Source organism: Brienomyrus brachyistius, chromosome 10, assembly GCF_023856365.1.
Source record: "Brienomyrus brachyistius isolate T26 chromosome 10, BBRACH_0.4, whole genome shotgun sequence".
Classification (NCBI taxonomy): Eukaryota; Metazoa; Chordata; class Actinopteri; order Osteoglossiformes; family Mormyridae; genus Brienomyrus; species Brienomyrus brachyistius.
Window position 1 is genome coordinate 1,669,693 of NC_064542.1, and position 60,948 is coordinate 1,730,640.

Here is a 60,948-nt window from a genome sequence, read left to right on the forward strand (position 1 = left end):
CAGGTTTGAAGGGTATGAAGGGCCGAAATGATTTTCTCATGCAGCTCCTTTATGTTTCTGCTTCGTGTTTATCATTCTATGAGATGAGAACAGTTACAGTTACTGTCCTCTCTGTGTGCGACCAAACAGAACCGTTCAGAAGCAGCTCTGTGCTTATCGGTGTGACCTTCCTCCTGGTCGGCTGCTAAGCCACCTTCGCCTTTCACACAGACGGACAGTACTTATGTCATATCATAGCAAAAATTCTCTAATAAACATAAAATCTTCCAATACAATACTTTTTTTAAAATAAAATTGTGCTCAGGATTCTGGAATGACAAGTTTATTTAAGGAGGCACTGAACCTCAGAATAAAGTTTGAGTCATCTTCCTGTCCTCAAGTTAATTTGCTTAATATCAAATTTGAAAAGTCCTTTAGATTACAGTTTGTCAAGTGTGCATTACATCCTGGCAGTTACTTCCCCTCTAATCAAACTGAAAATCACCAAGGCAGAATAATTTGCAAGTACAACATATTAACATATTAACTACCAACAATGGTGGTGCAGTGGTTAGCACTGTTGCCTCAAACCTCTGGGACCCGGGTTCGAGTCTCCGCTTGGGTCACATTTGTGTGGAGTTTGCATGTTCTCCCCATGTCGTCGTGGGGTTTCCTCCGGGTACTCCGGTTTCCCCCCACAGTCCAAAACATGCTGAGGCTAATTGGACTTGCTAAATTGCCCGTAGGTGTGCATGTGAGAGTGAATGGTGTGTGAGTGTGCCCTGCGATGGGCTGGCCCCCCATCCTGGGTTGTTCCCTGCCTCGTGCCCATTGCTACCCAGTAGGATAAGCGGTTTGGAAAAGGGATGGATGGATGTGGAGTTTGCATGGTCTCCCTGTGTCACCGTGGGGTTTCCTGGGGGTACACAGGTGTCCCTCCAACAAGCCAAAAACATGCTGAGCTTAACTGGAGTTGCCAAATTGCGTGTAGGTGTGAATGTAGTGTGAGTGACTGGTGTGCGAGTGACTGGTGTGTGACTGACTGGTGTGCGAGTGACTGGTGTGCGAGTGAATGGTGTGTGAGTGACTGGTGTGCGAGTGACTGGTGTGTGAGTGTGCCCTGCGGTGGGTTGGTTCCCCATCCTGAGTTATACCCTGCCTTGCACTCGTAGTCTCCAAGGCTCTGGAGTCCTGTGACCCTGCATGGGACAAGCAGGTACAGAAAATGGATGGATTATATATATTTGGTACTAAATACTTTATATGTGATTGACCCTGTGCCGCTAACCAGCATAAGCAGTTAGAAAATGTATATCTGAAATGGATCTATAAATGAAAAAAAAGAAAATTATTTATGGGGTATTTCCTGTAATATATACAGTATTAGCTAATTGTATAGTATACTGTTTTAGCATTTTTACACCTGACTGTATGCCATTTTATTTTGCAAATTTATCACTATTCAATTTATGTTACTTATTTTAATTGTGTAAAGTTGGATATGACTTTCTGATTGTTTTCATTATTTATGATCTTTACTGCACAGGATCTAAAGTCATTTAAATTATATAGCTGTGCCAAACATAATTATTGCCATTTCATCTACCGTAACTTAGGCATAGATGTGGAAAGATTTTGAGCCAGTTGTGTCCAAGAAACAATGTAGTTCAAACCCATCCCCTCCTTTTCTAGCGGCAGTTACTACTCAACATCACCCAACATTCCTGTGGTCACATGACATCCACCTTTCAGTATCTCCATTGTCCAGTTTCGAAGGCTTTTGTATGAAATAACGTGGCAACTATTTCCACAATCTTCTACCTACTACTGTGTTATCAACTACCAAGACAAGTCAACAACCCCTCAGTAGCTGGGAAAGGGGCGGGGACAAAATTTTGGTTAGATATATTCTGCTCCTGCTAATAATGAGGTGATCAGTTTACACTGAAAATAATGTCATTTTAAATAATTCAGATCCATGACACTGGATCTCATTGCACATTTCAGCTTGAGAGTTTTAAGTATTTTGCATGTTATTAAAAGTTCGGAACCAAGTGTAATTCCGAAGTTGCCTCAGGTTTTATTTCTAAATAATAACCTGTATAAGGCATTTTCAAAATCACATATATAGCAATTGTCTGCAGGGGCTGTACATATCATTTAATTGATTCTAACATTTTCACTTTGCATGAAAAATTTTATATATATATATTAGTATATATATTTTTAGAAAAATCATAGATTGTCTTAAAACAATATTGTGTAAGTAACAGCAATCCTATAAAAAAAAAATTAATTCTACTGGCCATGAAAAATGTATATGCTTCTTGAGAGTAAATAAATTCTTTGTTTGAATCAGGGTGACGAGAGATGAATTGGCAGGGAAAAAAATTCATGGACTTACTTCTATTGTATAATTATTTTCTCGGAGCAAGAATTTATGTTTTTTTTTATCTCCACCTCATCATTCAATGTTTTATTTAAACTGAACAGATTTGCTAACATGTCAGTAACCAGTAGTGTCTGAGTCAGTACCTTATAACACTTGTACATTATATCTGACTACAGTGATTCACTGATTACCTGGATGGATAAGCTCATGTAAAACCGAGTTCTTTAAAACCTACATGTTCAACCTTGTCTAGGCAAAACAATCCTGTGGTCCAAACAATACTATATACCCAGTCTAGCTTGGTTGCATAAGTATTTGTAAGCAAAATATTTTTTAGTATTTCTGAGGATCTTTAAATTAATAAAAATCACCAATATTAAATTTGCTGTTCACAGTTAGGGTACTAACTGAGGATTAACTCAGTCCCTGTCCTGCCCTGGTTTTTTGTCCGTCATTGATGTTAGGTATTGAGTTGATGTTTCCTGGTCTCTGTTTCCTTATTAAATCCCCGTTTACCCCGACTTTCGTCTCCTTGCCTGCATCCTTGCCCGCTTGCCTGCATCCTTGCCCGCTTGCCTACATCCTTGCCCGCTTGCCTGCATCCTTGCCCACTTCCCTGCATCCTTGCCCGCTTGCCTGCATCCTTGCTCGCTTACCTGCATCCTTGCCCGCTTGCCTGCCCGTGTGCTCACCCACTTCACCAGCGATCCTGACAGCGAGAATCCAAAACTAAAAGGGCGATGTAAAAAAAGCTAAGCACCTTAACTGAACATGACTTAACCTGCTAAGTAATACTTTGCAGACCCTGTGCAAACTGTTTTATGTTGAGTATAGAAAGTTACTACCCAGAGAGAAGATGTTGTTTTGGTAACACCTATGACCATGAAGATAGGTCTCATCATCAGCCTATAATTCGCATAATTATTCATGCGAATTATTTCTGAGATAGATGCCTGGAAATTAAAGCGCCATAATGGTGCACAATTAGCTTGACTATACTAAGTGCCAAAAACAGCCAATGATAAAATGAATTTATAAACAAAACGAGCAGAAAATCATATGAAATGAATCTCACTATCATGACCTTATGTTTACAATGAGTCAGACTAGCTGAATGTGGCTATATATGTGCTACATTTTTTGGGGAGGGGTTTGTTTTCATTCATAACCCGAATTCGGTGAATTCGTGGCTGGATTAAATTACTTGAATTGACTGACTCATGGATATATCATCCTATACATGACCTGTATATTCAGGCACATTGTGTGTGGTTGTATGTAAGTCTGGGTTTCCACCATTTCTGAGTTCTGCCAGTAGCCTCCTTCCGTTGCCTGTGTTTCTATGCCTTCACCACCCTACATTCTCCTGTTCCATGAGGCCCCGAGCTGCCCTCCAGTCAACCGTGATTTCTTTTGCTAACTGGTCCATAGATTGCCTCTGGGAGGCCACTGCCTGCTGTCGGTTCTCTTCGCTTCGTCGATTGCCTCTGTTCCCGTTTGTTGTCCCTGACATCCTACTTTCCGTGCCTTTGGGCCCACCCACTTTACTCTTCATCATTCCATTGCACATCTCAGGCTGTCCTTGCAGTCCGCAGGCTGCTCATTGGCCAGCTTTTAGTCTTTATTTTACATTTCCTCTGCACTCCTCTTTTTCTCCAAGACATCCTTTTTCATCATATTTTTTCCCACAATAAAACAAATAATTCCTAGTGCCCTAAAATGCTTCAGATTACAAACTTATAAAAGCCTTACGCAAATATTTCTGTTTCACACTCTTGTGAAATTCACACGATTTAGTTAGTCACTATTACTTAAAATTCTGTGATGGGTTGTCACACCATGCTGGGGTGTTCCCTGCCTTGCACCCGTAGCTTCTGGACCCCCACAACCCTGAATTGGACAAGTGGGTACAGAAATTGGATGGATGGATGGATGGATGGATATTACTTAAAACACAAAATCTGATTAGAAATTCTGCAGCTCTTTCTACTTCTAACTGATTGTGCATTATAGACCTATTTCTTCACAGTCCCCGATTCTCACGAGTATTTTCAACATTTCTTGTCAGTCACTTGCAATTCGCCAGTTCAAGCCATTTGTCGCTGTCATTTAGGAAACGCAAGGTATGCTGATCCATTCTCTTATCTCGTGAACAGGGGCCCTTCTAGCTATGTTGAAAATGTTTGAAATGAACATCAAAATCTTTCAGTTATTGCCAATGGTGCTATTATTTAAGTGAAATGTGTCTAAAAAAGAGATTGGTTGGATGAAACCAATTATATTTTATTCAGTGCAAATACATACCGCAGAGGGCAAGCTGGTTCCCCATACTGTAATATTCCCATTGAGCTGCCACCAGGACCAAACAAATTGTCTGACTGTCAAACACCTGCTGTGAGTCAAACCGTATGTTTGAGTTATTTAGATAATTCCTCCATGACATATTTTTTCCCAAGGATTGCCAACGGTTTAATAGATTCCAGCCCACATACAGCAAACATAAAAGGAAAAAGCCTCTTACTGATGGGATTAGCTTAAAAGATGGAGCTGTCTCTTAAGTGAACCTTTCTCTGCACCACAGCCAAGAGATGGAGCCATGAGATAAATACAGCAGCCACTTCAGACTGTAATTATGTGACTGTATACTACAGGCATTACCTTCTGGAATCATCTTTCTCACCATTACAGTCTCCATTCATTTCTATGGGAAAAACCCTAAACCCCAGCAATGACAACCTTGGCTCCTACCCAGCCATATCCTTAACTGTAAGTAACCAAGCAAAATCTTTCTTTTGGAACTTTTTTGATTGCAGTCGCAGATTTTTATAAAATTTAATAGCAGGTTTTTATCACATTGTGGAGACATTTGGTCCCCACAATTTAATATATACGTAACCCACACACACGCATGCACACACACACAAATGCAGTGTCACAAGTATTTTCAGCTTTAAATTATACAGTTCCCAGTTTTACTCAGCAGTTAAGAGCCATCAGTTTGTTCTGTATACATTTTACTAACAAAGCGTACAGCTTTGCCCTAACAAAGCGTACAGTTTTAATCCATTTTGCTTTGCTGTTGCGTGCTGGATATTCTTCAATTTATAACTATATTTACGTATCAAAAATGTCCATTATCAGGCATCTTTTATAGTCATCCATCCATTTCCTTGTCCTATTCAGGGTTGTAGGGGGTCTGGCTCCCACCCTGGAGACTACAGGTGCAAGGCAGGGCACACTCACCCACCATTTACTCATGCATGCACACCTAAGGACAATTTGGTAACGCCAATTAACCTTGACATGTTTTTGACTGTGGGGGAGAAACTGGAGTACCTGGAGGAAACCCCACAACAACACGGGGCGAACACGCAAACTCATGGAGCCATGACTGAGACTCGAACCCCGGTCCCAGAGGTGTGAGGTGACGGTGCCATGCCACCCCTATCTGTTATATTCTTACTTACTTATTTATAACAAAATCCCAATAATTCCAAATATGGAAATATACAGAAGTAGTACACAAGCATTAAAATTACATCCTTCTTAAGATCCTAGATGGCTCAAAAAAAGATTAACAATTTCATGAGATTCTGTAACACTGCAAATGACAGCTGGAAGAATTAATATAAATCTGTTTCCAAATGCAAGATCCAACTGAAAACAGAAATGTCCGATTTGCCAACAATATCCCACTATTTGGCAACGTGTCATTTGAATATTTGCACGATGCAATGCCAAGCATGCTAATACACAACAATATGTATATACATATTATCTTATATACAAGTATTCTCCAATTTCTGACAAAACAAAAATGTCACTTAAATCTTATTTCCCTACAAACTTCATCACTGCAATTTCACTTTCATGTGTAATTTCAATACAACACCCAAATGGAACTTTCAGGGATTATAGTTGATTCTTGGATATGTAGCAGCTGCTTTACAATTTTTTAAAATTGTTACAAATTAAAAACTTTTAAAAGTTACAGCTCTCATTGTAAGTGTCCCCTCTACAAATAGCATACCCTAAGGATTATCATCAGAGCTTCTCAACAGCTATTGGTAGACTTGGGCTACTCAAGCTCCCTCGGCACATTCTACCTGATGTTTGAAAGACACAAAACATGACTGGTAACATCACTGATGCTGTCCCCTAGCCTAGCAACGGTGTATCACTGTAAGAAAATGCTCTTCTAAACAAGGTTTGAATTCATTCCATTCAAAATGCACAAACATTTTTCTGCAAACAATTTGAATGATGCAAGATCTGCCTGTTTTTAACCGCTTATATCATATATCGGCACTATAACCATGTAGTCTGTTTGAGAAAGTACAGGACGTGGGATTCCATGAATATGTAAGGGCGCACACACACACACACACACACACACAGGCACACAGAGGTGAATAACTATAGGCCAATCTGTTTCTTGGCAGGAAATACACACAGAGCCAGGGGTACGAGTCAAAACCCATTACCCAGGAAGTGTGAGACAACAGTATAACCATTTACAACTGACAACAAAATCAAAATTAACAGACACTCTCACCGACAATTTCTTTGACAAAAAAGCCGTCACAAGATTATGATGCAACCATACTGCATAATTGTAGAAATAAGATAAGATCAAGTTGAAAATATAGTTTAATGCAAGATTACTTTCATTGCTTGTAACAAGATTTTAAGGCACTAACTATAATGCTAATATTACACATATCCCAGTGCATTTTATATTAAATTTCAAAATATACTGATATAATTTATATGAAATAAAGTGTGTAAAAGTCTGAAACAAAATTGGAGGATAATATAAGTGCTGTCTCGTGCAAGTTCTTTGTTGGTGATATTACAGAAATGATTTACAGTGCAGACAAAACATCGGAGATTAACGCTAAACCCTTTTATTAATCAGATTTTTTGTTCATTGATTATCAAGCCCACATCTAGAGACAGTTAAATTGCATTTTAGGATTAAGACATTACTGCGATTGATTTAAATCAATTACCAGTTCGATTAAATTCCCGCAATGACAATATGGTTGGCAAGACAATTGCCATACAGATGGAGCAATATATGTTGTGTCTGTATATGATTTTCTGCTCATATATTGATGGCCCTGCACATTTCAGGTTAATTTGACTCATAAATGCTGCCCAGTGACAAAACCTGTTTAAATTAAGCTTGAAGACCTTACATGTGTGAAACAAGAGGTAAATATCAGGTGGTAGCTTCTGACTGCACTGTTTCTAAGTGAATAATTCAATCACACTTTTTACCTCAAGGGAGGGATTAATTAGATAAGTATGGAAGGTGTCTTGTTACCTTGAAAAGAAAAAATTCATTAGCTTTACAAGTCTGCAATCCCAAAAGAATAGCTTCTCTGTTATATTCATGACATGTATAAATGAGATCACTGCAAAACAAACATGAGATTTACTACTTTGACCACATTTATCAAATTGTTTATATGAAATCATTTCACGTACTCTCACGAAAGGCTCAGCTGGATAGGTAGGGTCTTTGATAACTAACTTAATCCTCAGGCCAAATGTTTACTAGTGGAGTAAATTTTTTCCTGGTTTTCTTTGCCTCATTTCAAATCTCTTAATACTTTCATACTAGCATTTGTAATAGAAATAATTCAAAGGCCAAAAATGGGGAGTTGTTCCTTTCATATTGGAACAAAAATATCATAACATCTTCTAACAGGTCATGTGTTATGTAATTATAAGGACAAAGGTGATTCCTAATATTATGCATTTCTTTGGTCACTATATCCTGGTTTCATCTGCCATTGAAAAGGAGAAACATGCTGTTCTTCAGCACTACAAGGGACTGACCCAGTTAATTGACAGCTACTCATGACAGCAGCTGGAGGCGGAAACTGACCGTCCAGACCAGACAACAAACCTAAAAATGTATATCACCACAGAGAGCAGAGTATTTCTGTTGTGAGCACTTGCTCCTCAAGAAGATATGGGCTGAGGAGCTACTTGACATATAATTGCCTGAATCAGAATCGGATTTGAAAGAAAAAAACATCTGTGTGTCTGTGTGCTGGTAACTTTCAACAGCCACGGAACTAATATCAATTATTTACTCTTTTTGGCTGAAGTTCCTACATATTCCTACATATTCTGTATATGAACATCGTCACCCTGTGCTGGATATGCATATAATAACTTTTAAAATGCATTTAAATCTACTCCATAATAGTTGGTGCCTTCCCAGATTCGACGGAAAAATCTTTCAAATGATGTTGCAAAGCATAAACAAAACTACAGTTAATAAACAGGTAAGAATAAACCCCACACTAGTTCAGTGATATTTAGAGGGAAAAAATGTCCCTTTTATTGTGCTATTATACTTTGTTCAAGCATTTTGACATTCACTGCGTGAGTAGCTAAACATTTTTTTTCCATTCATGCTTATATTAACATTTTATCAGACACAAAGAAAGGCGAAAAAGTGATAAGAAGATTGCAACTGCCAAGGTTACATTGTTGATGAAAAATACTTTCCACATTGCTGTTGTACAACTAAGGCTATAGATACAAAACACACACACATGCTAGTTCATTGTGTGCCAAGTCTGAGTGGCTGACAGCTTTTCGAAAACTTTTATACTGTCAGGAAATGAAGTACAACCTACTTGGCTCCAGGCGAATAAAAAGTGGAAACAATGAGAACAAAAGCGACGATTGTGGAGATTTACTGAAAAATGTCCCAGTTTTGTCATTTCAAAGGTGGAAAGAACACTTGTTGTCTGTAATGGCGTAAATGTTTCAAATTGTTGTTTTAGCATAATAGCATTGCTGTAAATGGCCTTGGTTACCTAAGGCACCTAGACAAAAAACACCATACGGTTCCAGTCAAAATTTTTGACACCCCTACTCATAGAAAGGTTTATTAGTAATTCTGTGCATTTTAGAATAATTATAAAGACATCCAAGCTATAAACATACATGGAATTATGTACTGACTAAAAAAGTATAAAAAAACTTATTTGTTGGTTGGGGTGTGGTGAGGGGAGACTCCAGTTGAAATCCCTAGGTAGGCAGAGTGATGCCTTCATTGGACCCTTGAACGAGGCCCTTAACCCCAATTGTTCCAGGAACTGGTTGACCCTACTGTCTCCTCTACACCAGTTCCATGAGGTGGCCTCCCAGGATGCTTTTCCAAGCTGTCCTGAAAGAGGTTCCCCCATAAATGCTGAGCACTCATTGGCTGCTTTTTCGCCACTCCTCCAAAACCATTTCTATTGTGTTTGGGTCAGGATTTCAGGTCATTGTGATACAACATTCTATCACTCTCATATGCACAATACATAATCACTCAGTATATACATATATGTACCTACCCTATAACAGTAGATTCTCTGCTTCCTGCTCCTCGGCCCTTTTCGGGTATCCCAGCAGACTGTACAGTATGCATACCACAAAGCTGAACATCGAATTACCACTTGACCCTACTGTAATAGGTAATCAGGGAATCAGCTGTAGAAGCTTGGATACCCTGGCAGATTCAGGGGGCCCTAAAACACAGAAAAGTATGTTTAAAATTGGACAGGTAGCCCAAGGTGACATGAGGGACCTACAATTTCTACCTGCACCCCTATTCGTAATATTTGTATGTAATAGTTGTGTACCAGCAGACAAATAGTAATGAAAACTATATATAACAAACATTTAAATATGTCACATTTTAAACAAACATACAAATTCTGCATTTTCATGCTCCTTTGTAAGACAAGTGTTTAGAACTAAAAAAAAAATCCCACCTTTATGCATTATAATGAAAAATTCTGTATATATTCTGGTATTGGCGCATGATAGAAAAAAATCACAATTTAAATTCTTATATTGTTTCACTAATATTCTTCAGAATGAAACGGAATACAAATTTTGCGACGATAAAGAAACAAAAGAACTTAAACATTCTCTTACTTTTCAAGTTATCAGTCTTTTCCCCTTATGTTCCCATTCTTTTATTTTTTAATTTTAAAGCGTTTAAAAGATTACATTCCTTCTCATTCCTTTGGCACATCAGTTAATACGACACTGACAAAAACATTCCGTTTCTTCCATGAAAAAAGAAAATGTGCTACTTCTTCAGGAAGATTTTCAGAGTGCCATGAAATAAATTCCAAGAAGGTTTTCTTAGTCGGTAACTTTGGTGAACTACACAGCTACATTTTTGGTAAAAGAAATGCATCTGACAAAAGGAAAGATATTTAAAATATAAAATGACCCAAGTATAAAAAAAACCCAAAACTACAAGGTAGATAATAAAAGTTGAATGTGATGTAGCAAACTGTCACATCGGGAAGGAGGGGTAACCCAGATGTAGCCTAACGATGAACTGAAGGGCTTTATTTGTTATTTGAGAGGTTAACACATTAGGGAGGTACGAAAAGACCAGCAACAAATGTTGGTCAAACAAGAAATTGACAGAGCTGACAGCCACAGATCCTGACACAGACTAGTCTTTAGATGATTATTTAAAGTAGAAGCAGCATAAATATGAGAGAATTCAATATCAGTCATTCCCATATTGTTCAGCAGTATTGGGCTTATTGGTTCAAATGGAGTGATCCTGTACAGGAGAGTCCCTTCCAGCTATAACTTAGAAGACTTAAAAAAACGCTACAGAAACATATTTTTAAAAATCATACTTTGTTGAAACTTTGTTGGACATGCAGCATTCATGGCATCCAATAAGGACATTTGGTCATGTGAGTGGTGGTCATACGCATTCAACCTCCAAGCAGAGAGGAATTCCTTCATTTTAGGTTTAGGAAGGAGAAGCACGGTAGCCGACATAGTGAGGATGTGCTGTGTGGAGAAATGCTGCAATATCCGGAAACAAAGATGGTGACATTTCTTCTCAGTTGTCCTTTATCATCTACTGGTGCAAGTCATCCATATAAGTAATCTAGAAACTAAATAGGCCAATGAATGGTTCAAAGCATCATCAAACCATCGTTGGATAATGCTGCACACCTGTGTTGTGCAAGATCATACTTAAGAAGAACTAGCTCAGTAAGTTCAGTACACAGAGGTAACACTTTACTTGCGGAAGCACAAATACTTAATAGTAATTTTGTTACTACTGAAGTACAAATCATGACTGAATATCGTAGCTACTTGACATAAAAGATGCATCATGATTCATTAATGATGAACAAACAAACAAACATGAGGTCAGTATTTCACGTTATTCATTGCTCGTTCCTTCAGTAGTTCCTTACACTGTCAGAACAAAGTGTACAAATTTGTACTTTAGCTTGTCACTGGGGCTGTCACTGCCAATTCTACTCTATAGAGTAGCTATAGGTAATTGCACACCATTGGGGGTACATTAATGTTTGTATCTTGGGGATGTTCCTCAGAGTCTCTTTGTGTATCTTATCAATAATAATGTCATTTTGTTTAAAGTTTATAGGTAAGTTGCATTTCCATAGCAGCATTCCGCAAGCGATTAAAAAGCATATTTTGAATATGTCACATGATTTTACCCAAAATGTCATAGGAAATACTGTTTTACAGAACAAAGAAACGAAAATGATTGCAAGAGACCCCTGTGGTACAGCAAAATGTAAAATGCAGTACAAGAATGCAACAAAACATGCAGTGAGCTCAGGTGTTATCCTGATGAATAGCTGCATTTGTTCTCATCTGCATCACAAAGGCTGCGTTTCCGAGCCAAACAGCTGGGGAAGCAACATTCAGGATGACCGACTCGTCCTTGATTAGCCTCAGGAGGAACATCACAGACAGCCTGCACTTCTTCAAGAAGACTGACCTGTTCATAAGGATTCCCATCATGTTCCATCAACTAATACACTGGCACGTTAGATGGTTACTGCAAATATTGGGGTGACTTTAGGAGAGGTTTTAATGGCTAAGATGGCTAACAGTTTGACAGACACCAAGATCAACATCATTTTCTTTGACTGCCTAAGACTTTTGCACAGTATTATATGTTCATCTACCTTTCCAGCAAGACTAACCACCGTGTCTAAATCAGCTGAAAGCATTTGGAAAGCACATTAATACTCGTTTTCATGGAATTATCTTTGGATTGTTCAGAGCCAAAGCCAACCCAGGAAAGCACAAAACATAACTACACCATTGTGTTACAAACCCACACATAGACAAGACAGACAGACAGGCAAACAGTCGCTATCACCTACTGTACACACCACCAGGGGCAATTTGGAGACAGTAATTAATTGAGACAGCATGTCTTTGATTGGCAGGAAGAACTCAGTGGAAGCACACACAGGCAATAGAAGACACACATTCCCCCCAGAGAGAGCGACTGAGTGAGACACTGGGTAGTGGCATTGTTCAGCAACATTTCCACTACATAATAGAATAACATTTACTGTAAAGATGTACTGAATCATATCTGTGAGAAGCATATCCTCTCCTTGCTTGTTTGTACAAATACATTAATAAAACATGACCTAGTGAATCATTGTCATCAAAATTCACCACATTCTCACAACCATTTCAATGTTTGTTTGGCTGGGATAATAATAATAATTATTATTATTATGATTAATAACAATAATATTATTAGTATTAATATTATTTCTTTGATAACAGCTGAAACCATTAACTGCACTGTTAGCTCATTCCGCTTAGGAAGCATTGATAATCATTTTGACAGCTGTCAGCAGGTGGTGTGCACCTACGCCTGGTATTACTCTGCTAAACCAGTGCTTATTCGCTGTCACATATCCACCACAAGAAGGCAAAATAAACCAGCAATTATTCATTATCTACTTGGCTGCCTGTAAGGCTTTTCTCAAAATAGACTGACGAAAATAATTTCTTTTTTACTCTTTCCCTTACCCTGCCAGTCCCCTGCCTCCGTTACCATCTGGAATTAGATTATTTGTTCTCTGGACAGAGGTACAACTGTGTGTGTAGGAAGGGTGTCCAGTTTGTCTGTTACTGCAGATTAGAGTGGATTTACATAGACATTCTAAAATACCATAATTGTTTCCTTGGAGTGACACTTACCTCTTAGCCAGAGGTTTCAGAAGTTTCAGAAGTTTTTCTTGTACTTGGTTCTCGATGTCTTATCTGTTGCATACTTGAATAGAACCGCCCTGCATCCTGTCAAAATGCTGTTTTCTTTGCCGTTGGACAATGCTGCTACCAGTCGCAACAGAAGAACATGCAGTACTTCAGAGAGCAGTATTAGCAAGCAAGAGTCTTTTGTCTTTAATGTTGCTTGAGTAGAAAGATCTCTGGCTCTCATCACTTGCATAACAATATTGTTTCAAAGCAAACCGTGCAAAACCAAAGTGCAAAACTGCTACCAATCATGATACACATTCATTGGCTTTGGGTTTAACCATTTGGAAGGTTAATTATACAAAACACACTACAAATGGAGGAAATCTAGCAGCCTGTTCAGCGCTCATGGAAAAAAGGTTGACTGACTGACATGTTGACCTACTTGTTTAAGGTCTATATAGTCTTACATATAGATCTGAAGCCAATTTATTTTGCACAGGAATTGATTACTCTGCTGCAAACTGGCATGTCTCAGGCAAGAAAAAGGTGATGTTCCACTTCGCAGCTGCAACACAATGGGGTTTATTAAACTATTAATACTGAACACATTAGGGGAAACTGTCATGGCAGGGGTTGCGGAAAATAAGGAGGATGCTATTGCGGATCAGTCCAGGAAAAATATTTATTATCTTCTCCGTCAACTCCGGGAGAGAGAGCAACAGGACAGAGACAAAAAAAATAAAATCGAGGTAGTGAACACAGGCAGTGGTCGGGCGATCAGCGTCGGCAGTGAGAGGGCTAGGCTATAAGCGAAGGTCGGAAGAGGCAGAACAGAGGTCAGGGGAACGGGCAGGCAGAGGTGCAGACAGGTCAGGGAATAAACGGTCAAACTTAGCATGGAAGGCTGAAGATCTCACGTCTGGCTGGCATGCCAGACGCGAATAAAAAGGCTCTCCGATTACCCCAATGGGCAACCGCTGGTAGAGGAGGGCAAACAGTAACCGGTCCTAGTCTCTCTTGTGTTTTTACCGTAGTGTTTGCTGTGTATTCTTAGTCTTTAGTGTTTGCTAGGTTCGGTAGTTCTGTGTTCGTTTAGTGTTACTGCTTCCCCCTGTTTCTCATTGGTCCTGCACATCCCTTGATTGGGTAATTTGATTATGAGTTACACCAGTCCCTTGTTTCCCTAGCTTGCCTCTGTGTATTTAACTGCCAGTGTCCACTCCGTTCCCTAGTAGTCCCTGAGTGAAGGGGCTGACGACAACACAGAATTTTTTCAGAAGATCATCTCACACCCAGTTTGAGAATCACTGACCTGTACAACATTCTGGGAAGTAGTTTGAAAAAGATACTTGCAGATTTCACGTTCATAAGATTGGCTCCTCCCTTTCTGCCCTCTGCTGCTACCTATCGCAGCTGTTTCTGTCATCTCCTACCACCTGTCATCACTGGTTGAATTTTGATGAGAGTCTCGGATGTATCACGTGTTGATTTTCAGGTGTTGATCACACTAACAAGAAAGTGCCTGCGGCAGTGACAACAGCAGATCGGGCCAAAAACTAAGGCCATTCGGGGAATTGAATTCATGACATGTTTATTTCTCAATTGTAACTATCAGTGCAGTAACACATGTAAAGAATGTAGTGCTTCATTATGAAGTGGAATTGTGCTGTTTTGCAGAATTGGTCTGTGCTGATGGCTTTTCTTCTGAGAGCAGTAAACTTAGGAGAAAGTTTGAAAGTTTCAAGAAATGTGTAAAATCAGTAGAGAAGAACTGTACTCGTTTTCCTGTTCCAGCAAATTCTAAAGTGGGCAGGATTGTGTAACATGTTTTAAAAGCAAAGAAATATGTCCTGACTGGACAAAAATATTTTGTCAGATAACTACTGAAAGTTTGTGGTCTACTTGTGGGAAATGCTACTGCACTATATATTCTTTCAAAATTAATATCTCAATACTAATGATTAAACTCTTGTATTCTTGTAACATAACTTGTACAATAAATGGCAGCATTCCAGTTTCAGCGCTAAGACAGGACTGTTTCTTGCATTTTTACAGGGAAGCGCTTGATTGTGAATCTTCCACAATTGTCTTGATAAGGAAGCTTTTATAGGTGGGTTCTTGTGATAAACATATTTCTCATGATAGCACGGCCGGGACCCAGAGACACTTGACCCTCCGACCTCTGTACAGGTGGCCTGATTCTCGCTGGAGCACCATGGACAGCAGCCACCTGTTGGAATTTCAGGACTGGTGTTTTGGACAGCTGGAGAGCATATGGTGTTACAGACAACTAATCACTTCAGTTGTCTCCCAGTAGCCAAAGACCTTTGAAAGAATTTTCTTGTTAGTGTTGAGGGAATGACTCCATTGTATCCATTCGAATTTCCAGCCATAATTGTAGCACAGACCCAATTTTTGATTTCTCACCTCCTTGTTCTTTCCTCACTCCCCTAGTGTATTCAGGACAACGCCCTACCCCTCTCATCTCTCTTTGACTTTCCTGGTGAAATACGATGCAGCACAAAGTTGGGACCCCAGCAATTATCTCCAGCAGCCTGACCTTCACTGTTCATTTTATCAATAAAATGTACCTCTCTGGGCCTCATGCTTGGCTACCCACTGCTGCCTGTGAACTTTTGGCCTCACAGCCCATCACAAGACAGTTCTAGAAATACTGACTGAAACAACAACTCAGGAGAATTTTTTTTTTTTGTATGTTCTTCAAAGCAGACTTTAATCCTGTGACTAATCAGGAAATTGTTTCTGGCCTTTGGCATGCATTAATTGGCAATGTATTATGTAATAATGCCACAGTACGTAATGAACTCAACAAAATGTAATACATTTTCACTTGTAATAATCTGCTGCATTTTGTAACAGACAGCTTGAACACAATATGTAACACATTTCCCTGCAATCTGCATTAAATTATTACATGTTGCAGTGGTCATAACAAAATGCCAGAGTTGCACTTTATAATGATGAAAATGTAATACTGTGCATTATGTACTAAACAACCAGCATGCATGTCTTCATTGACACTCAAGGTATTACATAATGTGGCATTATTATATAATGCAATGTAGCAATCCTTTTGGAGTAGTACAGGGAAAATAAAGATTGACAGAACTGATATCCAACTGTGCCATATACATGTTTTGTTGCTTTGGAGAAGCATGATATTCACTTTCTGCATCCTGTATTCTCTACTGGTGAGTATGGTTTATCTTTAACAATAAACACCCTACAACCATAGTCATTGTTTTAGCTCAGTTTGAATTTTTTGACCAAAGCTCCTTAAACTCCACGAGGACACTAACTTGTTGGGGCCGATTCTGCTTTGCTCCAGCCGTACACACACTTGGGTAATGTTGTCTCAAACGAATCTGCATGTTTGTCTAGCAGCATGTACAAGTTCGGTATAACAGAGCAGTCAGATAGTCGTAGTGTGATCAACTACTCTATCTCCAGTGTTGGTGCAATTTATTGGGAAAACAAAATGCTTCCAAAATGACCGAATTATGTGATGTGGGAGTAGGGTAAGGATAATTCTAAGGGCTAATAGAGGTTTTAAAAAATTTGGAATATAATTGGATTGGTCTGGGTTCAGAACCCATTATTATATGCATTCATGGGGCCCAAAATTTCCTTGGTTGGGGGGATCTTCAAACTCTGGCTTTGCCAATAACTTACTTCAGCTAATACTAGCCATAACTCACAACCATAAATAGCATAATATTTTTTGTGTGTGTGTGTCGAACATCTACTTGTGAATTTAGGTTCATCTCTTGTTATGAAGTGTACAGTATTCATCCATTTCATTGGGTGGTCTGGACTGAAAATGATGTAATCGAACGACACCTGATGAATACTTATATACGGTAATAGCCCTAGTAAAATTGTTTAAATCTCTTCTTAGTTGTTTCCTTCCACATAAGCCTTTTACTTAAAGTTACTTGAGTTTGACACCATTGTCCAGGGTGGCTTATATGGGCAGGGCTGAAGCATATGTTCACAATGTCAATGCATTTTTGTGTTACTTATGTTGCATCAAATACTTATTGCATGAATTGTGTATAATGAATACAATTGAAAATGAACGGGAAAACTTTTACAAAATAGTACCCTAAGTTTACTAAATGAACATATGAAAAAGGAGGTCACCAGAAATTATTGAAATTATGAGTATGGTCCTTGAACTTGTTAAATGTAAAAGCTTGAATGTGAATAATTCAGACTCATTGTCAGAAATTTCTGTTTCAAAGGACGTCTGCTTTTGGTTATACGGATGGCTGCTCAGATCCCTCCGACTCTATAGTTGTGATGAGGCTACGTCTAAAGGCATAGTAACTTGGATTCTGGGCTGGGTTTTATTGAGCAGACAAAGGTCAGAGTTTGTGCTTATTACCACATCATAGATCAGAACAGTTGTATTTCTCAAATCTAATATTTAATAATGAGTATCTCGCAATAGCTTTATGAGGTTCTACTGAAATGTGTGGATTTCCATGTAGCCGCAGCTACACTTCCTTTATTTTGGTGCTATTGATTGATCTTTCAATCTGAAGGAGGCCCTGACCTAGAACCCCAATAACATGTCATTAATGCAGTATATCTGGAAAAGCAGGGATTGGAAATTGCAGGGATGCCTGGGCAGTTTTCTTTGTAGTCAGTCAGGTCATTTATTTCTGCCCTGTTTGCATAGGAATCTAATTATTTCCTAGACTCCAAGATGGAAAAATATGATTTTAGTGAAATCCAGCTACAGTGGTTAAGAGCAGATTTAAAGCCCTGTTATATGTGTATTTTAATTCAATTAGTGAAATTTCATAGTTCTTTTTAGGACTTGGAATCGTGAAAAAATTAACAAATTAATCTCAGTTTTCAGTGATAATCATGATTAATCACACCTAATACTAAAACTTAGGACTAACACAAAGGGGAGCACATGGTTCATTGTCACAAACTCATTACCATAACATGTTAATTTTCTCTCATTTTTAATTTTAGTTTAAAGACTCAAGTTATACAACATCATTGTGTAAACTGTCAATTTTGCCTCTGGAGTACAGTAGTTAATCAGTTTTATTAAGCTACCATTTATTTCTAACCGAGTATTTTGATTTCAGCTCAGAATTCTGGGATTCTGTGCAACAACATAACCTAAACTCTGACATTGTTTACAACCAGGATGGAATATTATAAGTCTCTATTAAAATCTGTGCTGTTCTCCCAATGCAAATACTGTATGCATTAACTAGACCAAAGAAGAACCATGTGGTGTGCCGCAGGTATGACATAGTTGCGTACCTTACACCATAGCCTGACGCACTCCTCCCTAGAAATGTATCTACAGTCATCAGGCTATAGAGTAGGCTATGAGCAAGGGTTTGTGGCTATGCGGCTACCAATGATGTAGAATCTACGCCGAAGTATAAATCAGCCTAGAAATTTATGCAACTGTTATTACGGGGCATGATGAGGGAGAGACAATCCATGTAGTGGCTCTAACAAAAAAAGGGATTTTATTCATTAAGCTAACGCAAAGGGAGAATCAGCCAACAAAGGAACCATGAGGGTTCAAATCTAAACTGGTAAAACAGAAACTAAGGCAAGGACCAGCACTGGGAACAACAATACTAAAGGCAGGGAAGGACATGGAATAACTATCATGACTGCAACTAACAATCACACAGCTACTCAGGCAGCAGCCACAATAAACCACTCAGGAACAGAACAAGAGCAGACGCTTAAATACACTACTAACAAGACACAATTCAGGACAGGTGAGAGCCATAACCAATCAACCAATCACTAAGGGCATGGGGCAACAAGGAACAAGCGAGGAAAATTACAATTAACAGGCACTAGAGACTAGCCAACAGTAACTAACACTAAGGACTATCAATACTAGGGGAGATAAAGGAGCACAGGTAAAACAGAACATAAACAAGGCCCAGGCAGGGTAACCATTAACAAGGACATAACAATAGCAGACACCAGGGGATAAAATAAAACCAAAACATTAAACAAAAGGTGACATTGGCCTGAGGCCAGCCTCAAACTCATGATGAAGGGACAGCTGCCTCTGAGCTCCATGCTCAGCTAATAGAGCCACACGGTGGCCCTGGGAGGTGGGAGGCGCACTAAGGCAACACCAAACTGGACGGCTAGTGGGAACTGCTGGTCAAACTGGGAAAAGATGCATGGGACAGGGCCAGACGGGCACCGATCCTGACAGTAACACGCTAATATGATAGTTCTATTATTCTGCACATTGAATCTTTTTGTACATTTCTTTGTTTTTGCTTTTTCCTCTCCCACCCTCCCATTTATTGCTTGGGGCTGTGATAGGGGTGGCGGCAAACACTGGATTACCATGTTTTTCTCGAATGCTCCTCGAATGATTTGTTGTGTACGATTGTGGTCCATGTCAGAAAACCTACTGTCCCCTTTGCATAGTAAACTGTGAAGCAGCTCATGCATTCGCAGTATATGCACAGAGTATTTTTCTCCTTCGTCTTGAAAAGTACTTCTGAACTTCACCATCAGATGAGATGCACTCTCTGTACTACCAAATGCTGTTTCTAGGACATTGAGTCATGGGAAGTAGATGAGGGATTTACAATCTACTCGCCCCTATTTTTTCTAGAATATACATTGTCTGTTCAACCTACACCTTGGACTCTTCACAGGATTTGGGTTCAGGTTCTGAGAGCGTGCACAGTTTTCTGTAATTTTATGGTTCATTTGGTAAGGTAATGTGACACTTCTGAACTAGTGAATTAATTGCTCAGAGTTGAGGGTGAGTAAAAGAGAGGCTATATTCTGTACATCAGCTAAGGATTTTCCATCTTGAAAGTGGATAAACGTGGAATTCGTCACCTCTATTACATTCAGCGAAATGTGACAGTAACTCCGCATGTGGGGCTGCAGACCTAATTCATCAGGTGTTCCAAAAGCAATGGAGAGAGACATTTCAAACCTTTCAAGAAGTTCCAATCAAAAGAAAATGTTGTCAGCCTGTTGAATCACAGCAATAGCCACGCAATGTTGCCTTTCCAGTTCCGTTGACAGCTTCTAATAATTTTTACACAAAGCCCGTGCTGTCAAATAGCAAATTACTTAATACAACAGCAATCTGAAGTGCTATACTTTTCTCATCACACCGAGCAATGATCTCATCGCCATCCATATTGCTCAACTTTTATTCTGTAGAAGTGTTTAAATATAGCTGCTTGAGCTAGGAGCTAATAAACCTACAATTTCCAGCAGAATACAGACACAAAACAATACATAGTACATTAATATGGAGAGCCCAGATCTCACAAAAGAAAAGTCACAAAATCCCAGAGGAGCCCCCACAAATATAGCACTCCCACTGATAACGAAACTCATTAATCACTAAGCACAGCTGAAAAGGACATGTGCGATGCAATAATGTACAAAGAATTTAGAAATGTTTAGTGGATTTAACGATACAAATGATACTGTTGATATCAGCTCAGAATATTACGGGCCAAACCAAACACTTTCATTCACTTTCGCCATTTTGGTCTCAGACATAAATGATGGGAATTTTTTTGCCAATAATTTCAGTCATTTAAATGTTACAATATTGTTCCTCAAACGCCATGTAAATAGATAGGAAAGAGAAGGTAAAACTTAAGAAGTTTTAAAAAGAAAAAACATGAAGCAGGGCCAAACAATACCTGTGAACACGCTGGTGCATCACGCTTGAGCTCACAGTGCATGTGGAAAGGATTCTCACACAGACACACCAGGTGGAAAAGGTATACATGCTCCATAGCTGGGAATGATCCTGCAATAAATCAAGCCTTTGTCAGTGCTTAAGTATTTCGAAGGAGGTGAACAGCGACAGCGCTTCTCAAATGACTGTCTCCTGACTTCTCATCGCCATCCTCTATGGATTTGGTTCCTCTTGCTCTGCAAGGGTAACTTCTTACTCACTCCATGAGTGAAAATTGCATCGAAAATTCCACACACCACCCCAAAAGGATAAAATATTTTTCATGTACTGAGAGTATTTTTACTTCATTTTTACCACAGACTTCCACCTCTGTGCCCCCTTTTCTCTCACTATTTTAATAGGTTCACAAAACAAAAAACTTCGACTAGGCGACACAGGCATTCATTTAGGGTGGCGACTTTTGAGGGGGTGTCGACTTGCCGGCCAATTTCACTTCACCTCAGAAGGAGGGGGGGACACCGGTGATGATGTGTGCCACCTCAGCTAGGACTCTCTCTGCAAAGGACCAAACTTGCAAAAAACTGGCAAGGAAATCCGTCCATCATAAGAGCGATAACAGAATTTACGTTAGATCTGAATATTCAACATTAAATATAATAGTAAATTCTTCCATTTAGAATTCCAATTCTGAGTAACTCCTATTTTTTTGTTCTTTTCTTTTATTTCTTTTCTTCCCCCACTTGATCTGTCCTGCCTCTTCGGCCAGCTCAGCCACTGCAATATTTTACATGTGCAAAAAAAAAAAATGATTACAATTCTGCACTGCATCCTAACCATGGCAGGGCAGTTACTGGCACAAACACCACCCCGCACATGTACGGTATTTCTCATATTTTCCCATGAAATAAGAAAGTAGTGTTAAAACTGAAATGTTTTACTCATGTTTCAAATTATACCTAAAATTTCGTAAATCAGCAATGGGACTTAGTACTTGAAACATGTAATCGATAACATATTTGAACACAATTCAGCCTGGAGAGGAACGAAAGTCCTGTGAGATGCATCACATCAAAAGACCACACCTGCTAGGATATTTTCAAAGTGTTATGTAATTGTACATATTTCCCTCAGATTTCACACAGAAACACGGGCAGTATTCCTGCTCACATTAGCTGCCACACCATGACTCTCAGCCAAGTAACAGGACTGGAATCAGAGCAAGGTGAACAGAGCGTCTTTACTTTGAAGTCAGAACAAAACATCCTCCATTTCTGGAGAACATTCACTGACTCCATCGATTTATCTTGAAGAACTATGGTGGGATCTAAGTGGGATTTTCATAACGCTCCCCTAATTAGGTTTATATTCATATTTTCTAAAATCCCCTCATTTGTGTCTGGTCCTGTCGTTCGTTTCTTAGTTAATGCCACCCGCAAGGTTTAAGCCATGGCAGAGGGTGAGTTAATTGGAAATGCATTTAGGGCAGCCATCTTGGTTAGTGTTCAGTCTGAGGTGTGGTAGTGCCACTATAAGCTGAGCTGCAACTTAGAGGAGGGGACACCTAACTTCACCATTTACCTTATTTCAACATTCACAAAACTCAGTCGTAAATTTACTTAATTAAACTTGATCCATCCGCCCATCTTCCAGCTGATTTTTCTTTTCATGGTGACGGGGGAGTGTGGAGCCTATCCCAGGCAGCACAGGGCACTGGGCTGGGATGCACCCTGGATGGGATGCCAGTCCATCACTGGCAATATACATGCCCTCACCGTGGGAAATTTCAAGGTGCTAATCAGAATAATGGCATGCTTTTATACCGTGTGAGGAATCCTGCATGATTCAGGGAGAACATGCAAATTCCACAGGTACAGAGGGACTTGAACTCCCATCCTTGAGATATAATGCAGCAGTGGTAACCACTAAGCAGGTTTACTTACTCAAGTTTCCTTTTACCTTTTTAGCAAATGTTTTTTTTTTCAGAGTGACATACAAGTGACGAATAGAGAGCAGGGTCAGTAAGTGTCTCCGGAACAATTGGGGTTAAGGGTTTTGCTGAAGGTCTCAATGCTCACACTCTGCCCATCAGGGGATGTGACCCAGCAACCTTCTGATCACAGGTCCTAACCCACAGGGCAATGCATGAAAATTACCCCTGCCAAGTGCAATAAAATATGGAATATTCATCATCAATAGTCAATGGTGCAGGTTTAGTTTCAGCATTGGTAGGGACCAAATCAGCCCTGTAGCACCGCCCCCCCCCAACCAAACACACATGGTACTCACACCAAATTGGTAGGACATGTCCCTACCATCCATAGCCAAATCTATGCCCTTGCCAATAATGCATATACTTAATAATAATTTTAGAAATATAAGATACAGTAGCCCTTGGAAAAATTAATACCTGTCAATACATAAAAATACAACCTTGAGCTGTATGCTTGAGCCCTTAAGTCATCTTTAATTAGCAAAGCCACCATTACTATTTATAATGGTCCTACAAGAAAGAGAAAGATGGTCTTTTTGATAATTAGCAAAGTATGATAATCATCTAAGAGCCATTTTCCTTCCAAATACCGATGTATTACAAAATCAAACAGCCTTTTCCAATCCACACAGAGCACAACGCTAAGAAACAATCTAGATGGGATACTGGTCCATAGAAGGGCACAAACAGCAACACAGTACAAGCTATATAGAGGCACCAGTTAGCCTAACTCATGTCTTTGGACTGCTGGAAGAAGCTGAAACAGCTGATGGAAACCTCCACAACACTTGGAGAAGATGCACACACATGACAACACGCAGGAGCAGGAAACAAACCCCAGCGATGGAGGTATGAGACAATGAGACAACAGCGCTACCCTCTGAGTCACCATGGCACCAGCTGTGCAATGCGTCACGTAACACCAGTGACAACCATCCCCAAGTTAATGTGACAAGCTGGCCTGACTTGACCACATCCCTGAGCCTAGTGACTCATTATCATCACCGCATGTCTTAAACTAGTGACTCAGATTATCATAACTGCATCCCTTAAACTAGTGACTCACATTCACACTTAAAGATAGCTGTTCCCTCCAAGTAGTCTACTTTTTCAGCATTGGTTTTGTTACACATACAAAACAAAGAAATAAGATAATAGATCACGGTAACCGTGAATGTGTGCATGTATGCATGTCTTACTGTATTGAAGTGTAAATTGGGTAATTATAATTAGATGTGAATACCTGTAATGCATATGTAATCAGTCCAATGAAAGCTAAAATTAATGTATTTTATAGTTTTAAGACCCAGTCAAATAATAAACCTATACATCATAAGTATTTTGCATGCAAACTAATGTAGCTGAAGTCATGTTCATTTTTACAGAGAGTGTAAATCTGCAAATTACTCATTGATAGGGGCTGGCATGCAGATGAACTGAATATGTTATGTCTAGTCATTATATAGCATTTATAAATGCATTATGTAGCCTGTTACGAAAATGATCTGTATACACTTCAATGATGTATTTTTTAGCTATTTAAATAACATAATTATAACTCAAACTTGCATAACAATAATAAATAATGAAGCATAGTAAATCTTATTACTTGGAACCAATATTGCAGTAGGACACACAGCATATAGCGCTCACCTCCAACCGAATGGATGACACATCAGATATTATGCAGAATTTAGTTGAAATACTGCAGCTGAAAACAATCCTAGCTGTTGATTTTTGGTAATATCCCACCATTTTCTATCCACTTTTCCTGGTGAGGATCAGGAGGCGCTTGGAGTAAAACTGATGCAGCATAATGTTGGGTTATACCCTGACCAGAAGATCCGTCCATTGTAAGGCACATACACACACATTTATAGATGCGTGACTAATCTACTGCATGTCTTTGGAAAGCAGGAGGAAATATGTGAAACTTGGAAATGTTTGTGTGTGTGTGTGTGTGTGTGTGTGTGTGTGTGTGTGTGTGTGTATGTGTGAGAGTGGGTATACCTATCCTTATGGGGACACAATGTCCCCATAACGTGATAAATATCTGTTTTTTTTCCCTTGTGGGGACTGGTTTCCTGGTCCCCATAAGGGAAAACTCTATTTTATAAAAATCGGTGACTGCTATGAAAAAACTAAAAATGCAAAAACTCTTGCATTTTGCTTGGTTACTTATGGTCATGGTTAGGGCAGGGTGGGGGTTAAGGTTGTCATAGTTAGTGTTAGCATTTTTCCCATGGAAGTGAATGAACATGCCTCATAAGGATAGATATACCTGACGTGTGCGTGTGTCTGTGTGTGTCTGTGCGTGTGCTTGTGGGACAAGCAGTATCATAGAAAAAAAATTCAAACACACTGAAAAGAGATCTTTTAAAGAATAGATTTTCTGAAAGTGTTTTTTTTATTTTCACAACAGTATATTACATTTACATTTCACTATTCTTTAATTAGGTTTAATTTCACATATAATGTCACCTTCTCAATATTTTTCCTTTTTCTCAATATCACAGAATGTTTATTTTATTGTGTCATTTCTTGATTGTGTTTCATTTTGAATGTGGCTCACTTAACAGATATAGTCAATTTTTGATTGTCACAATAGGTGACAATGTAGAGAAACTTGTTTGCAATAGTGACAGTGCAATAATGTATCTCAGTCATAAACTGCAGCTACTAGAACTATTTAGCCTTTCTTTGTACCCAAAAACAAATATTTAATTTCTAGCATACAAATTATCATTTAACATAATGTATCAATAGCCATTTGAAAAGTAGGTGCTTCACAGGTAAAGACAGCCTGTTGCAATCTCATCTCACCACCTTTTGCGTTCTTATAACTGCCAAAATATTTTACCTGCTATCTGATGCAAAATGATTCAGCAGGAAAATTATTGGAAACGGTGATCAAAATCATAAGTATTTTCTGCAATGAGCTAAAGGAAAATGCCTTATTTGAAAAGAACTTTAAATTAAAAACTTTTTTTAACTGTTGTGATTTTCAATTTTCAATTGATTGTCCTTTTTAACAACACACAGTAAATAAACCATATGACTGTGTGATTCAGGGTGAAAACAAACCATCAGAAAGTGCATCGTGGTGAATAGGTTAAAAAAAAATCAGACAGTGCAGCCTGACTTCATTGAAATAAATGGAAAGGCACTACGAGATAAGTCCTGACTTCCATGACCAATAAAACACAAACGCTGCATTCATTTGGATTTTTTATGCACATAAACAAATGCTGTTCTGTTCACAAGTTCACTTCTACTATGTTGTTGTTAGTCATGGCAGGCGATGGTTTGCTCTTGAATCCATCGGTCCCGAGTCTTGAGGTGTCCATGAACAGCATCCGAGGCGTGCACAAAGCTAACAGGATCCTTTTGTACTCCTGCCGGAAGTTCTGGTTCAGGAGCCCATAGATGACAGCATTGAGGCAGCTGTTGAAGTAAGCCATGAAGTAACTGGAGACGAAGAGCCACTCTGGGATGTTTGGGCCCACTTTTGCGGGGTTTATCGCGACGGCCAATCCAATAAAGTTCAGCGGTGCCCAGCAAACGGCAAAAAGCAGGAACACGACAAACATAGTCAGGAAGTTGCGCAGGTCGCTCGACGTTATCTTTTGCTTGTAGTCCGGCCTTACCCGATGTTTCACCTGGATGACTAGCACCCAGATCCTTAGGTAGCAGAAGGAAACCACCAGGAGAGGTATCAGGAAATGAACAACCACCACCAAGATGGTGTAGTAAGAGCTGACCGTCTGGGCGAAGGTGCAGGAATACACCCGGGGATCGTACTGCAGGGACCCCACGAAAAAATTGGGGATTGTGGCGATGGCAGTGAGGAGCCACGTCAGACACAGGTACCAGAAAGTATTCTTGAGGCTGTAGAGCCGGTGGTACTGCAGGCTGTGGCAGATATAGCAGTAGCGGTTGATGGCGATGGCAGTGATGTTGAAGATGGAGCCGATCACGCTCAGACCCATGATGAAGCCACTGACCTGACAGTGCATGTACCCCATAGTCCAGTCATCATGGAAGATGGCCAAGAGAACCAAGGGATATGGGTACACTGCGACTGCCAGGTCTGCTACGGACAAGCTGACCACAAAGATGTTTCCTGCAGGAAAAGAAAGGCAAACATTAGCTCACTATTGTGGATCTTCAAATGTGTGTCTTGTAGGAAAGCAGGAAGAGGTACGTGAAAACCAAAGGATTCCTATGGACCTGTATTCATACAAAAGGCAAATAAGAGTATCTTCTCAGAGTTATTTCTATAGAGTTAAGACCGTCAAATGAATTGCAATGGCTGTCAGTTCTCGAAGAGGTTGAAAAATAGCATGATGATCAATAACTGAATGGCTGTGGTGAAGCTGAAGCTGACCTTGCAGTGTGAAGGCTCAGCAGGTTAGACCTCTGTGCTCAAGGTTGCCAGCTTTGGTCAGCTGGCTGGTGTGAGATTTTCAATTCAAGACATGTCTGCTCGTGCATTTACATGTGTATAACCGTTTTATTACCTTGTAAATAGTCTGTAGGGTTTGCAGACCCTATGGTTTTGATGTAGCTAATTTCAGGTTTATAATGGAATGATATAGATTTGCCGTAAGATTTCTTGGGTCAGCAGGAGAATTTGAAAGTGTGTCACGAGACAGCTGGCCAACCTGTGTGCTTGTGATTGGGATCTCACTGTGCCCGTAACCCTTCCAAAATGCTTCTGGAGCACCAGATCAATGACTTACTCTGCTCTCTGAGCCCAGGCTTTGTTCTCACCTGGATGTATGTGTATGTCTCAAAGGACAACAAGACGGGATGTGTGAAAAGTAAAGAACTCCAATGTGATATGTCATATAAAAGAATGCAGATAAACCGTATTTAATAGAACAGTGCCGATTCCCACAGCAGGACTAGAGATTATTCCATGCTATCGCTTTCATCATAACCATTAAGCTGACGGAGATGATAAGCACAAGCAGGTTACTTCATGCGGAGCAAATAAAGTACATTTCAGAAAAGACTGATTATCCATTTAGATGCTTAAATCCTGGTAATTATTTGGAAAATAAGGTGCAGTTTGCATAGGTCTTATATACACACCTCAGTGACTTATGTATTATTTTGACTTGCATTTTTAAAAGTATTTTTCAATTAGAAAGAATTTCACAGTACAATCAGTTATGGAAGTCTGCATTTAAAACCCCCTCTGCTGTTTACCTGATTGGTTGTTAGATAAGTTATATTCCACTATAAATCATGGATAAATGGCAATAATATGTATTGAATTCCAGATTATGGTAGATGAAGTAGATCACCCACCAGAGGTTTCTACATCTCCTACTTCAGCCACAACAGTGCCCTCTCTTCTAGCAGTGTTGATGTTTAATAATGTCCATAACACCTTCTCCAGTAGAACTGACAGCTTATGTAACTTTAAAAAGAAAACAACACATTACACATTGTCTGATTAAAATGCGAAAGGTGTTCACCTGAGAAAACCCATGTCTTTGGCTACTTGAAATGTTGAAATATTGTGGTTCCTGTGCAGTTTGCTGCTTTCCATCTACAAGAAGCAGATGGGCCAAGCAATGTTGGGTCTAATGAGTAACCAGTCAGAAACAGATATTTGTAAATAACAAACCCCTTGACTAGCTGCGCCATCATGTGGGTCTACTGTGTGGTCATGGAGTTTGGTTAAAAGATCACAAAATACTAAATTTGAGGGATTTTAGCCCAGGTGCGGGAAATCCTCAAGGGTCACAGTGCTGCAGGTTTGGTTTACTGTTGCTATAGTAGCTAAGATGATTTGCCCTCTGGATAAGGACTTCAGCAAAGCTATTAAAAGTTGGGGCCCAGTACAATAAAAACCAGTACATCCCATAGCCTTCAAAGACGTGAAAGTTATACTCAGACTGGAAACTCAATATAGCTTCAACCATAATGAAGAACTGTGAAAACAGCATTTATAACGTCCAGCTAGACTGATAGGCAGCTGGCTATAACTTGCTTTGGACTTCAATTACAGCATGATTACGGATTTTTTTTTAACAGAATTGTATGGTATGAATAGGAGTGTCCAAATATACATTTCTGATAAGTACTCAGGTACTTACAAGCTTTGTGGTAAATGGCAACACATAATATCGCAACATAAAATGAAAAATCTAAAATTAAACTGCAGAATTTGAGCTTTTGTGAAAACAACTAATTGTCATTGTTGACACATCACAGTGAAACATGTCCTCTGCATTAAACTAGTAGAGAATTCAAACCAACAACCTTTCCTTAACCAAAGCACACTTCCTTAACCATTAGGCCACCACTACTAACAGCTAATGAAGAGTAGCTCAATATGCATCAATATGCCCATCCATCCAAGAGTGCTTGAAGATGCAATGAGGATTATATAAGATGATTATATATGAGGATTATATATGAGGATTACTTGTACTGCACATCTGTTTCTGAATGGAGTGAGTTTAAGTTACAGAGATCACTGCTATATCAATGTTTTCGGATGTACTTCCCATTGAAAGTGTAGCTAGACTATTACAACTAAATTAAATAAAAATTCAATTTGTCATTTTTATTCTTCAGGGGAAAATGGAGAAAGATTCTATTGTATTGATGCTATTTATCAGTAAATATTTATTAAATTTTTACAATACTTCTATGCACAACACAGTAATATATATCTTAGCTAGTGGTTAAAATATCGTAATTCTCCTCCTGATGTGTGCATGGGGGTTACTAAGGGATAATGAAGTCTATAAATTGTGCTTTGTTGTCATGAAACCAGTGTTATATAAGTAGATAATCAGGGTTATGTAAGGTAAGCGATGTTCCCTTTCATTTAAGACTTAAGGCTTGTGCCCTTAACCCCTTGTGGCGAATGTTTCAACAAAGTTACCTACCTGTATCAGCACAAGTAGAAAAAACACCTCGCTTATAGACCTGCATAGTGTTAAGGAACGTTTTTGACACAATGATTCACTGAGATTCATACCTGTTGAGTTCTCTTAAAGAAAGTTTCAAGGATAGCTCAAAGGAGAAAAGCATAAATTCAAGGATCCAGGCCCCAGTTCCCAGTACATGCTGCTGAATCTGAAATCTCATTCTGACAAAATAAAGGACCTCGTTGTACAATTTCTGTGTCTGAAAGTAATTCCCATAAACCTTATTCCAATGTCTTACACTGTCTATTATTTTTTTCGTTTTGCTGTACAGTAGACTGGGACAATAAGTTTCTGTCATGCCCGGCTCGTCCGCTCCTCGTGTGTGCCACGCCCCCTGATTACCCACGTGTACTACCCTGATCGTCTCCAGCTTTGTCCGCTTACTTTGATTTGTCTCTGTGTATTTAAGTCCTGGTCTGACCTGTTCCCCTTGTCCGTCATTGATGTCAGTCGGTGTGCTATGTTTCCCAGTCCTGGTTCTGTGATTAAGTCCCTGGTTTTGCCCCGACTTTGCCTGTCTGCCTGCTATTTGCTCGCCGCACCCGCACGATCGCCGCTTTGCCCGACCGCGATCGTGACAGTTTCAGCCATTTTCAGCATGTCCGATGAATTACTGTTACTTTCATGAAAGTAATACAGAAAGATCACAGTGCCTTATGGCCATAGATGGACACTAAAACAGAAGTTGGTATGTACCTACTGAAGTTTTCGGAGCTTTCAAAGCAGACAACACCCCCACTGATCACTTAAAATAAGCATTATATAAAGAGATCAGATACTCAAAAACAACACACAAGACAGAAAGTCTCTGCTAGCATAGAGACTGAGATGGCTTGCATGCTAACAATTATTTTTGCAGATGCACAGAAATATCAGTAACAAACAAAAAGTAAACAAAAACTGGCAGAGGCATAATGGCTCATTTTTTCCATATTTAGCCAACAAAACAACATCCAACACTGTCATCATCTCCAAAGCTCTGATGCTGCGAAACACATAATGACTGAGCCATAGATCCAGGCATCACCATGAAGTATTACTCATCCTGTTCCCCACAGTCTCACGGGTGAAGCAGCCGGATCAGTCATGACATGTTGAGATCATTGTCATTTCTTGAGAAAATGTCTTATAGATGCCTCTTGGTGGCCTCTATCCTTAACACGCGTGTGGCAATGTTGTCAAGCCTAAAGTCGTCCATACAGTTTGCATGTTTAGTATTTGCCAAGCGACTGCATTAGAGAATCATACTGAATATTAGAGTTACAAAGTACAGCTTGATGGTCCTTCCAAATTCCTTTTTTTTAAATCTCCAATCAATATCGGTCCTCTGTTGCTTTATTTATTTATTTATTTTTGAACATGCATTTTTACGAACCCCTCATTTAATCTGGTAATTGTAATCACATTCTTATTTAGGATACTATTCATTTGGTAGCTCGAGGTTAAGATATGTGAATGCAGCAAGTTAAGCATGTTCCTATTTGATTTGATAACTTAAATATTAAATATTTCTTAATATTTTAATATTGTTTTTATATATATATATTTCCATCCATTCATTTTCCAAACCACTTATCCTACTGGGTCGCAGGGGGGTCTGGAGCCTATCCTGGAGGCAATGGGCATGAGGCAGGGAACAACCCAGGATGGGGGGCCAGCTCATCACAGGGCACACTCACACACCACTCACGCACACCTATGGGCAATTTAGCAACTCCAGTTAGCCTCAGCATGTCTTTGGACGGTGTCAGGAAACCAGAGTACCTGGAGAAAACCCCATGACGACATGGGGAGAACATGTAAACTCCACACACATGTAACCCAGGCGGAGACTCGAACCCGGGTCCCAGAGGTGTGAGGCAACAGTGCTAACCACTGCACCACCATGCCATCCCCATATATAAACTTTTTTTTCATAAAAATTTATTAAAATCTGAACACTCAATGGTGACCTTGTTCACAACAATAAATAATGATCAACCAGCATCAAACTACACACACAGACACACACACACAGGTTTGTAATTATATTTTTGTGGGGACTCTCTATTCATTTTAATGGGGAAAACTCTAATCCCAACATGACGACCTGAAACCCTACCCACCCCTAACCTTAACCATAATTAACCAGACAAATTACGAGACTTTTGGCATTTTTACTCTTTTGATTGCATTCTGTTGTGGGGACCTGCCAAATGTAATCCATCCCACGCATACACACACACACTGCACATGTGCATGGCTACACACAACCTCCTACCCCGCCACAGACCGACCGCTTTTAATGCCTCCTTTCACATACAGGATTCCGGGCAGAATCCCCAAGGAACTCAGCTGATTAAATATGCCGTTGGAGAAGGCCCCCAAATTCTGAAAAAGATTTAGACCCCCTGTTGCTGGTTTCATCAACGGCGGCACCTCTTTGTTCCTGGAACCAGTAATGGCTTTTTTTCCCCTCCTCAAAATATGTCAAGTAAAGGACACCCTCTACTGGTTGACCTCCATCCATTCAGCTGAGAGTAATGCAGTAATATAGTATTACATGTAATACAGGGGCTGTTAACACTGCTGCCTCACAGCAAAAAGGTCCGGTCCTTTCTGTGTGGAGTTCGATGTTCACGTGGGTTTCCTTCCATGGTCCGAAAGCATGCAGGATGTGTTGCTTGGTGTGTCTAATTTGGCCCAGTAGCTGTGTGTGTGCTCTGTGTTTGCCCAGAGTTGGTTCCCACCAACACCCATTGTTGTAGGGGTAGGCTCCAGTCCCCCCCCACAACCTCAGCTGGTATTTAACAGTTTCAGAAAATGAATGAATGTAATACAGTGGATTATATTGCCTATATTCTGCGTTAAGTATGTGACCCTCCCTTTACATGCTGAGGACACCATGGCAGATGTACTGTAGGACGATGTTTAATACATACTTTTAAGCGTGTAGTACTTTTACTTACTAAACCAGTGATGCTGTTTGTTGGAAAATAGCTATTGAGTGCTGTCTTTGCCAGCGGTGCATATTGCCATATATATCTTCAAAAGTACTGGTTCTGCTCTAGATCTGCAGGTTGGCATTGAGCCCAAGTCTGTATGTTCTGTGTGTGTGGGTGACTGAGGTTTTCAGCAGTGTCACATACAGTTTCTTTAACATCCCCTCAGACATCGCCTTTGCTGTTATATCGATCATTGAAATTTCTGCCTCTTAGGAGGAAAGTGAATTTTATTTCTGCTGACATTTTTGCTGCCTTGGCCACACGCTAGTCAGTGTCTCTCTTTCGCTAATTGAGTCCAACTGTTTCCGTCAAAAATATGAGGTGCAAGAATTACAAGATCTTCACCATAGTAGCAAAATGCCGTTCGGCACCTAAAAGCTTTGTAGCAAGCCAGGAAAGCAGTAGTTTAACTATTTATGTAACTATCCAACATGACTAGTTCAGTAAAAAATTAGCTAACATTTATAATTCTTTCTAGCCTATAATGTACAATGCAATTTTCAAGCATAAAGAGCTTGAAAGACTGTCACATCTTAGAATAATAAATTAACACGTAAAAATGTTATTTTCAGTATATCCTTTATTATTTCCCATAAACAATTTACTTATTCAGAGCAGCACGTGATAACATGGTCGGTTATCTGTGGGCTAGTGTTCAGTTCCCTTTGTCTAAATCAATCCCCTTGGGCGAACGGGTGCGCTTAATTTCCAGCCCTCAGTGAATGGACAGCAAATGCTATTGTGTAATGACGACGATGCAACCTCCTTTAACATTGTGGTATGCTGGACAGATGTATTGTCTGTGTTTGGGCTCCACTTTAGTGAGGAACAAAAGTTGGCTGCATGCCTTTGTTTATTACTCCACTAAATCTAGATGACTAGTATCCTGTCAAGGGGCTAAGCTAGCCTATTGCCCTGTGCTGCCCTGTGATAGACTCTAAGACTCTCCAAAGGGTCTGAAGATGGATCAATGGATGGATACAGCCAATGCCTTACTGAGATTCACCTCACATTTTTAATATTCAATATTTAATACTAACAAAAGCATGCACTGGTATAGCTCATTGACACACACACCGGAACCTTCCGGAAATGGCTGTCTACCTGCCACAGCCAGGTGTTACGTGGGTGTCCTCTTGATCTGGTCCAGCTGCTTAGGTCTTCAGCAAAGAAGGTAATGTACAGGTAATGTACCTCATTTGTGACTCCCTGAGTAACCTCTCATTTGACACAAACTCAAACCAGCAGTACCCAAGGGGTTCTCCAAAAAGACACAGTACCAGAGGAGTCCAGTCTTCATCTTAGCTCTCTGGACAGTGTCCATGTCTCACAGCCATACAGCAAGACAGGGAGCACCAGGACTCTAAAGACTTGGACCTTCGTCCTCTTGAAAAGATATTGAGAGCATCACACACCCCTTTCCAGCGACCTCATGACCCCCCCGCTCTCCAAATCCATCTACTGACTTCATAGGAAGAGTCACCAGAGGCATGAATGTTTTTGCCGGGGTAAGTGAACCTCTTGTTGTAGTCGACATTCCCTCCGCAGACAGACACCTAAGAGGTTATCAAAGGCCTGAATCTTGGTTTTAAGCTGGGACACTCTCAATCCTAGACACTAAGACTCCTTGCTCAGTCAAACAAGATCCCCGATCGGAGCTTCCATTAAAACCGCAAAGATCACAGCATCATTGAAAAGTCAAGATCGGTGAATCTTTCTTCACCAACAGATGCCCTACAGCCGCTGCATCCCACGACCCTGCCCAGCACCCAGTTCATGCATTGAACAGAGTAGGAGCAAGAACACACCCCCGACGAACCCCAGAATCAACCAGGAAGAACACAGAGGTTCTGCCTTCACTCTACATAGCATTCACAGTTCCAGTGTACAGGCTGGCCATGACATCCGGCAACTTTGGGGGGATCCCAGTCTCAGGATGTCCCATAGGGCAGCTCTACTAATTCAGTACAATGCTTCAAGAAAATCAACAAGGACTGAAAAGAAACTCTGCTGATATTCGAGTTTGCACTCGATGAGACTCCTTAGTGCCAGGATGCAGTCTATGGTCGACTTCTTAGGTGCAAAACCAATCTGCTCCGGTCGCTGGAGGAGAGCAAGTAATCATAGATCCTATTGAGGATGACCCTAGCAAGGACCTTACCTGGGCACTGAGAGCAGTTTTATCCTCCTATAATGGTTGCAATCCAGGCTATCATCCTTCCCTTTCCAGATAAGGAAAGTCCCATTTTCCATTTGGTTGGGATGACACCTGTCTCCCAAAATGGAAGCAAAGATTGCTTGCAATATCAGGAGGACAGTCTTACCACCAGCCTGGAGAAGCGTTTCCATCTTTCCAGTGATCCTGCCAGTGGAGAGGGATGAGCTCTAACCAGCTACACAGCACCATAATACAGAATGAACAGTACTGACTGCTGACAGAAAAAACAATTTGTACTTTGTGTTTATTTATTTATGTATCTGATATGAGTTGATTCTAAAGGAGCCAATTGAAAGTTGCATGTTGAACCTGTTGCTGTAGGCAACTTAATGCGTAATTAAATTTTTGCGAAAATCCCACATGGGCCATGTAGCCCCAGGGGACATGAGAAACCTTTAAGGCTCTGTCACGTCCAAGAAGTGGTGTTCAAACCTGTGCTTGATCGAAGATAGTGGCGGTGTCACAAATGGGTATCTGTCCCTTGGAATGGGTTGAGGAAACAACAGGCTTTTTGTTGTGTGATGGACACAATCCCTAATCACATAATCGCAGTCTTCATCTAGGGTGCACCGCTGATAGGTCAAAGGCATTCTGTTTCTATTCCTGTTCCGAGTCATTTGACTGGATGAATTTATGAATTGTCCTCAAATTGGAACGTGGTTATTTAGGGACAAATTCCTTCACAGCACAGTTCTTTCACACATTCAGTACATTCAGAAGCGAGTACAACCAGCCCAAGACATGATTACAAACCTTTAAATCTATGAAGTTTGATGGAGGTTTATTTGTATTGTAATATCGATGCCTGGTACCTGATTCACGTTCAACAGCAACAGGCCTTGCTGCATCATTCTGTAAAGTGTACGATGTAGGTTTACATGTTATACTTACCGTGTCATGCTGCAATAAACTGAAAAACTGAACTTAATTGTGACCAATCAGGGAACCAAATAGCATATTTATAAACAAATTGAAGAAAAAAATAGTAAAATATAATAGAAAATATAACCATAAAATATAACACAACAAATATAGAATATAACAGAATTGTCCCACTGACAGCCTGCTATTCTTGGACTCTACTAACAGTAAAGTGATTTTTTTTTACTATAAACCATGGTTGATATCTTATAAGATAATAAATGTGTATTTTAAGTTTACGAAAGAATTTTCCAGAATATATAGCTTGAAATATGGAACAAAAACATTGAACTATTATAGCCGATCCCTTACCTATACTTCACAGTTACGCAACATTCCATTTGTCCCTTTTATGTTGAATTACTATGAGATATAGAGCTCTTACTGTGCATTATTGCATAATTCCAGCATCCTGTGTAGTAAATGGATCATGTAGAAGGGTTTTCTTTCATTTCATGAGCTCTGTTTCATTACCACACATGTGAATGATTACAAATTGCATTAAAACTCTTGAGTGACACATGTGCACTTGCAGTCAGCATTTGTGAGTGATCATTTTTGTCCACTTACATCATCCACATGACTTTCGGTATAGGAAGAGGTGCCTTCAGACAAGTTCTCTTCAAAACAAGAGGATTCCCTTAAAAACATTTAACTTATTAATAAATAATAAAAAAAAAAAAAAAAATTCTTATTGAACTTGATTTATTTTTATTAATTAATTTAACAACTCAGCTTTTCTGATTTTGTGTTTTATGCTCAGGGATGCACATAACTAGTACGTAAGTAATCCTTCACCTTTGCTGAATGTGACAGCACAAATGCGTAATTATTTCATGTGCTTTTTGCGCTGATATGACGAGAAATTAACCTGCATTGCAGATCGTTCAGCCCAACTTCACTGCATGCTGGTCATGCTTTTCATCATATTCCCCTTGTTCTTAGTTGGGAGATGGTGTTGATTGAATAGCAGTAAGCTGTACATGCATGTCTGTGATAAATCTCATAATGATCAAAGCTGATTAAATAACGAGATTCTGGGACTCATGGCACAGGCATCGTCCCACTTTATCAAGGGGGCCTTGGGGTCCCCCTATTTTTTCCTGTTTTTTGTGCAGAAAAGTTAATTGCACATTTGAGATGAATTGCAAATTAGTTTTCATATTGATTTTTATTTATTTAGAATAAAATAAGGACAACTGGAGTCATTAGAGGCAGAATCACGCATCTCTTATACCCACTTGGCCTAGTGTAGCCTCTGGTTATGCTCACACAGCTGTCCTTAAAATGAAGAAATCTTTTTTATTTTCCGAAGTTCTGGCAAATATGTAGGTGCATATAGTATGTGATAAATACATTACAGAGATAAGATTCTCAACCCTCATTTATCATAAGGAGCAGCTGTTTCGTCCGACTGCTTACTAAGTGGCACTCAGCTACCTGAATTACAGTGCATTTCGTTTAACGATGTCTATCGTTAAATTTTTATTTTTGCTAGACTGGGACCTGTACTCCATTATACACATTCACAAGTCAGGGCTCTGTCTGGTACATATTTGCTTTGTTTGTTTAACCTCATCCCAGCCAGAAGATATTTTAAAAAATAATTATTAATGGGGCTGTTACCATAATTATTTGTAATTACACAACAGTTAGTTCCGACCAAAAAATGTCACTGAACGGGAGGCGTGTCATGACTGCTGTTATCAAAGTATAACGGACATTTCTCATCAGATGTATCACTCCACTTTACAGGTGTATCTTAAAAACTGTTACTTAAACTTAACCCTTTGAGTTGGCGATCCACCACTGGTCCAGTATCCTTGCTATAATGCGTATTTCTCTTTAACTCAAAAAATTGCTCAAGCTATGTTCTTTTTGATTGGACGTCAATTTAGAGTCGGGTTTGTTGTTTTAGCCCCCCCCCCCCCCCCCCCCAGTGTAGTGACTATTTGTGTCCAACAGGGGGGCCCATGCATAAGCATAGTTTGCATGATGATAGACACCACCTGTGCATCTATTGGCCCTGCATGTGGTGGAATTTTGTCTGCTGCAGACCAGTGGAAATGGGATGGGATTTTGGTGTGAAGCGAAACCTCTAATGAAAGACAAGAGCCTTGCAATGGTGCATTTTTGATGGGTTACTGTCTCCGGCGTGGCCTTTGAGCCTCTTTTTTCTCTGTCTCCGATACACACACTTGCAAGGTCACATACACATACAGAACAGTGCAAAAGTCTTAGGCAGTCCAAAGAAATGTTCGAAGCTGTTTATCAGGGTAGCAAGTGTACTTTGGCTTAGAACAAAAGAACACAATTTAACATTAGAACATGTGCAAATTAAGAGTAACACAATAAAAACTAATAATAATGTCTTCTGTTTTATTAAAAGTTACTGATATCTAGTTGGATGGCTAGATGAACACCGCTTCAGCTCCTAAACTTCTCCTCAGGGGCACCTCAGCCGTTCCATGATTTTGTAAAATTTCACCAAGAGCTCAATTAAATAATTAAATATATTGGTTTAAAAAGTCTGTGACAGATTGACTAGCTGTATGAGGTGTGCTAGTGGCCAAGTCAAAAAATACATGGCTGCACTGGACGGTCACTGCAAATATTAGGATGATTTTAGCAGAGGTTCTGAAATGGCTAAGCTGACACACCTTGACAGGCGTAATATCATAGTTTTACACCAACACGAGGATAATCTAAACATCATTTTCTTTGCCTGCCTAAGACAGTACTGTACAACCAAGAACATCGGCGACCTAGAGGCACAACATACTGCTGGTCAATCACATTATTATTATTATTATGCATCCAACATCCATCTTTCCATCCGTCTTCTAAAAGTTAATCAGGGTCAGGTCAGGGTCAGCAGGAGTCCTTATTTTTTTTTCTAATTATTATTATTATGCTGCCTGGAATAGGCTCCAGACTCCCCCTACAACTCTTTACTACATAAGCAGTTAGATGATCAAAGAATGGATTATTAGCTGCCGTCATGTCAATGCCAGATTCTTGGCAATATATAGATGCAGGCTTCCAGAGTGTTCTGCCTGGCATTTTCAGCTTTTATGATGAATCTATGATGATTGAGTTCCTTCACCTTGTTGCTGGTGATCCTCTTCCTGCTCTTCCAAGCACTATGATATTTTTCAATGTTCTAGGGCTTCTTTAATTTGCCCCAAATCTATATGACGAACATGTTCTGATCTGTTATACTGGCAGAAAGGAGTGAAACAGCAATGGTTCAAAGTATTAATGTTATTAACACAAAAAACGGTGGAAAAAAAGTGAAAGCAACACTACAATCACAGCTGTAATGAAAAGCTTTATCTAGTTCCTCAACTTTTATTAGAAGCTGTTGGTTAAGATTACTTAGGAAATATATGGCACAGCTGTCCAAGAAACGGTGCCCCATGTGTTGAGCCCAGGTTCTGCTGATTCAGTGAGCAGTGTTTAATGCATTAGCCTTTATTGTAATCTACAATGTTTGACATTCATTACCCAACACACCCAATATGGCACCTGATTGCCCACGATCCCTGTCATGTTAATAATAATGCCATCAACAGGCATTCTCCTGCAGTCCTGAGCTACATCCGATACAATGCTTCCAAAACAAAGCAGATGACATCTGCTAATTTACTGGAGAATAAGCAAGCTTGCATGAATAATCGCCTGCATCAGAAAGGAAGTTCAAGCTTCAAATTCCACTCAGCAGCTGAGTCTCACATTCTCTCACTTCTCTAAATATTTCAAAATGGTAATATCAATACTTAACCTATGCAATGTTTTTCATCCAACAAATTCTTTGTCTGTTTATTATTTGATAATAATAATTATTTTTACTCCTTATCTATCTATCTATCTATCTATCTATCTATCTATCTATCTATCTATCTATCTATCTATCTATCTATCTATCTGTCTGTCTGTCTGTCTGTCTGTCTGTCTGTCTGTCTGTCTGTCTGTCTATCTGTCTGTCTGTCTAAACCTCAAGTAACAATTATACTAGGTTTTGTGACATCCTTGTAAATTCAGTGAGCAAATGTCATATGTGCAACACAGGACAGGAAAACAACACAATATGACGAAATCATTTATAAAAGCATGAATGACCCTGTTGCAAACTAGTAGCTATGTAATCTAAATGGAGCAGACCGTTCTTGGCAACCACACCCTGTGCAGATACACCCTGTGCAGATACACCCTGTGCAGATACATGCCCTTGCTTTGAAAGACCATTTTCTGGATGCTACAGAGTCTGCATGCTGGATCTTCTCCCGCACTCATCATGTTCAACGAATCAACATTAAAGCACCCATGCTGAGAAAGCAGTTGTTTATCCAGAATTGGTGACGAGCAGAGGAACACCTGTTTGCCAACCAAGACTATAGATGCAAGTCTGCTTTCACTGTTTCAGCTTGTAATAAATAAACATCTTTCAACTGACTTGAAATATTAATGGAAAAACTAGATTGGAAGTCATTGTACTCTTATGACATTTTTATACTTATACAAAACAATACTCAGTGTTTTGTAATCCAGTCCCCCCCCCCTCAAAAAATATGACAAGGTTAATTGGAGATTCCTAATTTCCTACAGGTGTGCAAGGATAGTGCGTGAATGTGCCCTGCAATGGGTTGGCACCCCATCCTGGGTTATTTCCTGATGACAATCGTCTATGAAAACCATAAAAGATTTTTCTGTGTTCTGAGCTTTGCAGGTGCTTATTGAACTATGCGCATTTGACTACCATGAGGTCCAGCATACCCTTATTTCAAGGGGTACAATTTTGTATGAGCGTTTCATTTACAGTATCTGATGGATTTCAACCAACACAAGAAATAAATTTAACCTAGAAACTGATATTTAATTACCCCCGAATACTAAAGCAGAGCTGCTATTGGGACGTCTAGAGCAGAACCAGCAGCATTCAGGCTCCATGGCTTTGTTGTTAATTGCACTTCCTGCTGTTGCTGCCCCGGAGCAATGAAAAGAATCAGTCATAATGGCTAAATTAAAAAAAAAAACTAATAAATGCATTTATAGAAAAATGCAAAAGCAGTAATTACATTTAATTGTACAGGCCAAAATTTTCTAGAATAAGTACACTGACAAAGAGTTTAATGAATTTAATTTACACATCCTCCGTTGATATAAATTCTCTGTGTTCCTTGCTTCACTGGACACATAAATAAAACAGGCTGGTCCTGATGTGGCTGGTAATTTGCGCACAGCAACCCCCATCCCAGCCCGCAGTGACAGCCTCTTCAGACTGTTGTCATGCACAGTGGCTGCTCATGACTCATGTTGATATCTGCAGCGACTTCATTCATTGCCGCTCCTTGGCAATAACCGCTGCACTCCTTCACTTCCTTTACCTACATACTTCTTGCAAATGGTTTTTTTAGTCACAAATAAGATTTAGAAAAAAAAAGTCGATAATTAAAGGGATTTATGGAAAGACCAAAATATGTATTAAGGCTGATTTACAGGCATTCTCAGCAGAGATGGCCGATCTCAACAGTGCTGTGTGGAAACTGCTGTTTTTTGGCTTCTAGGTGAATCGACCGGACCTGCCTATTGGGGCAAAACTGCTGAAACCTCCATTAGGACATCGTGTACTGGGAAAAAGGGGAAGTGGAATGGAGGCGCGATGCCGTAAGCAACGTACCTGGGACCACTAATGATAGCTGGGCCTTTTAGGGTTTAAATTAGACCTTAAGTTTGCCTCCGTTGCATAAAGCTGGTCTGAAAACTTGCCTCATGAATTTTCATAAGAGACTTCAATGAAAGATGAAAGTTCATCTCTGACACTTCAGCATCCAAATACCTTGACATTCCGCCCCGTGTGTCGATTTCAATCTACTCTTCCGGTTCACGGTTTTAAACATCAAGTTAAGGTGTCACGCATCTTCTTTTAAGTAATACACCAGCGTGATTGCGAAGACAAAGACAGAGAGGTTGCTATTTCATGATTTAAGTCAGACAGTCCCAGACGTTCCAGAGCACAAGCTGCTTTGAAAAGGATGAATGAAATTTCCATGCTGATAAAATAGCTACAGAGTCAGTTGGCAGGGGTTACATAAGTGGCTATAGTTAATCTGTGGGTGGATGCCTACACATTTATATAGAACAGCCACATATATACATATATATCCATCCATCTTCCATAACTGCTTATCCAGTAAAGAGTGCAATGAGAGTGAAGCCTATCCCAGAATGCACAGGGCACAGTGCACCCTGGACAATATGGCAGTCCATATTCATACATTAATACACATTCTTCCTTCCCAGAATATACTTACATTAACTGCACCTTCATTAGGCCTTTATAATGCATTCATAGAAGATTCAGTGCACCTTTATAATACATTCATAGAACATTCATAAGCATCCATCCATCCATCAGTCCATCCATTATCTGTATCCGCTTGTCCTATTCAGGGTAGCAGGGGGTCTGGAGCCTATCCCACAGGCTATGGGCACAAGGCAGGGAACAACCCAGGATGGGGTGCCAACCTATCGCGGGGAACACTCACACATGCACACCTACGGGCAAAAACTCCAATTAACCTAATGTATGTTTTGGACTGTGGGGGGAACCCAGAGGAAACCCCAATATGACACAAAGAGAACATTCAAACTCCACACACACGGAGCCATGGCAGAGAACCCAACCACTGTGCCATCAGCTACCCATTCACATGCAGCATGCAAGCATAAAAACCTAACATGCCTTAACAGCTTTAATATACATTAATAACAAACATTATATGATAATAACAAACATTATAATCATATTAAATCTGTTAGGATGCTTACATGCTACTTATGAATGTTCTATGAATGTATTATAAAGGCATTATGAAGGTGCACTGAATTTTCTAAGAATGCATAATCAATGTAGTAGGAAGGTGCCCTTAATGTGTTACTGTGTGGTATGGGTGACCAGCATATCAAACACCCTGTACCATATAGCATTAATATAGCATTACGCCTGCCATTCTAAGGGGTTATATTGGAGAATCGGAGGCATTAGGTGTAGAATGCTGACGTTCACCTGCAGGTGGCACAGAGGCAGCACATGCAGTAACGAATGTTTCACACATGCCTAACTTGGGTAAGGGCTTATATAGCCATCAGGATTTACGAACGTGCTGTTATCTTCCCCCTTTTTCATCCTTGGCAGGAGAACAAGAAGACGGTATTCTGACGCGAGTGCCAGCCTTCACTAACTGTGACATCAATTTCCCCCAGCAGAAGTCTATACGCAGCTATTAAAGTGGCTAAATGATTCCCAAGGAAAACGAGAGCCTGGGTGTTATCTGGCAGAAACATTTTAAACATTTTTAAAAGCATCCATATGAAACAGTTTGTCCAAAGTGATTATGCTTCAGTCATGAATTTTGGAAGCATTTGTGCTGTCTCACAGGGCAGGGGGCAAGCCATTCTGTACATTATGCAGCAGTAGGTGAGTGTTAGTCTTCCTAATTGGTGGGGGGGAGGGGGCATTATGCTCAGCTGTGGTTTCTTTGAAACCTCTAACCCAGGAGAACCCATTTGCAGGGACTGCATTAACAATTAAACACACCAAGCTCATAATTAAATATTTCCATTAAGTATAATTGCAAATTGCAAAATATATTTCCATTCTAAGTAGGTTTTTCCTTTTTTACTTATGACATGATTTGACCCAAATCATATACGTTGTAATACTCATAATAATGATCATAGTCATAAATATATTTATTATATAGGAAAACCTCCCCTTTCCTCTAATAATGCTATATATATATATATATATATATATATATATACATACACACACACACACACACACACACACACACTGCATAAACACTGTAATATGCTTCCCCTGAATAAGCTCCTAACTGCAAACTGATAGTTTAACAGAAATTACACTGTAGTGGTGGTGTGGGTGGCACCTCTGTTCTTTTACTATTTCTGTGTGAGAGAGGGGTAATTACACCGTTGATGGGAATGGGTTTTCCAAGCCATTTAAAGAAATGGTTCATTTGTGTGCTGAACAACTTCTATTAAATGCACAGAGCTTCGTGTTTTATTTGCATTTATTGAACACATAATCCAATCGCCTCCCACTGTGCAGAAATCCTGTGGTTAGGTGAATAGGGTTTGGTGGTGAATATAAGTGGGTCCACAACCTCATCCACTGCACTTCCTGAAATAGACTCTAGGGGCAACGTGACCCTGTACTGGGTAAGTGCCTATGGAAGACGGATGGTTAAATGCTGGGTGCACATGCAATAACTTCAATTATAAAAAACAAATATAAAAACATTGCCATACTGATCTATTGTGGTAAACCACATTAAATTGGAAAGCAAAACTCTGGCTACTCTTGTAGGTATATGAGGTAGATTGGAAAGTAGATCCTCCCGCTGCCTTCATTAAGATCCTTCTGTGAAGGGCCTCCTTTTTACACGCCTGGTCCATCCCACCCTTACGGCACCGAAGACGCTTGTACTTCTGGAAGGAATCCTTACACATAACTTTGTAAGTGCACACACATTGGAATTGTGCTACCAAGCGCCTTCGCCAGTCTCCTCTAACAATACGGTCCTCCACTTGACAGAGCGGCAGTAGAGGAGCTAAGATTCCCATCCGCTTTGCATCCTCTGTAAAAAGCGGTGCAATGCTGCCAGTCTCATGGCCGATAAAGACCACTGTTTCACTGACAGCTTCTGACTAAGGCGCCCACAGAGATTCTGTAGCTTCAAAGAAGACAGCGGGTGTACAGCTTATTCTGCGTAACAGACTTCGCTAAAGCTCAGCCACAACCAGACACTGAGTTGATACAGTGGGTGCTTAACTCCCCAGCCGGTACATAACAACCACATAGAATCTGTAAGATGGTTTACCCCATATCACAGGTTTAAATCAAGCACTATTTAAATGTAACCGTATAAGCCGCTAAGTGGTAATTATCAGTGACTGACACTTCAGGAGCTTCCTCCACAGGCCACAAGCTTTCAATCCATCCATCCATCCATCCATTTTCCAAACCGCTTATCCTACTGGGTCGCGGGGGGTCCGGAGCCTATCCCGGAAGCAATGGGCACGAGGCAGGGAACAACCCAGGATGGGGGGCCAGCCCATCGCAGGGCACACTCACACACCAGTCACTCACACATGCATTGCTACGGGCAATTTAGCAAGTCCAATTAGCCTCAGCATGTTTTTGGACTATGGAGGGAAACCGCAGTACCCGGAGGAAACCCCACGACGACATGGGGAGAACATGCAAACTCCGCACATGTGACCCAGGCGGAGACTCGAACCCGGATCCCAGAGGTGTGAGGCAATAGTGCTAACCTCTGCACCCGCTTTCAATCCAAGCTACTAAATTATTTTGCTGACTGACTAAACCAATGGTGAGTCATTAGCATAACACATCTAAGACAATGCACCTTGATCTACAAGTGATGCTTTCGTATTTAGAAATACAGATGTTCTCCACAAATTCATTTATGAATCATTGGTCAGGCTGAGAAGAGAGCCCATAATTAGCCTTTCGGGGCGACATTGATATTTCTGACTGACATATAATAGTGTGAAAAGGCTCCCTGGTCCATGAGAGGCTTATTCTCCGCTGAGTTAGTTATACTGGAGGTTCAGCTATATAATAAACGTCGGGTAAAATTTAGACTTTGTAAGGAAGTTTTGGGTTGTTTGTTTTTCCTTTGGCACTTTCTTATCCCCCATTATGACGTTAAAGCTGTTTGTCACTTTATTGCCATATAGTCATATGAGGATTTAAGGCAAAGGTTCATTTTTGTTCTACAAAACCATTCCTATAAGCAACATTTAAAGCAATATTTAAAGGCTTAACGCGAGTGGAACTTGGCTTTGTGAAGAAATGGATTTAAGTCGCATCACGATAGTTTGCCCTTCAACCTTCACTAGCATGACGGCCACGATAAGTGCAACGTCTTCCCAATGATCACAAAGAACACAAAGGAAGTCTGATCCATGTATACAAAGGAGAGAATATTTTTCTCATTACAGAATTATCTGTAGCTCTGTACAGTTAAGTCACTCTCATTTATCAGATGATATTCTATGAGAAATTCTTTTTATAAACATCCGTCCAATATCTGCTAAGGTCTTTTAATTCAATCCGGTGAATAGCCACTTATTCAATGCCCTTTAAGTGCCACAAAACTTGACACACACTTCAAATGAGCTTCATTCTGCAGTGAAGAGAATGACTCCAGCTGATGATGTTTATAACCGAATTAGCCCAGCGACTTTGTTACCTCAGCTGGAAATGATCACGAAAGGAAGAGTGAGAAAGAGCGTGAGCTGCATCGTCAGCTCAGCATCTGTGACTGGACTACTCATTTCAGGACTCATAGCACAGCATCATTATAGGGTTATTAGGTTATAGGGGATACAACAACATGTCCTGATTGGTTTCAACAGTTTTATGTTAGCGACAGAAGATGAAAGACTGGATTTTGCTTTCATGTATTGCATGATAAAAAATTCTCTGTGTGTTATGCATATCATCTTAAATTCAAATTCTATCACATTGCCAAAAAGCCTCGAGAAAAATACACTAAATACAATACATATTATAAAATAAAGATGCCATAATACAATAATCCAAGTAAACTAACAATAATATAATATAATTAGGGCAATTTCAGATGGTTAATGTTAATTGCAATAATCAATGTAATTAAGCGAGCAATTAATCGCATATCCAAACATGTCATAATTTGTTGAAAATTAGATCAAAAGTAGAACTAGACTAACAATCTTGCAATGAGACAAACTCAGAGCTTGCTTAAGTACCGATAGAATAACAAGACACAGGTGTGACTGAGATTAAACTAATTAACTCTATGAGGTAATAAATGGTATTAGGAAATAACACGGATATCAATAATTGCAATGATACATTAACTAAACTGCATATGCAAAAGATGCTTAACTACCAATAAAGCAATGAGAGATAAACTAATGAGCCGAGCTGGCCACAGAGACCAAGAATAGAAAATACAGGTTAAACAAGATTCCCAGTGACTTGCCGCTGCTGTAACTCTAACCTTCACTCATACTTGTGATATACAGATTATTCATTTTCAACAAAAATACTACTAGAAAGCAAGTGCAACCTTAATTTCAATGCTTTCAAAAAGGCTAGATGAACAGATAGTAATAAAAAAGAGATGGTATTGTATTATGTATTATAAGTAGGTGTCAAATGATTTATTTTTTAATTGCACACCATGGCATGTATTCAACAGGCAGATGAAAACACCATTTAAGCCCCACCGAGTAATCTATCCCTCATGCCCCTGCTATAAAAATATAATCAGGGGCAGTGGACCTTACCTTGCTGAGTTATGAAATTCAGGGAACCCCTGCTTATACAATCATATGAATGTAATACCTATTTGGAAAATCAGTTTTAAAACCAGTATCAAACACTGAAAACAGTCTCTTTTTAAGGCATTATCCTGCAAATTACAATTTTGTATCATAATTTTGTTTCCATCTGGCATTTTTAAAAATAAAAATGAACAAAGTAACAGTGTTTTCTCCCTATTCCTGTCAGTCAGCTACCCTGTGAGAATCTCCTGCACCCCTGCTTAGTATGCCTACAGAATCAGGATCCAGTTGTGGTGGTTGTGGATGACTAGGATGGTGAGCTGCGCTTGCAATTAAAGCACTCCACCTTCCCATCACTTTGAGGATGAAGGGGTTGGTATGGGTCTTCACAATGCCCAGTCACTTGAAGACCTTACTGAATATTTGAAAGATACCCCTTGGTCACTATGTAGCACCTCTGTCACAAAAAAGTGGCAAAAGAACTCCTCCACAGAGATCTTCCCTGGGTCTGCCAGAATGCCCTCACCGCTCAGAACTCCATCATCTCGCACAGGAGGGAGCACTTCTGAGGGTCAACAGCAGCATGGGCAAGCAAGTAAATGACGAACTGGCTACATGGGACGCGGGCCGGCACTCGCCCATCAACTTCTTAAAGGTGACGGGGGCATCGCAAAACCTGAAAAGCATAACGCTGAAGTGCCACAGACCTTGACAAAGTGAAAGTGGTTTTTGGTCAGACATCCAGGGCCTGTTCGACTTGTCTGCAGCCACTCCAGAGGTCTAAGGAGTTGATCCACGTAAACCTGGCAATGTGATCCAGTACGGCATTGATCCCGGGCAGTAGGTATGAGTACTTCCGAGTCACAGCATTCAGACACTAGAAGTCCGTGCAAAGTCACCTAGATCCATCCTTCTTCTTTATCAGGACTGCCCATGCTGTCGCTAGGCTCGATGACTCCCACTGTTGCAATCTCATGCATTTTCTGCTCTGCTGCCCGATGCATCAACAGCAACAATCAGTGAGGTTGAAGGCAGACTGGCTGGGCATCTCAATTCTCGATTTGATGTTGCACAAGCACGGTGGGGTGCACTCTTAGTCTCAAGCCATGGACCTCGACCGATGCCGCTGCTCTACTACCTCAGCTTATGATGCCTGTGCCATCTCCCAGGAAGGTTCTGTCATTGTACCATTTTTCATGCACTGCAAGGGGGGTGGTTGCACATCAGGGGCTGCCAGAACAGTTGGGGTGTGGTGGTCCACTTAGCTACAGTTCACTGACGTGTTCATCACTACTGCCTCCAGCAGCCATCTTGCAGAAGGGTCACCATGTCAGCTCCAAAATAGCTGAGGGTACATCCATATGCACCCCCCAGTTTGTGCAGCAGGTCCAGCTCTAGGTGTAGGAGTTGCAGATGTCTGTGAGTCACACCTGACAGGGAGCCACCTGCTCCCCGTCATCAGCATGCACATACCAGTGATGGACCTGAGGCAAACCCCTAGAACTTCATCCATCAGGTTGCCTCAGTTCCTGGAGTTCCCTTTGCTTCCCTGCTGCTTCCTTTTGGTGTCTTCTTCAGAGCCTGGATTCTTGAAATTGTTGAATCAGATTGTTAATAAAATATATTGCCTGGTATCCAACTTCTGATACCAGTGTAACAGGATTTTTGCAGTTGGTCACAGACGTTTGCCATTATTAACAGTGCACTGTCAGAGACAACTAGCAGCAGCTCAGACAATTATAATCCACACTCAGGCCACAATGCAACCACATGCACACCACTGAAAAAACAATACATTACTGCACTTACAGCAAAACGTTACAGGACTCACTACTACTACTATTACTGCGTTAGCTTACATCAGCACACCACACTGACCCCCCCGCTTCACTCCCCAACAACACAGCCAGAGGTTACAAGCCAGCAAATCAATGGCAGGTCCTTCAATGTGCATGTACAGCCATGGGCATCAGCAAACCATCCCCAAAGCACCAGACTGATTGTGGTAAACAGGCCGAGTGGCTCTTTAATTTTTCAGCTGATAGACTAACATTAGTTATCATGGAGCACTGGAGCCTGCAGATTGATGCTGTCTGCAATAACGTTAGTTGGCTAATAGCCTTATTATATATTAATAATAATAACAATTTGATGATGATGATGAGGATCATCATCATCATTTGGTTGCACTGTTTGTGCAGTCATTTATTCAACTATTTTTCTAACGATGTGTAAAGGTGAGTCCACGGACATGTATAAGTCAAAATATCTGTTTTTTACTGAAGTTTAAAAAGCACAGAAGATTTTACGTTTCTCAGTGTTCCTTTCTTCACTACCTTTATTCTTATTTCTGTAGCAGATTTCATGAGCAGATTCTTTAATGTGACAACAATTATGTCAATATAAAAAAAAAATCCACAATCCACACTCAAGATGAGAGGCTAAGATCAGAAAACAGATCAGGTGAAGAGAATCAAATTCAAATTGCGATCCAAAACACAGCGTCAATATGCAAACGTCAGAACTTCGGGCAAATACAGTGAGGCAAAACTAACATTGAGTCGAACGATCACAACACTGCACAAAGATGCCTCCTTATTAGTGAACAAACTGAAATATATGCTCACCATTAAGGAGGGCAAAGCACTCTCTGATTGAGAGTTGTTGGAGTTCTGATTCAAACCCAATTGAACATAGACATAATTTGTTCACTCAACTGCCGTCTGGTAAATGATATAGTACAGGGGTCTCCAATGCCGGTCCTGGAGAGCTGCTGTCCGGTAGGTTTTCTACTTGGAGTCTCATCAGGCACCAATGCCTGGTATTTACCTGAGAGCAGTGGCCAGTACTACGAAGCAGGGTTACTGGCTTATTGGGGTAACTTGTCAGATTTCAGGTACCACAGTTTAAATGGACTTCATATTGGTTCACTTACATTTTGCCCAGACTACCTTACAGTCTCACCTTCAATAGCAAGCTTCCTCCCCCTACTGACGATGTCATTAATTCAGTGATACGCCCCAACTCTTTCCCACGACTGCACTACAGCTCCCTCCAGTGCTGCATGCAATATTTACATTGAGCCACCTGGTAGGTACAATACTCCTGTATCTGCTCTGTTCCAATACATTTCTGCTAATCCTTTCCTATTCATTAACCTTGTGCCTTGTGTCATTCACCTTCCATTGGCCAGCAAATTTTTGTGTCCATCTAGTAATTTGTTGACTAGTGCTGGTCATTGTATTATTGCTGGTTGAAACCTTAAAGGGGCAGCATGCGGCTCAGTGGACTAAGCCTGTGTGCTTGTGGTCGGAGGGTCGCTGGGTGAACCCAGTTTCGGCACGTCTGCGGGTTCTTGAGTAAGACCCTTAACCCCCAGCTCCCTGGGCACCACAACAGGTGACTGCCCTTCATAGCCAGATTGCACTTGCCTACAAAGAGCAAGTTGGGGGAAGCATGAAGAGAATTTCCACACAGGAATTATATTAAAAAAGAATCTGTTATTTTATCCAGTAATTTAAACACTTTGCATTGTTAATTGTTTCAAGTGTAATATCCAGACTTCTGCCTTTCTTGAAGCATTTAATTTATTTGATATAATTATTTTGTCTTCCTGAACTTTAGTGCATTTAAATATATGTGAATTATGAGAAGCTAATGTAGCCATACCATTGACATTCCATAAAAAGACCCTTGATCCGTGGTTGAGAAAGATGCTCCGATTTGTCTGAGCATTCATGTCCATCTGTCCACCTTCCTAACGGTTGTCCTGATGAGGTATGTGGCTGAATATTCACACGAAAGCCTTGAATATCTGTTCATTATGGGTTTTATCCTTTATGTACTACTTCTGGTGTGAAGTGGCAGCCATAAAAGGTACCCAGGCAGGCACAAAATTGAAATCAGTGGGACTGGACAAATGTCCTTCCTTGAATCTAAAATCTGCAATGCAATATAATACACAGCTGTCTATCACCCAAATAACTCAAAGATGGAAAAAATCAAGCGGCATAAAACCCACTATGTTGTAAGCTGACTTCCATTCAATTATCAAATCCAAGAAAAGCAATATTAATGGAAAACAGTTGATCACATGATTAAGAGATTTGTATAACAAAAACAAAATGCACAGCCTTTATCACACGTGAAAGGTATGGTTCTGCTTTCACATCATAACAATTCGAAAGGCCTCCTGATCGTTTTCACGTGACGTGGAATCTGACAGTGATAAACATATGCTGATCTTACATAAAAAAATACATCAACTCTCCAACAATAAATGAAAACAGAGTGTATTGTATGAAAATGTTCTGTCTCTTTAGCAAAGACAGTCCCGCTGTGCTCAGCTTCCTCCAGGGGCTTGGAGGCACTGGTCAGTCACACCCACTGATCATCTCTGCCTTTGTCTGTCATCATGGCTCGTATTTATATACAATTTTGCAACCGATGCAAGATGTTTTCATGAACATCTGCTGATCACCTGCATGTTTACCATCAACCTAACAAATTTAAATGTCATAATGTAAATAAATTATTGAACAGCATGTCTAATTACCTTGGGTGGCACATATTCAGTTTTACCTGATTGCAGCTAGTCATATACGTGAGGCTGCTCTGTGGATTAGGAGTCTGTGCCCAAGATCGGAATCCTGTGGTCGGCAGAGTGATTTCACCGTTGAGTCCTTAAGCAAGGTTCTTCACCCCAATTACTCCAAGAACTGGTTGGCCCAATTATACATCGCTTTGGACAAATGTATCTAACAAAGAAAATGTGACATTTCAAAGGAAAATACTAGCATTCCTTCTTCAGTGACTGAGTTCCGTCTATTGTTATTATACATTCAGTACAATGAAACACTCTGGTTTTGCTCATTAACAAAAGTCCTAACAATGACAAACAAAAACAAGACACGAGATAACATGAAACTGAACACAAACTAAAGGTAGCAGCAAAATGAATAGCAGCATTAAGTTAAATAAGTAAACAACAAGACAAGAATCAAGCAGTAGCATATAATTGTGTACTCCTGACTGAATTTTTTTTTTTTATAAAAAATAAGGTGTCCAAGTGAGCAGAGGTAAAATGCATGTCTGGGTGTGCGAACTTTATAAGCAGAAGAGACGCATAATGTTTGGAATATCTGGTGCTGGTTTAGACGTGCTCCATGATTAAACTTCAAGATGTGAAGCTAAGCTCATTACTGGCAAGTTTATGAGAGTCAGACTCAAACTCTTCTGGCGTTTATGAATGTGTGTATCAAAATGACTCCCCTTTCCAAACAATGCAACCCAATGAGTTTTGAGTTAAGCAAAAAAAGTAATATTTCTTTCAAAGGATGTGCATTTCTGCTGAAGAGAAAGTAAGAAATTGACCTTGAGTTGAACGTTGTCTTCAGACTATTCACTGGGCTTCATACTTTGACTTCATACTCAGACTTTGTGTCGATATTGCATGTGAATGTACTATATTAATAAACTCTTGTTAGGTTATAATTGCTTTCACTGTAAATGCTGATTTTCATAACATGCATTAATGGCTTCCAAAGTTTTTTTTATTAAACGGATAATACAGGGCAAAATTCTTATAAAGATAGCTCCTCTTTATCATGAGCTTTAACACTTCGTCACTAACTGCCACTTTGTTCTAAGGATTTAGCTTAATAGCATTAAAGGTGATTTTAGAGGTAAATTAACAGATGAAGTATTCGAACCATATAAACAGTTGTGCCCAGTAGAGAACATCTGTTTTCCTCAGCAACTGGTACTGTAAGGCTCATTTTTCCTGTACCTCAAAGTCTCCTTATCATGTAGTATTTGTGATGCCCGGCTCGTCCGCTCCTCCTGTGTGCCACGCCCCCCAAATTACCCACGTGTTCTTTCCCGATCGTACCCAGCTGTGTCTGATTAGTTTCAGTCAGTCCTGTGTATTTCAGTCCGTGTCTTACCTGAGTCCATTGTCTGTCATTAGTGATGTTACCCAGTGTTCGTGGTGTGACATGTTTCCTGCTCCTGTCCCGTCTAATAAATCCCCGTTTGTTCTACTCTCACCTGTGAGTCGCTTGCTTGGCCGCTCGCACAGCCTGTGCGTTGCCCTGTCCCACACTACGCGTGACAGAATGACAGACCTTACAAAGACAAAGAGGATGCGGAGGAGAAAGAAGCACCTGCCAGAGTCCATCAGTCTGGGAGCCTGCTCCCTGGCTCGACTCTGGGAGCCCCTGGAGGAGGAGGAGGAGCTCTACCCTTCGCCAGCCCTGGAGTCCAGCCAGCTAGAGCAACTGCCGCCCCTTGACCGGTACCAGTACTGACCGGAGAGACTGTGTAATTGGGGAGGTGTTAGGGCTGTGAGGGACTCGATCCCCCGAGTGCCCAGAGTCCCGAAGAGGACCACGCCCGTCTCCCCCTCGCATGACTTGCGTTTCCAGTCTCCTGCGGTAGTCTCCCCTGAGTCGCCCCCCTCACCTCTGTCCGAGGAGAGGGAGACACTGTACAATCAGTTCTTTAACCTCCAAGGACTTTTTGTAAGGGTGATGGGCGACCCAACCGCACCCAGTGGACCTCCTACCTCCGGGCGAGCTTCCCTTGAGTGCCTCGCTGTTCGGTTCCGCAGGGCAGTGGAGCCAGCGCCGGGACTAACACCTCTGCCGGCGGACCCTGCGTTGGAGCATCCGCCTCTGCTGGCGGACTCCACTCCCGAGCCACCGTCGCAGGTGTCGCCAGCACGACAGCGAACACCGCCGCCCGAAGATCCAGCACAGCTACCTCGGCCATCTGCACCACAGCCACCTCTGCAATCTGCGCAGCCGGAGCAGCGATCAACGCCGCCCGACGGTTCTGCGCAGCATCCTCTTCCAGCGGCTCCAGCACAGGCGTTGCTATCCACAACCCCAGAGCCCGAGCAACTGCCTCTGCTGCCGCTTGCGGGCCTGGAGCGCGAGCAACCGCCCACTCAGCCGCTGCCGCCCACTCAGCCGCCCGCTCAGCCGCTGCCGCCCATTCAGCCGCCCGCTCAGCCGCTGCCGCCCACTCAGCCGCCCGCTCAGCCGCTGCCGCGCTCGCAGCCGCCCGCTCAGCCGCTGCCGCCCGCGCGGACTCATCAATCTGCGCTACCTGCCGCTCACAAGCAGGCACTCCCAGTGTCTGCAGCAGCGCCCACGCCCACACCCAGAGGGCGCCCCGTGTCCGCGGCAGGTCCCACTCTAGAGGCGTCCCTTACGCCTCCAAGGACTAGGCCCCCCGGGACCCCTGTTTCCAGTCCTGTTCCGGGTCCTAACCCTCCTTCAACCCCGCCTGCCTTCATCCCCGAGGAGGTCCCAGAGGACCCCACCGTAGCTCCTCCCTCTGCGGAAGTAGAGGAGCTCGAATGGGACCCCTCGGGGATCTTTCTAGTCTCCCCAGTACCTGCACCCCGGCGAACTCGGCCCCGTAAGGGGGTCACCATGTCTGTGTCCCATGAAGGGAGGGGACACAGACGCAGGGCTAGGGTCCCGCCCACCCTGCCCCCTGGCTCGCCCTCCCTCGCCTGCGCTAGGGCTCGGTGGGCGCCAGCGGGTCCTGGCCCTCCGGGTCGGCTGTCGCCTGCGGATCCCCCTCCTTGCCCTCGTCGCCCGGCCTCGCTCCCTCTGCCGGATCCTCGGCGGTCGCCTGCGGGTGCCCCTGAGGCGGCTCCTCGGTCGCCTGCTGGTCCCCCCTCTCCTTGCCCTCGCCCAGGTCCCTTCCGGTTCCCTCGTCCCCTTCCCCGGTGGCCCCTCCTGCTCCCTCCTCGGCCCCTTCCTCGGTCCCTCGCCCGGCCTCCTCGGCAACTCCGGGGTCCCCTCCGGCTCTGGCCTCCCGGCTGGCTGCGGCCCCTCCGGCCGCCTCCCATCGCCCGCTGGGGCTCTCTCGGGCTTTCCCCTGTTCCCCCGCCTTCTCTCTCTTCTTCCCTGCCTCTGTCCCTCCTGTCTCTGCTTCCCCTTTCTTTGTCCCTCGTCCCTTCGCTCTTCCTGTTACTCCTTCTCCCTCTGGGTTCCCTCCGTTCACTCCCAGTCCTTTTGTCCCGCCTGTTCCCTCTGTGTCCCCTTTTCTGGTCTGTTTGTCTGCCTTTCCTGTCCTGTGTCGTGTCCTGTCTTGGCTTCTGCCTCTGTGTCAGTTTTGCCTGTCTGTCTTGTTCCCTGTCCCTCGTTGATGGTTTTGGTTCTTGTTTTTCAGGTCCTGGTTCCCCGGTCTCGTCCCGTCCGTCGCCTCATCCCGGGCGCGCCTGGTGTAGCGCGCCTTTGGGGGGGGGTTCTGTGATGCCCAGCTCGTCCGCTCCTCCTGTGTGCCACACCCCCTAATTACCCACGTGTTCTTTCCCGATCGTACCCAGCTGTGTCTGATTATTTTCAGTCAGTCCTGTGTATTTCAGTCCGTGTCTTACCTGAGTCCGTTGTCTGTCATTAGTGATGTTACCCAGTGTTTGTGGTGTGACATGTTTCCTGCTCCCGTCCTGTCTAATAAATCCCCGTTTGTTCTACTTTCGCCTGTGAGTCGCTTGCTTGGCCGCTCGCACAGCCTGTGCGTTGCCCTATCCCACACTACGCGTGACAGTATTCAGGAAAATCATCAGTAGTTATGAAGTTTTATTTTGGAGGCAGACAAATGACTTGGCTAAAGGTGCAAATCCACCGATACCAGACCCTTTGTGACTTACAGCAGGATTCAGTTTAGGGTGAAAAGTAGCTCTGCGGAATATATTTGTCCATTAAATTTAAAAGAGTATCATAGTCTATAGTTTGTCCCAAAGCGACAGTGTTTTTCACTGGCTGCGAGTTAAATGCACAGATGCACCAGCCTGCGATTACATCCCCAGATCTGGATGGTGGATTTTAGGCTGTGAATAGGCCTGGGTGGTACGACAGTATTAGACAATCCTGAAGGTATTACTTTTAATGCTATCAAAAATACAGACACTTCTCTTCCTATGAAACTGATATTGAGGCGATGTGTTGTAGTCCATGGCATCAGCACCGACAATAGCTAGGTAAAAAAAATTATGTCAAAGAATAACACACCTGTATAGGTTAATGCCACAAAAATAAAATATGTCGTGAAAACCACTGAGCATGCAGCTGCAAATACAGCAGGTCCCACAGATCAGGCAGTGACGTTAGTGGCAATAAATGAGGGTGACTTTTTAATTCTTCAAGTTGTTTTTTTGTAATACCATCATATACCGTATACCAGCTTGGAATGTCTTGAAGATATGATGGCATGAAAAATAGCTGTGAACCTCCATCCTGAACTGCAAGACCCTCAAGTTCAAATGGAATGCAATAATTCACCCAGTGGACCCAGTAAGTGTTATATTGTAAACTAAAATTGTACATGAATCAAAACAATATGGGTTCCCTATGTTATAGCTGTTGATACTGTCCTGTGATGGACTGGCATCCCATCCAGGATATAGTCCAGTCTGGTGTCCTATACTGCCTGGGATAGACCTGTCCCCCCTGGGGGACCCTGTACTGGATAAGCAATTGTATGTGTAATGTATGGATGAATAAATTATTCATGTAATTGCGTGTTATCAATTGGTACAATGAATGGAATTGGGATAATAAAATCCTTACAGCTTTGTTTGGAAAATTCTTCAGAAAAGTGAGCTCTTTCCCTTTAGGAATAAGGTAATCTGTCAATATTTGACATTCCATTCTAATTTCTTTTAACTAACTTAATTTATATCAAGTCCAATGTAAAAAATTGTTAAAGGAAAGCAGGATACACATGTGCTGCATAAAGCATTAAAAAGCTTTATTATACCATGAGAATGTGAATGGAAAAGATTTATCTGTGCAAGCAAGACTGTATGCTTTGTATTGCCCATAGACCACTGATGTTTTTACTAAACAAGGAAAGAATATATTCTTGCTAAGTATATACAAAAGGATAACTGTGTAATTACAAATAGCCGGAAAAACACAAAATAATTTCCCATGGGAAATGTAGGTATAAATCAAATGATCTTAAAATAATCACAACAGCCGAGTCTGACGTGGTTTAAAAGACAAAGAACCTAAATGAAACACAAAAAGACTTTGTTGCAGATTGTGTGACACCAGCATCATAAATAAAATCCCTCAGTGTGTGCGTAGTAACTTACTGCTTCACCGCAAGCATATGACGATGGTGCTACGAGATTTCATGTAGGGAATAAACAGTGAGGATCAGCTGATAGACACAGTAATTTGTTCTGTGGTTGTCTATGAGGGGTGGGGAACAGTGTACAGCTTATCCCAATAGCAATCTCCAGTGTTAATGTTTAATATTTCAGTCACTCAACCCAGCTGTCCAAGCCCTGAAGGATCCACAATACAGATGAAGGCCTCATTGCAGCTTTTGACAAAAGTATTACGATCTTACCACGCTGTGGTGCCCCCCAGCTAAACTGCACAAATCTGAACACACACCAACTCTGCCTAATAATGACTGGTGCAATTTTAAACATCTGAGAGTTTTTAAAATGTAATCTTTCCACTGGTCAGGGTTTAGAGACTGTAATCAAGCCGTCTACTTTTAGTTAATTTGATCCTGCAGACATTCCAAAAATTATATTTGTAAACTAGCCAACTGTCCAGTAGATTATACATTACTGATAACATTTAGGTCTTCTATATTATCCTGGTCATTAATATTACTTAAGAACTAAAGAACAAAAAAATAATACAATTTTCCATTTTCATGCATCTGAAATGACTGACAGTTAGTCATGATCTGTTCTGCTAGCCATCCCGTTTCCTTCCCATTGTCTCCTAATCACATGCACCTGTCTCTCATTTGCCTTCATTACTACTCTTTACAGTCACCTATTCATGTTCAGTTCCTCAGCTCCAGCCTTGGTAATGTTAGTGTGCCTCTCTGTTACCCTGTGTTGTGAGTCAGTGTGTCATAGTCCCTTTGTCCAATATCATGCCCCTATGTCTGGTTAACCGTAAGATCTCCCTATCATTCCTCCTGGCTTCCTAGTCTGACCCCTTGCAGTCCTTTGTTTTTTCTGTACTTCACCTTGGAATAAAACCCCTTCCGTAAACCTGAAGGCTGGGTTGTTTCTCCTTCGCCCCATTATAACAGTTGGGCAAGGTGACTAAAATTGCCAATCGTTTTAAATCCCTTTCAAATCATGTGGAACATGCAACTGAATGGATAAATAAAACAGTTCCATATAAGATACACAAAGGTAAATACAGCTTCAAAAGTTAAACCTCAAACTCAATATTCAAAACATTCAGAGGCTAAAATTTTGTGATAGCAAATTTCAAAAGCTTAATATGGCTTTCAAGAAAAACGTAATACCAAAAATTCTGTGATGATCTCAGTTCAGGGTGACTCAAACTTGACAACGCTTGTGTCATGAAAAGGTCGATTCAACGTCAAAACCACTTTCCATGCAGTCTGCTTTAACATCTTTCTTAACACAGGACTGAGGAAAAATCCAGGAGAAGGCAGCAGAAGAAATAGCGCGGGAAATTCTGTAGGACTTTCGTGGCGTATATTCAGCATAACACTGCATGCGGTTTGCTTGGAAACGTTTAAGTACAAAATAAACAGTGGCTCCCTAAGGTCTACAAGTGTTATTTATGTAAATACATAACTTAATATGCACCTGGATTATTAAAACGGCTATGCATGTCGCACACTTGTTGGTAAAACTTTTAAAGTTTATAGATTCTTGATTTTTATTATTATTATTTATTTCATAACTGTGGAACAGTGAAACTAAACGTAATATGTCATGATTTACATTACGCGGTTATATCTACAGGTGATTTTCATTCCCATGTGATTTTTCCCGGTAAGCCGATGGGTACGTGGGCCGGTTAAAACGCAAATATTATCGTGGGGGACCCCAAAGTCCTAAAACCCATTTTTAATGCCACTGCAGCTCTGTTTAAGAGTGGTATGTTGCTTGGGTGTTTTAAGTTATTTCCTAAAAAGTAAACTGCTGCTGTGTCGTTTATTGTGCTCTTATTGAAGAAACGAAGGCATGTAAATAAAATATCCTGAACGTATAAGAATGCCAATAAGAGAAAACGCAAAATGGATATATTTTAGATTACTGTCAGATACTTTAAATTTGAAAACATCTGCTGATGGCTTCATTTTATTTTATTTCAATATTCTGCAAAATATATACAAGAAAATCCATTCCTGTGGGATGACGTACATTACTGCAAAATATTTCAGGGGTATAACGTCACTTTCGATTCAGTTGAGTAGTAATAGACAACTACTGTGCCACTGTTACGTAACCCAAATCCAGGGTGCTTCGTTTAACACATGGCTGAGAACTTTGCAAACACTGTTAAAAACTAAATAGGTATATATGTTCTTCTGTTGATGCTAGTCGTATCTTAAATGGTCTGAAAATTAAAATACCCTGGCTGTTGCGATAAAACAGTAGATGATGGGTGTTTTATGATTGCAAAAACAACGTTTCGGTTACGTTGTTAAATGTAAAGAGTTTTTAAATATTCAAGAAAATATGTGGTAATAATTAAAGGACCACCGTGCCTTAAAAATTAGATAGGCCTATATAGAAACATCAACGTTAAAATATTAAAATATCACCTTACCTGCATTCCTGAGCTTCTTGTTTCTAAATACGGTTAAAATAACAAGAAAGTTGCCGAGGATGTCAACGACTATGGTGAATATCAGCACGCTGGCCAGCGCTGTCGTCACACCCGCCGAGGAGGTCGGAACTGCCAGGCTGCTTCTATTCCGACCGTATGGCAAACAATCGATACAGCTCACGTTAACTTCAAACTCCATAATCACTATTATGATATTCCTCTTCCGCAAAAATGGAAACCTATTCAAAATAAAATGCATGTATTCAATGAACAGCTGGATCGAGGCTGAAAACATTTAACTTTTTCCGTTAAGGCACGCAAATACATGGTATCTGCTAAAACGCAGCGGCGCTTTGCCTGCTATTCCGGTGAGTTGTGATTTTAATTTGGCGTCATTTTAAAATATTAAGACACGGGAACATGTGTAATTATCCACACGTTTGCAGTTGTTAATTTTACCCTTGCATTTCTTGCATACTTCGTGCCTTAACGAAATCGCCCTGTATGTATCATGTATCCAATCTGTCGTTACACACTGAGTTAAAAAATCCATTTGGGTGCAAACTTGAATGAAAAGTAATGAGTTGCGGTGTGTTAATCACGATTGAAAAAAAATCTCTGTAGCTTTTCTCATCAATGTCTTCTCGCCCCGATACGCAGGCATGAGGGAGTGGTAATTTCTACTTCTTCAGAAATAGAATAGAGATGAGAATATCCTACACAGCAATCTCGTGTCTAAAACCGCTGAAGGCTTTACGGAGGTGTGGAGCAACATGCATCTACGG

At 40.9% G+C, this 60,948-nt stretch overlaps 1 protein-coding gene across 1 annotated transcript; it reads right to left on the bottom strand.

Moving 5' to 3' along the window:
* Positions 1-26,369: 26,369 nt before the first annotated feature.
* mtnr1c (melatonin receptor 1C) lies at positions 26,370-60,362 on the bottom strand. Its single transcript, XM_049029344.1, has 2 exons — positions 60,164-60,362; positions 26,370-27,235 (listed from the first exon to the last, which is right to left on the bottom strand). The coding sequence occupies exons 1-2, from the start codon at positions 60,360-60,362 to the stop codon at positions 26,370-26,372; spliced, it is 1,065 nt and encodes a 354-aa protein (XP_048885301.1).
* Between the last annotated feature and the right edge of the window lie 586 nt (positions 60,363-60,948).

Coding starts and splice junctions, on each gene's coding strand:
- mtnr1c (XM_049029344.1), bottom strand. CDS start 60,362: ATGGAGTTTGAAGTTAACGTGAGCTGTATCGATTGTTTGCCATACGGT. Junction 27,236..60,163: donor CAAGAAGCTCAGGAATGCAG/GTAAGGTGATAT, acceptor CTTTTCCTGCAG/GAAACATCTTTGTGGTCAGC.